Source organism: Akebia trifoliata, chromosome 7 (assembly GCF_017979445.1).
Source record: "Akebia trifoliata isolate Shusen 1 chromosome 7, ASM1797944v1, whole genome shotgun sequence".
NCBI classification, from domain to species: domain Eukaryota; kingdom Viridiplantae; phylum Streptophyta; class Magnoliopsida; order Ranunculales; family Lardizabalaceae; genus Akebia; species Akebia trifoliata.
The window spans coordinates 24937548-25007042 of record NC_141381.1 but is presented as its reverse complement, the minus strand read 5'-3'; the positions used below and the strand labels follow the sequence as shown (position 1 = coordinate 25007042).

The window sequence follows — 69495 nt, the reverse complement described above, 5'->3', positions numbered from 1 at the left end:
TCTCCCATACCTCAACCATCACTTTCCCTTAAAACACTCCCACAAAATCACCTCAACCCATACCTCCCACCATCACCCCCATACTCTTCTCTCTAATCATCTAACTACCATCACCAATCAACTAATCTCTTCATCCCTCCATTTGCCACATGTCATCATCCCTTCAATCCTCTCAAAATCAAACCAATCACCACTCATCTCTCCAAATCAAACACCATACCTCTTCAACCATCTCAACATTCCTTCTCCAAACAACTATCTTACACCACCATTCCTCCTATCAACCATCACTCATCTCACCCCACCAAACACTCTACCCAAATGGATTTGGATAAGATCCAAACCATTTGGGTTAAAACACAACCCATTTCCCTCATTACAAAACTACCCTTATTTCTCCCTCAAATTTCATACCCTTCTTCTCTCAAACCCATGCCATTACCCCTCATTCTAAACCCTCACCCTATTATACCCCTAAAATACCTCCTAACTTCTATAAAAACCCCTCCATTCTCCTCTTACAACAACTAATGAAAATTTGACAAAAAACCCTCTAAAAAATCACAACTCACCACAACTCTCTCTACTCTCAACACCTCACTCTCAACTCAACTCAATCTTCTACAACCTCAAACAAGTCCAAGTCAACTCAAGGGAAGACATACTTGAAGATCAAGATTGGGACAAGGTGGGTTCAACAAAAGGAACACCCCCTCCACATCCCCTCTTCTACTTTCCCCTCTCTCTACACCTTGCACACACCACAATGATTTGAGTCCTTCAAGGGCCCTTTTTTCAATAAGGGTGCCCTCAATGGATTAAATCAATATCAAAGCCCCTCACACTTGAGGGCACACATCAAATTATTTTTCATTTATTTTCTTTTATTTTAAAAAATGACTGAACCCGAGGTTACCACATTACGTGGATGGAGTAGGGTGCCTAACACCTTCCCTACTCCATAAATGGACCCCCTTACCTTGAATCAAGGTTGGACCATACACCTTATCTTACGAGAGTCAACAAAAAATGGCAAAATGACATGATTTTTCAAAAATACAAATCCGGGTGACCATTCACACCCCTTTACCAATTTGAATGGTGGCGACTCCAAAACACCACAAAGTGGAGGGATGTTTGAAGAATATTTGAAAACCCGTGTCCACAGCTTGGCGACTCCATTGGGGAGGCAAGACTAGTGGGTCCGACCCTCTTTTGATTCGGTCATTATTTCTAAAAACAAAAAAAAATGTGTGTTTTCATTTCCGTATTTGTGCTTACCTTCTAACATTCTTCATGTCTCTTTTTTTCTATTTTTTTTTTCATTAGAGAATGCTTGTAATATTTACTTATTTCGCGCTTTGTATATGTGTTTTATTTTGTTGGACAAAGGATGTAAGGATGGATACAATTCAAAGAATGCACGCACATGCACATGCGACTCACACCCCTATACATAAGCCACCCCTCCTCCTCTTTAAATTTCTAACCCCGGATGCCGGTACTCTCAAGCCCCCGAGATCGCTATTTTGGGTGGCTGGGAGGAGAACATCCACCCCATTCACCAACCTAAGATGTGTGCACTTTGGTGTCCATCAAGGTTTGAAGAATGGGTAGCCGGAAAACTACCTACAAATCGCATGCATCAAAGCGTAACTAATAGACAAAGGACACTAAGATTTCCAAATTTTAATTTCGTATCCATCCCATGTGTGTGTGTTGTAATTTTATTTTATTGCTTTTCTTGTAGCCCACAATGGCAAGTTGTATAGATTTTAGGATTTTCATGTTTTGTTCTCATTTATATGTCCCCCTAGGTAAAAGGGGGAAATCTGTTTTTTTTTATGTTATCATATGCATCATCAAAAAAAAAATGACATTTTTGTGGCCCAAGCCAAAAAACAGAGGCTATGTGCCTCAAAATCCAGAAAAACATGGCCAAAATGGGATGAGGATAAAAAACAGAGCAAGGTTGGAAGGCCAGAAAAGGTTCTGGTCCGTGCTTGAAGCACGGACTCAAGAAATATTGTTAAGTCCGTGCTTATAAAACGGACTGGACATGTTTTCTTAAGTCCGTGCATGAAGCACGGACCAGCCAAAAATAGTTAGGTCCATGCTTGAAAAACAGACCCAAAAAAAAAAAAAAAATTTGATGTTCTGGTCCGTACTTGAAGCACGGACCAGCCAAAAAGTGCTAGGTCCGTTCTTGAAAAACGGACCCTGAAAATTTTTTTTTTTTTTTTTTTTGCTAATTTTGTTCTTTATGTCAGTCTTGACAACTTTCCTTCTCAAAGTTTTTTTTTTATTTTGAGTTTTAAAGCTTGAAAATGATCAAATGATTCACTTTGTTATAAAACTCAGGACCTACTACTCATAATCGATCCCACTCCAAACGAATTTTGCCCAACGCGGCTCACTATCAATCTCAGTCATAATCAAACTTGTCCTTCATTGAGTGTTCACTTCAAAACGGGTCCACGACCCAGATCCGTTTCCAACTGGGTTCCCAACCCAGATCCATGTCCAACTGGGTCCACGACCCAGATCCAACCAAACTGGGTTCCCAACCCAGATCCATGTCCAACTGGGTCCACGACCCAGATCCATATCAAACTGGGTCCACGACCCAGATCCATGTCCAACTGGGTCCACGACCCAGATCCAACCAAACTGGGTTCCCAACCCAGATCCATGTCCAACTAGGTCCACGACCCAGATCCATATCAAACTGGGTCCATGACCCAGATCCGTTTCCAACTGGGTCCACGACCCAGATCCATTCCAACTGGGTCCATAACCTAGATCCAACCAAACTGGGTCCACAACCCAGATCCATCTTAAATCGGGTCTCCAACCCAGATCCCTTTCCAACTGGGTTCCCAACCCAGATCCATGTCCAACTGGGTCCACGACCCAAATCCAACCAAACTGGGTCCACGACCCAGATCCATATCAAACTGGGTCCACGACCCAGATCCATGTCCAACTGGGTCCACGACCCAGATCCAACCAAACTGGGTCCACGACCCAGATCCATGTCAACTGGGTCCACGACCCAGATCCAATCAACTAGGTCCACGACCCAGATCCATGTCAACTGGGTCCACGACGCAAATCCAATCAAACTGGGTCTACGACCCATATCCACTTCAACTGGGTCCACAACCCAGATCCACAACAAATCAAGTCCACGACCCATAGCGAATCAAGTTTATGATCCATCTATGATCTAATAAAGATAACAACCAATCAATCGACTCAAACACATTCAACTTTTTCACAAAAAAAAAAAAGATGTTAACAAAGCACCAATTGCAGTCCTTGATCAAAGTCGGTGCCTAGAAAGATCTTACCCTGTTGATACGAGGGGGATAGACTACGTCTATTCATGGAACAAGGTGATTTAAGAGTGCCATTGTGCGCCGCCTCTTCCTTGGAGATCCGCCTGGCCGACGATGATTTCAGAGAACTGAATTGGGGGCTGCCAAAAATATGGGTTATTCTAACTCAATTTATCTCAGAAATTTCTTTTCAAAATATCTTCCCGACTCCGTGTCGATGCCAGCCCCGTGCTGATGAAATTACCTTTTTAAAAAAAAAATGTTTTACCGACTCCGTGTCGATGCCAGCTCTGTGCTGATGTAATGTCTTTTCAAAATGTCTTCCCGACTCCGTGTCGATGCCAGCCCCGTGCTGATGAAATTACCTTTTTTTAATGTTTTACCGACTCCGTGTCGATGCCAGCTCCGTGCTGATGTAATTTCTTTTCAAAATGTTTTCCAACTCCGTGTCGATGCCAGCTCCGTGCTGAGGTAATTTCTTTTTAAAATGTCTTACCGACTCCGCGTCGATGCCAGCTCCGCGCTGATGTAATTTCGTTTCAAAATGTTTTCCCAACTCCGTGTCGATGCCAGCGCCATGCTGAGGTAATTTCTTTTCAAAATACCTTACCGACTCCGTGTCGATGCCAGCTCCGTGCTGATGTAATTTCTTTTCAAACCGTTTTACCGACTCCGTGTCGATGCCAGCTCCGTGCTGATGTAATTTATTTTCAAACCGTTTTACCGACTCCATGTCGATGCCAGCTCCGTGCTGATGTAATTTCTTTTCAAACCGTTTTACCGACTCCGTGTCGATGCCAACTCCGTGCTGATGTAATTTCTTTTCAAACATTTACCGACTCCGTGTCGATGCCAGCTCCGTGCTGATGTAATTTCTGTTCAAACCGTTTTACTGACCCCGTGTCGATGCCAGCTTCGCGCTGATGTAATTATTTTCTCTCAAAAACAATCCAGCTCCGCGCTGACGAACCGTATTTTCAAGCTCACCTAACTAAATTTCCCTTTTTGAGTACCTTCCCATAATAATTACCGGACCTAATAAAACATCATGCATTTCCTTTTTTGTAAGTAAGATAGTAACACTTGGTCTTCTGTACCCACAGGTGGCCAAACGAAAAAAGTACAAACTCCCTGAGAAGCCTCCATACTTTCTCCGATCATCTTCATCGACTATGAGTAACTCAGATGAACCACAACCTGCGACAAATGAACTGGCCGAAGCTAATGCAATGATAGCAAAGCTGTTAGAAACAACGAAGAGGCAGGAACAAATCTTGGCGGCTGTCTTGAGTAGCACTAATTTTTTGCAAACACAGGCAACTCAACATCAAGCATCCGGGTCAAACCCCGAACCCCCTGAGCAAATACGACCAGACCAACAAACCACCCCACCTCCTACTATGCCAATATATCAGGGTCCTCCGCTCTATATACCACAGAACCCACCGCCTCCGGTGATGATCCCAGATGACGAGTGTGACTTTAGGGCTCCTGAAGCTAAGAGTGCTACCGACGACAAAATGGCCCGACAGATTGAATCTCTCCAGGAAGAAATGCGACGGATGAAAGGCACAAATACTCTGGGAGGAACAAGATTCAGGGACCTATGCTTCTATCCCAACGCACAGTTGCCGGCTAAGTTTAAATGCCCGAAATTTGAGAAATATAATGGTGTTGGGTGTCATCTGTCACACCTCAAATTGTATTGTGGGTCAATGTGCCAATACGGCGAGGATGACAGACTGCTGGTACAACTTTTCCAAAGAAGCTTGACAGGACCGGCTCTCAAGTGGTTCTCAGGATTGGACCATACACTCATCAAGAGTTGGTAGGATTTAACTGAAATATTCTGGCACAATTATCGGTTCAATACAGATGTGGGTCTGGACCGAAACGATATGGCTAAGATGACGAGGAAACACAAAGAAACAGTGAAAGAATATGCCCAGAGATGGCGGGAGTCCGCTTCACAAGTACGGCCCGCAATGACCGAACAGGAGATGAATACTACGTTTATCTCAACACTGGGGCATGCCTTTTATACTCATTTGGTTGGACACACTACAGGCACATTCTCGAATTTAGTTCAAGTGGCAGACAGGGTCGAGGACGGGATCCGAACCGGTCTAATATTTGACTTTACAGCCTTGAGTGCAGCAGCGGGGACCTCGGCACAAAAGAAATCAGTGCCTTTTGTCAAAAAGAAAGAGGATACCCAGGTCAATAATGTACAACCCAGCCAACCTCTCGTCATTCAGGCACCAGCTCAAAGGCCACAGGCACCCCAGGCACCTTGGGTGCCAGTACCTCGAGCTGCTTGGGCTCCAGCACCGCAGAATCCCTTCCGAACAGTTCCTCCACAAGCCATGCCAACACAACCAGCACCACTATATGGACAGAACTAGCAGGCACGACCCAACAGAGTAAATAGAGTGTTTACCAGGCTACCCATGACATTATCTGAGTTACTACCCATCTTGCTCAGGGGTGAGTATCTCGCAAAACGTCCGCCAAATCCTGAGGCTGTCAAGGGGCCAAGGTACAACCCCAATTTATTCTGTGAATTTCATATGGGTGCACCTGGACATTCCACAGACCAATGCTGGCAGTTCAAACATCAGGTGCAGAATCTGATTGATAAGAAGGCTCTTATCCTGGATGGACCTCCCAACCCACCCCAACAACAGAATATCAATCAGAACCCCCTACCTACTCATAACGGGGAGGGGAGTGGGCACAGGGTAAATGTCATCTGCGAAGAATTTGACTTCAATCCTTCAGATCTAATAGCACCCGTCGGAACGAAATCAGAGTCCACTTAACCCAAAAATCAAAGATGTCAACAATTAACACGATCAACCACCATGCAACAAATCCATCACAGAATTCACAGCTACCTCTCGGAATGGCCAACCTCACCATCCATCCCCCATCAAGATACTACCACCCGACCACCTTTGGTCATACCTTATGGATCACCCCATCATCAAAGTTCGACTCGACCCCCTCTTGTCATACCGTACATACCACCATATCCACAAGGATCAACTCGACCCCCCCTCCATATACCATACACTTCATCTCCACGTCTACCACTCGTCATCCCATGCACTACATCGACTCCACCAATTTCCACCAGCACTACATCCAAATCACCACCACCTCCTCTCATTCTCAATATGAAATCCGATCCACCCCCCATAACCATACACTCACCTAAACCATTCCCATATAGCTCCGATCAGGCAATTCCTTGGAGCTATGAGACCACCATCACCACGACCGCCGGGGTCGAAACAATGAAGAAAGCAATGGTGGCTGATATCAGCCGTATAAACAGGGCGGGAAAGTGCCAGAAATTGTCAGAAAATGGGGTGAAAATCAGGGAAGAAAGCAAAGAGACTGCAGAAGAGGTGACCGACGAAGAAAAAAGGGAAGCTAAGGGAAAGGGTAAACTGTACAAGGATGAGAAGACGGAAGAGAAAGTGAAAGTGACAGACCAAGAAGCTGCCGACTTCATTAAGCTCGTTCTCAAGAGAGAGCACAATATCGTGGACCAGCTAAACAAACAGCCAGCTCAAATCAGTATTCTGGGTCTGATGCAAAAGTCGGAAGAGCACCAAAAGGCATTGTTGAAAGTCCTAGGGGGATCACATGTACCTTCAACCACGACACCAGCACAATTGGAGCAAACAGTCGGCCAGAGTTCTTTTATTCATTAGTTCTTTTATCCATATACTTGGGACAGAGTTTGCCATGAAGGATCTTGGTAATTTGCACTACTTTCTTACTGTAGAAGTTAGCCAAACTGATCGCGGTTTGTTTTCATGTCAATCTAAGTATGTTGTTGAGTTAATTGAAAAGGCATCCATGTCCAATTGCAAAAGTTGTTCTTCTCCATGCAGCACGAAAAAAATTGACAACACTTTTGTGTCAACTCCATTTCATAATCCTACTCTCTACCGTAGTCTCGTGGGTGGTCTTCAGTACCTTACTATAACACGTCATGATTTAGCATTTGCAGTTAACTCTGTCTGCTAATCTATGCATAATCCTAGTGAAGCTAATTTCAGTGTTGTGAAACGTATCCTATAGTATGTCCATGGAACATTACAACATGGAATTCATTTCAAACGTGGTCCTTTATCTATTGATGCCTTCTCTGACGCTGACTGAGCTAGGGACAAAAATGATCGACATTCAACAAGTTGGTACAATGTATTTTTTGGCTCCATTCCTATAGCTTGGTCTACAAAAAAAACAAGCTACTATTGCACGGTCATGCACCGAAGCTCAGTACAGATGTCTTGCTCACACCGCGGTTGAAATCTCATGGATTTTCATGTTATTAGTTGAACTTCACATTTCTCCCACTCGCACTCCAATCATCGATGGGTCGGCAATCTCACTAACTTCTTATCCTATGTTTCATGCACGCACCAAACACATTGAGGTTGATTACCACTTCATCCACGAGAAAGTGGCTGCCAAACGACTTGAATTTTCATCATATAACAAGTGTTGATCAAATTGCAGATATATTCACCAAACCATTGTCAAACCAACGATTTAAGCTTCTACGAGAAAAATTAATTATGGAACTAAAGGCACCTACATGGAGAGGGGGGGTGTTAACGTCTATATTTCTAGAACCTTCTACTGTTTTACTCCTGTTATTTTCTTGTTACAAATTAGGTTCAACTAGTTGTAGTTAGTTAAAAGTTATTGTAGACATCCGAATTTGGATAGGCTTTTCATGCAAAGTGTAAAAATCCATAAAAATTGGAATGGGCCCCAAGGCTTAAACGTGAAAACGCCCTCGATCCGCGGGGTGCGCGGATCCACTTTTGATTTTTGAGGTTTGGGAGTCGCTACTTAGATGTTACGGTCTAGAAGGTGTTAGGCACTAACCTCGTTCGGCACTAACCTCGTTCGACAAATGCCAGTTTCTACTAATTCCCAAAAATGATTACATTGCACAGTAGACCAAAATCACAATAAATAATAATAATAAAAAAGAAAATTACCTCACGGATTACAAAGATTCCCTCAGCACTGGCGGATAGTACCCTCGTATGTATTTCCTTCCTATTCGTCCGTCACCAGATCTGATTTTCGGATCTCCAAGTTGAGGTATCTTCTTCTTAGATCTATGAGTTTTCTAATTTTTTTTTTATGGATTTAAGGTGTTTTAGAAGGATTTTTGAGTGTTTTTTGAGATAAAGTAGGGGTATGGATGTTAGGTAAGGAGTTAGGACTTCAAAATTAGGATTTTGGGAAGGTTGGGGAGGCTTCTTGACCTATTTTTCCTAGGATTTTCTTTTTTGATACGAAAATAGGCTGTAGAGACTCCTATTTATAGATTTTTTAGGTGCTTTTTAGATAGAATTAGTGTTTAATTAGAATTATATTAGATAGAGTTAGTGTATAATTAGAATGATTTTTAAATAGAGTTAGTATTTAATTAGAATTCTATTAGATAGTTTTAGAGTTTAATTATAATTATATTAGATAGCTTTAAAGTTTAATTAGAATTTTATTAGGGTTAGGGTTTGACTTTGGTCTTATTAGATTGATTAGAATTTTGACTTAAGTCTCACTTGATTGACTGTAATTTAGGATTTGACTTAAGTCTTACTTGATTGACTTGATTTTATGATTTTGACTTAAGTCTTACTTGATTGACTTTAATTTTAATTATAATTTCACTTTACATTAATTAATATTTTAATTATTAATTTCAAAAATTTTAATTATTAAAATCGACAAATTACCGTTTTACCCTCGTAAAGGAGTTTTTGCGTTTTAAATCGATTTTCGATGTTCCAGGATGTTTTGGATCGATTTTTCATAAGGAATTCAATGAGAATATTGATTTGTGTCATTTATAAAAAAATTTGTGCGAAATGGTCGTGAACTTTATGAGTGGCATTTTCATAATTTTATCAAATTTTGTGAAAATTGATAAAATGGTTTATTTGATTTCGATTTGTTATTTTATGTATTTGAAAGAGTTTTTCTAAGCATAATATAGGTTCTAGGGATGTTTTGAGGTTAGGGGTGTTTTGATAATTTGGTCATTTTTTAGTTATTTTTATCATAAAACTTCTTTTTCTTTGAAAAAAAGATGATTTCTATGCTTTTGGGATTATATTTTCCCAACTTAATGTGGTTTCTATATTTTTTTTAGTTTCAGATACCTCATCCGAATTTCTGAAACACATTTAGTAACAAAATAGAGTATTGGAATATCATCCATCATTGGGAACCACTGTAATCGGGTTGACGTGTTGATTAATCATGTGATTGCGAAAATGGGGTGTCTACAAAACCCTTCAAAGATGCACTTATCTTTCCAATAAATAGTTTAGGACCCCCTCTTGCTTGGCTCATGAGCTAGAAACCCACCATCTCCTAAACTTTCATCACACACCCCTCAACCCAACCCTAATCAAATGCAACCCAATCCAATCTTACTCTAATAAAATCCAATCTAATTTCTAAGCCCATAAGATCTAAAGCCTAACCCAAAATCCTTATCTTAAGTCTCAACCAAAATCCAACAATCATCACCAATCAACACAATAACTCAAAATCATCACAACGGGACATGTGTCATCACCTCAACCCACCTCCTTAATTCATCTACCAACCCCATTACCTATCTCTAAAAAACTAACCTACCTACATCTCACTCATACCTATGTCATAACTTACCCTATTACTCTTTTCTAGGGGTGCAACTTGGTTCGGGTTGGTTCGATTTTGAGCAAAATCATAATCGAACCGATCAAGGTTAATTATACTATATTGGAACCAGAATCGAATCGAATTGGTTTATAACCGAACCAACCCAAACTGACCTTAATTTAGTTTGGTTCCATGGGTTGTCAAAAAATTTCATCAATTTCTTAATGCATTTTAAAATGAAGTTGTGAAGGAGATCTCACTATTTGTCAACCAGAGATCCAACTATTGTCCCTAACAACATAAAAGATCGAAATCCAACGATAAGAAGTTGTCCTATCTCTCCCTTTTCGAAATCATATTGGTTGTACAGGTAGTAGACATAAGGCCTTGCAACCAATCCCCAGTTATTGCCACAAATAATAGTTAGGAAGTCAAAAAAAAAAAAAGCCCACTGCGTTAGTTAGATTGTTTGTTTATTAAGTGTAGACACCTCAATTTGAACGGGCCATTACTCGAAAGGGTCCAAAAATACAGATTTTTCAAATAAATGGGACCAACGGGCCTCAAGGGCCCAAGTCATTGAAAAGTGACATTTTGATCGAACCAAAGCCCCTAAGACCTCCTAATGGTTTGGGAGGCCCGCCAAGAGGACTTGGCCAACCTCCCGCTTTCCCAATATTCACCGCTCCGCTTCCAAAATCAAAAACGCCAAATTTTCGATAAAGTTCACCAACGGGCCTAAAAAGTCCGATTTACCAACACGTGGCATTTTGATTAATTCAATAATTTCAAAATCTAAAAAAAAATGGATAAAACTAAAAATGTGAGACTTGGGACATCTATTACTTCCTCTACCCTCACCGCTCCATCGTCGAAACCAAAAATACTCTAAGCTCATTTACGGCCCACTAACTTTCATTTCTCTAAAATCAATTTCTCACCTTACCCTCAACCTAAAATCGATCCCATATCACCTAAACCCTAAAATGAACCTACCCTTGAAAATCCAACCCAAAACAAATCTCATCTAAGCCAAATAACCCACAACCTTCCTAAAACCCAAGTCCAATACACTAAAAGCCCACAAACCACTATCCATATCTAATTCATTATCCAACCCACAACCCACAACCCACAATCCTAACCCATTAACCACTACCCACATCAACCAATCACCATCTTGATAATAAAATATGACACATGTCATCACCCCAGCTCACCGTCCCTCACCAACTACCTACCCCATTAATTTTCGTTAAAACCTCATCGACCCACACATCAACCCATCACCTTTTCTCTCAAAAATCAAACACATCTACCCACACGCCTACCGATACCTCCCCTAAGGTTACCCACATCAAACCATCACCTTTTCTCTAAAAAACATCTAATCTACCTACACTCCTAACCGATACCGTCCCCTAATCGACCCGCATCATTTCCCGACAAAACGCACAGCGACAAACCAACGACACCCATCCTCGCAAGGTCAAACACGCAACCTCTCCCATCAACCCCATCGCAACCCTTCATCTCCACCCATTTGGACACATGGACATCAGCTCCCACACCCTTCCAAAATATCATCAACACCTTCTTACACAACCCTTCTTTTAATTAAAATCCTATCCCCTCAACTCATTTCACCAATTAATTGCTCTCTTACACAATCCCATCTTCTCAACCACTCCCATTTATTTTATTTTATCTAATACTCAACCCAAATGGGTTGGAAGATCCAACCCATTTACCCTTCTTACACAAATACCCTTCAATCATATCTAATTTACCCCCACCTTTTTCTTAAACCCTACACCATTCTACCACTTCTCTTCATTTTACCCCATTGTATCCCTAAAATAACTCCTCAACATCTATAAATACAATCATCCTCTTCCCAAAAAACCCTTAATTTTTCACTACAAAAGTTCTCCCCAACTCTCACTACTAACAACTATCACCATTCTCACTAAGAAAAATCTTACCAATTCTCTCTCACTAATCCTCCCCAAATCTCACACAAAAAAATCGCATACTACACTCATCTCTCTCATCATCTCTTATCTACTCTTTCAACCATACAAGAGTTGTATTTTCTTAAAATACTAAAAACTCAAGAAAACTCAAAGAAGAAGAAGAAAAGAAGAAAGAAGATACAAGGTGGGTGCAACAAAAATAACCCCTTCTCTTCTACACCCTCTTCTATCATCCCTCTCATTTTTACTTTGTTCAAATGGATTTGGGATGAATGGACCTCAATGCAAATGATCCATTATGATCATTTTTTTCAATGAGATGATCCTATGATCGAGCCGAAAGTAAATCCCTATTTAGGGTACAAATACACACACATGGCACTTTATTTTTCACTTAAAAAAAAAAAAATTAAAATAACCGAGTTCTTTGAGGTTATCGCTACTTGACGGGGAGAAAATGGTGCCTAACACCTTCCCTTTTCTCCAACCGAGCCGTTTATCCGAATCTCACGGTTTGATTATCCCTTATCCATCATGAGTCACTAAAATGTCAAAAATGTCATTTTTTAAAAAATGTACTCAGGTGACTATTCACACCCACTTACAATATGAATGGTGGCGACTCCTAACATTAGTAGATGTGGTCATCGTAATGACGAAATCACATATCTACATCAAGATTTACAAGATTGGTTGATTTTTGCCATTTTGGGTATAAACGTTCCCAATTCAAATTGATTTTGCAAAGAGGAAGCTTGAGTTATTTCACCATGAACCCAGATCAGAGATCGAAGAAAATTCAGCCCGCAGAGCGAGAGAGAGAGAGAGAGGAGAGCTGTACCTCAGGATGAGAGAAAGAGAGCGAGATGCAGCCCATAACTGATCGTCGGAGTTGAGATGCAAATCACAGCCATACGCCTGTACAATCACACTGTCGTATACAATGGCAAGAAAGAGAGAGAGAGAGAGAGAGAGAGAGAGAGAGGGGAAGGAAGGGTTGAATGCCAACAGTTGGAGTTGAGCCCGCAGCTGCAAGTTCACTGCAAGAGACGAGAGAAAGAGAGAGAGAGAGAGTAGAGGGAAGGGGAAGTAACGAAAGGGTTAAGGGTTTAGGTTTTGTAAAAAACTAAAAACTAAATATAAATTAAATATTTTATTTTATATTAATAATGGTTCTGTTTTCGGTTCGGTTCGGTTCTCGATTTGAACCAAGTTAAGTTGCACCCCTATTCTCTTCAAATCCCTCATCACAAGTCACTTCCATACCTTTTTTTTCTAATAAACTCACCCTGGCACACCCCCCTATACCTATTTGACGCATTTCACAATATTCTCCACCTTCCCAAAAAATCAACAACCACTCTCTTACACCCCTTATTCTTCTAACCAAAATTTATTTCACTGAACTTACTTAACACAACCCAAATGGGTTGATGGATCATGATGGATCCAACTCATTTGGGTCACAAATAATCTACAATGCCTTTCCATCGCCTTTAATTTACACACCCTCATCTCACAAATCTCACACCATTCTACCTCTTTTCACTATTTCATCATATTGTACCCTTAAAAATTACTTTCAAAATTCTATAAAACCCCCATCCTTCTTAACACAATCTCTCCCAAGACTTTAACTCTCTTGTTAAGTCTCAATTTTCCCTCAACTTCCTCAAGTCTCAACTGTCCCCCCTCTCTCACAATCACCATACTCACATCCACCAACCACTAAAAGTTTTACACCTCTAATACATCAAGACTAAAATAAAAAATCATCAATTGAAGAACAAGAAGAAAGATCAAAGAAGAAGAAGAACAATGTAGGGTGTGGACAAAGAGAAAGAAAAATCTTCCCCATTCTTTTATTTAATTTTCTTTTAGTCTTAAGATAAGATAAAAAAAACTTATCTTCCTCTGATAAATTAGGTTTCAACTCACTCAAAAGGTTAGATATTGAAAATCTTTTCAAAACAAAATGTTTTTAAAATCCCTACACTAATGTACACACCACAAAAAATTTGAGACTAAGGCTTTGGGCCCTTTTCTTATGGAAATGAGTCATTGACTAAAAAAAGTTTACATTTTTCAAATTAGTTTAAATGTATGGACTATAAAAGGGTCTCTTTCTCAATAAGGAAGCGTTTCTAGGTTTAAATCGAAATTAAAGTCCCTTGTACTTAAGGGCACAAATCGATTTCTCAAGTTGTTTTATTTTCATTTTCAAGTTGACTGAATTCGAGGTTACCACCAATGGTGGAGGGAGTATGGTGCCTAACACCTTCTCTACTCTCTAATATGAACTCTCTTACTTAGATCTAGGGTGGATTAATATACCTTATCCATACGAGAATCACTAACAAAAAAATGATTTTTTAAAAAGTACTTCCCGGGTGATCATTTACATCATTTTTCTAAAAAACAATGGTGGCGACTCCAAATCCAAGTAGGAGAGATATTTGAAAACGAAAATCTCGTGTCTAGGGGTGTCAATGGGTACTTATTTACCCGGAACCGAAATCGAAAACCCCAGCTCCGATTCCCTTTTTATTGGAATCGATTAGAATCGAGTCTAATATGGAACCGAACCGATAGGAACCGGAACCATTAGGTTCTATCCGATGGGTACCCGTGGGTACTCGGAACCGATTTATTTTGTCATTTATTTTTACATTATACATGATTTAAGGTAATCTTATATTTTAAAATTAACATATATAAAGTTCTTCAAATTTCATATAACCTAAATATTTGAGCTTAAGATGAGTCATTTCTTTTTAAATTTATTACTTGTAAAGGAAATACATTTTAATATTTGAAAATAAAAGTCCTTAAATCATCATTTTGGTGGAACAAATTATATTAAGTTGATACTTTATAAATAATACGTTATTTTTTAGAAGGAATTTTTTGTTATAATGATTTTGAAATAATTTTTCTCGTTCGATTCTTGAGAATCAGAACCGATGGGTACCCGTGATTTTTTATGGTTTCAATTCTGATTCCACTTATTTTAAAATCAGAATCGGAAATCGAACCGATAAAATATAAAGATTATGATTCTAAATATCATAGGAACCGAACTGGAACCGACCCATTGACACCCCTACTCATGTATACAGTTATCTTTCTTTTTTATCAATTAATCTTGAGTTTTATAAAAGTCTTGTAAGTCTCTATAATCATTAATAATAAAAAAAATGAGAGAAAACTATTCGTTTTGTGTCTTCTTCTATTGTGTCAGTATGATGTTGACTTGAAGAAATTTTGGGGTAACTTAATATGTAAACTCGAAAAGGGTTGATTCACCGAGTCGAACTAAAACCTCAGACAAATTATTTTTTTTTATTGAAACCATGTATAATTTTAATTTTAAAAAATTAATATAAATTTTATTGACTCACCCAAATCATCAAGTTGATTCGACATTCAGCCACATAGGTGTCTACATGTGCTAATAATTAACATGCTAGTTGGAATCCATCAACAAATTGACCCAAAATTCACGTGTTTCATATGCATGATAATGCAAAGTGGTGCCTGCATTCAAAAATCTTGAAAAATTGAAAAAGAAATATTCAAGAAAGCATCTTCCATAAGTCTAAAATTTAGAAAAATCCAATTTGTATTTGTGGGGAGAAAAAATAGACATGACGCAGGAAATGATTTGTGTAACATTATACTTTTGATTGTACAAACTTCTTTCCTTCAAAAAAATGAGTCGTGATAATCATCACAGAACTGTAGATCATTTACCTCAAGATACACAAGAAAAAGATTTATGATTCTATGTATCCTGATGCAAATGATCTACGATTCTGTAATGGGGGTGTTAAAAAATCATTATTCTTAAAAATATAGTAATTTAATTATTTATTTTTAAATGATAAACTTCATTTAAAAGATTTATTGTGATTTTTTTTCGTAATGGGAAAATTGTTTTTTGGAGTTGGGCATCTTAGGTGCATCAACAATTGGTTCCATGTGGACACAATTAGAATCGAAACCTAAATAAAACTTTGGTTCGATTAATTCTTATCAAGTTTGGTTCTGGTCGAGTACGACGCCCATGGAATCAATTTTAAGTTTATTGGCCTAATCTTCAATTTCTTTGTCTGTTTTTTGGACTTGGTTCTTTTCTTCTTTAATGAAATTAAGTTATACACTTAATACATACAAGCCTAACAAGGTGGGGAGGGGTTTCTTAACAAAAGAAATAGCGTAACATGACATGTGTTTACACATGCTTCGTTTCTAATCCATTTTGGATTTTGGGTATAAGACCCATTGAATCAAAAATGGATTCTTCAAGCAAATCAAACTTTTGACAAGAAAAGCATAGAAAATATTTGGATCTAAAGTTATTTTTGTGTGGTTGAGAATGAGGAATATGAATAGATTTTAATTTGGAATAATGATTTTATGACTCTTCCCTTTTGACATACTCTCCTGACGTGGCATGTGAATGAACCGTAGATTTTCTTCCTCAAGATACACAATGACACAAGTTTATGGAGATGTGCAGTTGTGCATCCCCAAAAAGCAAATCTACGGTTCTGTCACAAACAACGTGAGGAGAGGGGGGGGGGAGTCACAAAAATCATGACTCTTTAATTTGTACAAAAAGAAAGTAGAGGGGAAAAAAAAAACCTCCACATTATATTTAGATCTTAATTTTAGTTAAAGTACATTTACTTGTAACTACCTCATTAATTCATATATATAGTTAGACTACTTAGTATCCTTATAAATAAGTTACACGTAAAACAAATCCACTACTTACCCATTTACCTTAGGGTACTAAAAAAAGTCGGTGTTTTAAAAATTGGACCCAATTAATGGTCTGATTGACCAAATTTTATAATAAAATCAGTTTGGCTAATGAATCCTTGGTTTTTGTGGGTAATTTCCTTTAACAAATATCAATAAAGGTATTTTAGAGAAAAAAAAAATACATACACATGTTTCATAATTTTTAAAGAAACAAACATCGATTTAGCCAAATAGAAATAGAGTCCAATCGTGATCCTATCAATTTGACAAATACTCGATCCGATCATCGATTAATTTTTTGAAACATCACTGAAAGTAGACTCGATTTTCTTAATGGATCCCTAAAATGATTCCTCGTAATCAAACCCAAAACCGACTAATCAATTTTAAATTCAACGGATAATAAGATAATTGGATACCCATCCACGACACTTTAGGTCAAATAATATTTTTCTACATGACCAAAGAAATCATGAATCTATAAATCATATTTTCCTAAGAAAGTGCTTTTCCTTCTAACCTACCCTAGCAAACATGGAAGACATAACGAGTTTGAATAGTGTTATAGATTTCATATCTTTTTCTTACCACGTGTCAATTATATGGTCCTCTCACTTTGAATGCTTGACCTTTCTTTTTGTGATTTAACGTTTCAAAGTCAGTTTTATTGGTGATTTCTATCCATTGTGTCAATATTTCTTTGTCAAGACTTTGATGATAGACCGTTTAGTGGCATCAAAATTCAAACGACATTAATTATTAATAAGAAAAAGTTGGTTGAGACAAATCCTACCATCTATTGATAAATATTAGTGATGACCCTATGTTTTCAAATTGATGGTATGGTCTTTCATCTTTGATACTGATGTAAATGACCTAAATACCCTTATTTTTATCGTCTAGTAAAAAAACAAATCGGTTTCTCTCAGAAAATCTGTCATTTTTAAATTGTTGACTTATGGAGTAAATTATTTTTAACCTATTCGATCTCGCCTTCAATCCATCTTATTAAAAATCATATAGAAACCCTTGATTTTTCTATCCCAAAACTCATCCTTTACTTCTCCAATATTCTATCTTGTTTTTAAGAATTGAAGGTTGAAGGAGAGAAAATCTTACGATTGAAGATGAGCTCACTCTAAAATCCATCATCTTCAAGTTGTGAAATTTTAATATAAATGTGTTTTAACCTATTTAACCTCTTCTTCAATCTATCGTCTTCAATGTCATGTACAATCCCTTTATTTTAGTGTTAAAAAATCTATCATTCTACTTATTAAAAAACCTCATTTTATTCTTAATGTTAGAAGATTGAAGGAGACAAAGGCGAAAGATGGGAGTTTGTTGTTAGAAGGGCACTTAGGTTATTTACCTTAGTCTTAGATAAAAAGACCTAGATCAAGGGGGACATGTCTTCAATTTGAAAACATGGGTATCTCAAACATTGATCAAACTATAGAGGGACATGTCTAAATCAACCCCCCCCTCCCCCCCTCCCCCCCTCTACTCCTATTCCCATTCCCACTCCCACTCCCACTTCCACTTCCCACCCCCAAATCCAATAATTTTAGATTTTTGGAAGATACAACCAAAATTCATGGGTCCGTGGGCCAACTCGAACGTGGCAAAAAGCAAAAAGAAAAAAAAAGTTAGGTAATATTGTAAAAAAATCATGGAGGACATTCCTATCGTTGCTTGCAATCGGCTAAAGGCTCGATGCTCTGGTGAACCGACCTCTTACTTGTAGGTAGTAGGGGCGGATCTACTTTGAAGATTCCTAATATTCTAAATCATTATTTTAGGTTGATTTAGGCATACCCCTCACTACCTGAAAAAAGGGGTAAATTCGAAACCAAGTTCCGTCTAATTTAGCAAAATTCAATTCAAATAGGGGTATCTCAAATATTCATGAAATCAGGGAGGTACTATGCGAAAAATGGGTAAATTCGATGTCAAGTTCCGTTGAATTTAATAAAATTTTGCTAAATTTGTAAGGGTAGGATATAAAAATCCCGTTCCCAAGAGCAGACGTACCACATAAATAGAGCTTGTAAGCTCGTAACCAAACAACCTAGGAAATGTGATCATCTTCAGTCCTGGGCAAATCCTTAAACTCCATAGTAGTGTGCATTTTGACATAAATGAATACGGAAAAGCCTCCAAAAACCAGGGACATGATCAATAGCTACGGAACATGCTAAAATAACATGTACCCACATGGCTTAAGGATAATTTCGCATAAGGAAAATTATTTTTTCATAGAATACTTTTAGAATGCGGATAAATTCAAATTCAATAGATTGGATTTGTCGGGATTTTGGATAAAATCTATAAATACGGGTTCAACTAATTTATTACCTTATCAAATTGAATTTTGACTTGAACATCAGAGTATTTTTGTAGGGAAACCAGCAGGAGCATCCATTGGAGATTATTCAATAAGAAGTGTTGAAGGATCTCTTTAGAAAAATACCCCCACTAGAATAAAGAAAACAATACCATTATACCCTTACTCTTCAACTTCGCATCAAATTCCCTTGATTTTTCATTAACAAATCAATCAACTTTAAGATATTGAATTTCTATGATAAATTATTTTAAATATATTTCATCCTCATGTTCAATCCATCTTATTCAAAACTATTGCTCCCACTTCTCCAAAAATATTCTATCTTGTTCTTGGGGTTTCAAGGTTTAAATAAATAAAATCTTAGGGTTAAGATGAAGGTAAATTTTTTTTACTCAAGAGTTTAAGGATGACTGGTTTTGCAAAGAATTTTTTTTTTAATTTTTAACTATAGGTTGAAGATGTGGAAATTTAAATCATTTTCTAGTAGTCTATTAGAGTAGACCGAGGTCAAAGATTTGGGGGCTATGTCAATAATTTGAAAAAGTATGGATATCTCAAATGTTTACCAAAATGTGAAGGGTTATGTCTAAATTATATGATATTTTGTCATGCTTTGGGGACCAGCTAATGGATTAGCCTCCAATCCTAGTATCCAATGCCGACATTGGATATTTAAGCACACCAATTAGGGAAAAACAAAACATGTTGGAAAAAAAAATTGAAACGTGCATGGTTGGAAAACTTCCTTTGCATAAGTCTTGAAGAAGGGTGGTTTAGACATGCCCCTCTATATTTGGTCAATATTAGAGATATCCCTATATTTTGAAACTGATGATATGACCCTCTGAACCTGTGTTTTGGCTAAGTGATTAGCGATTAATATAAGATGACCTAATTGCCCTTGTCTTCTACCTCACGTAAAACACCCTTGACTTTTCTTCTAGAAAATCTATCATCTTTAGGTTGTTGACATCTAGGATTAAATTATTTTTAAATTATTCAACTTTATCTTCAATCCATCATCTTTTAATTTTCAACCCTAAAATCCAATGTTTTTTTTCTTTAAAATCCTACCTTATTTTTGAAGTTTAAAGGAGATGAAATCTTATGGTTGAAAATAAATGTAAAAATCCTTATTATTCAAATAATTATCCTTTGATAAACTATTTTTAAACGATTTAATTTTGTCCTAAATATCTTGTAAAAATCTTTGATTTTCTACCCAAAATTCCATTATTTTTTATTTCTCTAAAAATTTTTATCTTGTCTTGAGATTTGAAGGTTGAAACTTGAAACAACATAGAATCTTAATCTTGAAGGAAAAGGTTAAAAAAAGAATTGTGATAATTTGACTATCCCACATGGCACAATAAATCGACTCTCCTGACATGAAAAGTTCAAGAGTCGTAGATCTGTATGTCTTAAGATACCCAACAACACTTCCCCATAAAAAAAAAAAGTATATCTCAAGGGAATCATGTATCTCGAGGTGTACAAATCTGCAGTTCCCACGTCAAGAAAGTCGATTGAGTGTGTCACATGGGGTAGTTAGATTATCATGATTCTTAAAAAAAAAAAAGAATTGTGCTGGAGTAACCTCAAGCTAGAACCTCATATCGCACTTCTTGACGTGAAAGTGGAATGGACCCATAGTTCCACCCTGAGGTCACTTCTACATTATTCTAAAAAAAAAAAAAATTTACTCTAACATTGAAAATGACTTATTTTAGAGAAAAAAAAAAATTCAATTAGGGATTGAAGAAGAGGTCATTTACATTAGCCTCTCGCAAAAGACCTAAGTCAAAGGAGATATGTCATCATTTTGAAAATACAGGGAGGCATCTCTAAATCACATTTGAATAAAGGTCTGGGGGAAATTCCAAATATAATATAAGAGCACGTGGGATAAAAAGATGAGATTCGAAAAAGATGGGATTTAATATATCTGCGAGTGTGGTACGACTGATGACAACCACAGAACCCATTTTCTTCTTAGAACCACGCGATTGGACGGTGGAAGATTCTAGGGCTTGTTTGCTGAATCAAATATCGCTATAAATGAGTTGACGCCGTTATTTGGTTTGTTATCCTAACCAAAAAGTAACGGCGCCGCTATTCTTCTGTTTGATTAAATATAATTGTACGACCAATCACCATCAATCGTTGTCTTTGGTATACGGCATATGGTGGATGGTAATAATGATACGTAAATGATGATCGCATTTAAAACGTTTTTATATGTTATCAAGCTCTTAGTGTCATCCTAAGGAGGATACTCTCTAACAAGTACAACCAAGGCCGATGGTGATACAATGCTTTTTAAGAGATATTTTACCCGACAGACCTAACTGCTGTATTTTTATTTACCAAAACTCCCTTGAAATATATGACAATTCTAAGTGAACTTTACTTTATGAAATCTGTTACTCACCAAACTTTACTTTATCAAATTTGTTACTCAAAAAGTCATGGAGTCGGATCTACCACATAAAATGTAAATTTATGACGTTAAATTTATTACTTTACATACTTTAGAGTGAATTCTGACCTCATTAATTTGTAGCATTTAAAAACATAATCTGACGACACAAAGCTATAAAGGACAAAATTTTAAGATTTTTGAAAAAAAGAAAAAAAGTTAATTCTCACCATTTAATTTTAATTTTAAATTTGGAAGGTCGATAGTCATCCATTTTCAACAATTACAATCAAGATCATTTTTATTTTTATTTATTTATTTTTTTATTTTTTTGAATATGAGTTTTTTCATGAAATCTAAAAGGTTTTAGTGTTGGGTTTTGACCTGTTTGGATATCAGAAGTAGAAATACTCTACCAAAGAGTAGAAGCTAAAGTACTCTGTGTAGGAGCTGGAAAAATACTTTTATATGAAAGGATGTTTGGGAATCAACTCTGTGAAGTACTGACATAAGTACTTTTGTTGTAGAAATGTGTTTGGAAACCATACTGATTTCTCATGATTTCTAAAAAAAAGATTAGAATATCCTTATATTCTATCTATTACTGTTTTTGGTCTTTTAGTGTTATAATATGTCTTCAAACTATACTGTTTTTTGCATTTTTACTATAAATATTAGTATAATGTGTATTTAAATCCAAGTATACTCAAAACTCTCTGTTAGAGAAGCCATCTCTTTTCCTTTAGATTGGGTTCCAGACATATTATGTTACCAATAAAAAAATAAATTATCTATTAAGTAATGAAATAAAACATATTGTACAAAGCAAACCTAAGCCGAAGTATGTAAGTCAATGGGTTGAATCGGCCCAAAAGTTTTCAAACTCTAACATTTTAACATTATAAACGAGTAAACGCTTGCATACATTTCAATTATTAGATAATGATAAATCAAACAATAATTATTTCATATATATATATATATATATATATATATATATATATATGATAAATAGAAATGCCCCTTCCAAGTCTAGACCTAAAACATTAGAAAGAAAAGTTCTCCTAGTCCCTTCCATTTCAAAGCTTTGTTTTGTCTTTTTTCCATTTTTTTTTTATTTTTTTTTTTATAATCTTTTTCCCTACTGAAGAGTAGCAGGTTGAAAATTATAACGGTAGGTAAAGGCCATAGTATGATATCGAGAGAAAAGTAATTTCTACTTTTTGTCTCTTCAAACTTTTCTTTCTAATTGATAGTGTTGCATACATCGTTATCTTGAAGTATTATATAGACCATTGTAGAGAAGCTAGAGGCTTGAGTAAGCACCATTGAATTTGGGAAAACTGAAACATCTTCTCACTGCAGAAATCACTGATCTTGCACCTCTTGACATCTCGTTCTGATCTTGAAGTAGCTAAAGTGTTCATGGACATGGTTGTCTTCTCCCTTTCTGAGGTCAAGCAATGGAGGTCAAGTACATTAACTAGCGTTTCTAAACTTGATCCGATATCAAATAATGATTCATAATTGTCCATCAAAACTAGACTCAAAATAATTTAATTATTCCTTTGTCACCAACAAATGAAATAGATCGCTGCCAAATCTGAAGTAGAGAAGTTGAAAGAACCCTTCCAAAGTCAGAAAAAGATAGAGAGGTTATGACTTGAGATCTGTTTTGTATGATCTTCAATGGAAGCTTGAGATGAGAAGAGTATTTTGGAATAGAGACGTTAGGGCAAACCCAAATGAGGGGTATTTTTGGGATTTTTAACGTAAAAAATTATTCCGTTCAAGAGTAGATTTTTGCTTTGCACAAGAGTAGAATTTTCGGACTTCTCATCAAAGAGTGATTTTTTCTCTTGCGCGGAGTAGAATTTTCACGGATTAGTTTTATCCAAACGTGATTTTTGTTACTTTTGACTCCCCACAGGAGAAAAAGCTGTGAGAAAGTCTATCCAAACACATACTAACTTGATAATCCATGTGGGCCCTTAGTAAGATTAGAAATCTTACTAAGTTAGTAATGTTGGGCATATTAATAAAGTAATGATTTTGACTAGGGGTGCAACTTGGTTCGGGTTGGTTCGGCTTAGAGCAAAATTAGAACCGAACCGATCAAGATCGGTTCCATTATATAGGAACCAGAACCGAACCGAGTTGATCTAGAACCAAACAAATCAAAACCGACCTTAATTCGTTTTGGTTCGGTTCGGTTCATGGGTTGAAAAAAAGTTTACAGACGATGGAATTGGAAATACGTACCTTCTTTAGCAATTACAGATGGAGAGACCAATTGCAGTGGAAAATGTTGGGAATTCGGATGGCCATCTCCATCGTTACCTACCCCTACCAAATGTGTGTGGTGTGTGTGTGTGTGTGTGTGTGTGAGTGCACGCCTGCAGCTGCTAGCCCACAGTCGCAAGAGAGAGAGACAGACAGAGAAATGACCCATCGGTCGTCGGATTTGAAATGCAGTCAGCAACCGCTAGCTGCTAACAGCACACTCGCAGCCGCTAGCCCTCAGTCGCAAGAGAGAGAGAGAGAGAGACTCTGGCCACCGGAGTTGATCATAGCCCGCAGCCCACAAATCACAGTCCGCAGCCCTCAGCCCGCAGCCTCAGTTGGAAGAGATGACAGACACAGAGATGGTTAATTGGTTAGGGTTTTAAAAAAGAAAAAAAAATTATTTTATTTAAAAATAAATGTTGGTTCGGTTTTCAGTTTGGTTCGATTTTTTATCAGGTCTGAACCGAGAACCGAACCAAACTCATCGGTTTTTCATATTTTAAACCCGAAACCGAACCGTATTTAGTTTAAACCGAACCAAACCAATCCAAAACACACGGTTTGGTTCGGTTCTCGGTTTGAACTGAATTAACTTGCACCCCTAATTTTGACATCAAGATATTTCTTTGTTAGTATTTAATTAGATCATTAATTATGTTATAAATTTATTATTGGGTACCCAATTCTTATCAGGTCTTTAAGATAACTACTTAGAAACAGACCCAAAAATAATCGGGCGAATAAGAGTAATCGGTTTTGGATACACCAAGTAATTGAGTACCCATTGACACCCTTAAATTTTGACTTGTCGAAATAGACTCAATAGTTGTCAGTGTCACTCGACGGACATTCAAAATGAGTTAGGATTTTGACTTTTAAAACAATGGTTAATACTAATGAAGTTCCATAAGATCCACATTAAATAAATTTCAAGGACTATCTAACGGTCAATTTACTTATGTAGCATGAGCTATATATAATAATAATAATAATAAAACACAATAGTGGATCCCATTCATTTTACACCAGATGAATATCTCATAAACAACGTATCTCAAAGACTGTTGTCCTTCTTCGTTTGTCTTCTCTCTTCTTTTCCTCCTCAAGAATATCCCAACTTTATTGTATGTTCTCTTCAACTTCTTTCCAAAAACACCATTATAGCTTTCTGTATTTCTTTTCTTATTTTCCCCATTTTCAATAATGGTCTACCAAATTTATTATTTTTCCTATTTCACCCCTTAATACTCTTTCGATTGAGCAAAGTTTTTATTTTATATATTTTCTATATAAATAAATATTTAATTTAGGCCAAATAACATATTGAGATGTGAGTATATTGTAATATTTCAACTGTAACTCTCAATATTTTATTTTTATAATATTCAAATCTCAAGAACAAGATAACCCTAAGGGATTGGCCTAGTGGCAAGTCGAGCTTTGATAAGCTCTTCAAGGAACTCACAATGTTATGAATTTCTTGGGCTCACCTTCCAGGGTCTAGTGGATCCTTAACTCAACTTGTTACACGTAGGACTTTTTGAGGCAACGATGCAAAATCTTAAAAACTAGATAAGATTGAATTAGAGGGATTTTGGTAAGAAACCATTTGTATATTTCCCCAAAACTTCTCCACTTTATCTGAAATATGTGATAATTAGCTAACACCTTTTAGAGCGCGCGAGTGTTAAATGCTAAACCAACGACACACTATCATGTGTACTAGAAAATAAATAAAGCAAAAACTATTTGTCGGACAGGAATTAAAAATATGGGATAACTTTAGTGAAGTGACACGGATTTTAGTGTTGAGTGGAAACGTGACAAACTACTGTTGATTTAACAGCTTAACACCCGCGTGTTTTAACTGAAAGTTCTGCCATGTAATTGCCCAAACTAAAAACCTCCATGTCTCCTTTCTGCCATGTAATTGCCCAAACTAAAAACCTCCATGTCTCCTTTATATCACCTGGCATGATAAACTAGGGCCCAATGAGCCAATAATGTTTGCCCATTATAGCTGTTTAGCTATTAAACGGCACCTTAGGCCTACTCGAATGATAAAAGTAATAAAAAAGTGTGGCTCTCGTATCTCCTTACCCAATTTGCGCTGCAACAAACTCGTACTACTTTCGTGAGCCCACACACAAAAACTCATCTATAGCACATGGCATGATAAGGATGGGCTAATGATTTTTTCTCTCCATTATTTTTTCACTTGGTCTGTACTCAGTTGATTGTGGCAAGGACACTAAATCACGGATCTTTTTTCTTTGTGTATTCGAAAGAAAATTGATGAATCACGATTTTAAAATTATTTTTGATGGATTTAAAATTTTCAGATTCAACTAATTTTTTTGTTAGAATGATCTTCTCATCATAGAGTTCATTCTCACAAAAACTCAATCTAATCCAAAAATTTTAAGTCACATCGGACAAACGTGTTGTGAGATTAAGATTGTGATATATATGTGTGTGTGTGGGTGTGTGTTTGTTAGTACCATTAAATGGATTCTATACAGCGTTACCTACCAACCTATCATTTTTATAAATTAGGTATCACATTCATTAAATGGATTCTATACAAGTTGAGCTGTACGCGGTTCAACATGACATGCTAGTGAGACCACAATTAATTAAACATGTCCAAATGGATTAGACAGGTTGATATCTTTAATCTGAACACAATCAGTTACGATTACAACACTAACACAATTAGGCCCAAGCCAAAACCTTTAATTTTGTGTCGCGTTCACATAAAATGGATAAAACATGTTGATATCTATAATTTGAATACAATCAGTTATGATTACAGCCAACTTGATTTGGCCCAACCCATACCCTTTAACGTTGTGTCATTTTCACATGTTGCACAAATACATGATTTCGAGACTTGAGTCATCTCGGGTGAGTCAAGTAAATGCCTATAGAATGAATTTAAGTATTTTAAAAATATTTGTGTTTTGTAATTTAAAATTGTATTTATTTATTTTTATTTTCGAGAAAAGTACTTAAAAGAGTGGCACTTGACCTATGACTTATGCCCTATTCCTGAGATCAAGTGATTATTTGTCCCGTTATTAGACATTATGTCGATAAACCTAGGTACTTAATCCAATAGTGTTGATGTGCTCTTATTATTTAGTTTTTACAACTTGGCCAAGTTTTAATATTACTCAATAAGCTTATGAATCGACAAAGACAAGGGGGGATCAAGCAAGATTTTAATCCAAAATGAACTGATCTAATTTCAATTGAGTCGCCAAGATTCAACTAAGTTTCAAGTTAGTTTTTAAACATTAGCGAGAATTATTGTGCTACATGATCGTTTAGTTCCATCACACCATTGGAAGAGTAAAATAAAAAGCGACATTTATTCTTAATTAATTTTGTTACATTTTCTACTTTAGTTTAAAACTTAAAAAGAAAATTTTTTCAAAAAAAGAAGAAAAAGATAAAAGAAAATTACAACACTATTAAAAATCGTTTGAGAGTAAGTTGTTCCGCCTAATTCATTTCAATATCATTCATAAATAAAACAAGATGGGAAGTTCGAGACTGTCCCTATTCCTCATTTCTTCTACTTTCTAATTCATGGATCTATAAAAACGATATTGTCTCATTTAAGATAACAAGATATTTTCATGATCGAGACTAAGTTTTTGAGATTGACAACCAGGGTTCCAACCATATGGTTTACATATTCCAATGTCCACCAAGTCAAGTCAACCCAAAAACTTTTGAGTCAACTTGAACAAATCAAATAAAAATATTTTAAATTAATAAATATTTAACAAATAATCTTAATCAAGTAAAGTACAAAAATAATTCTCTCCATAAAAGTAATATATACGACTGCATTTTCAAATTGACTAAGTCAAGTTGACTTAGCCAATAGGTTCTATAAGTTTCGATGCCAAGTCAACTCGGTTACCAATCGACTTGATCCAATTTTGAGTTAACTCAGACAAGTTTTAAAACTGTTGTTCAAACTTTCTCAAACCAATACTGCGTTTTTTTTTGCTGTGGAAGGCCTTGAGCATGCCAAAAATGTTGTTCGGTGTAGCAAGTGTGTTTCGCTTGCCAAGTTGAAAGCTGACAGTCGATCAAATTCGATTATTTTTTATCTAATCAATCGACCAGCACAAGTTGACCGATTCCCTTGGCCACACAACATCTCTCTCTCTCTCTCTCTCTCTCTCTCTCTCTCTCGCTATATATATATATATATATAATATATATATATAGGGAAATGTTCAGCAACAAACATTTTGGCAAAACATTTTTCAAAATATGGGTTAGAGATTTTGGAATGGGCTGATTTTTGGTGAGGATGATCTCTACGGTGAGGAGATCATCATCACCAAAAATCAGCCCATTCCAAAACCTCTTACCCATCAAAAATGGCTTACAAAAAATTGACGGTCCACGATTTCCCAACTTGTAAACATGGGGTTAGAAGTATTGGAATGGGCTGATTTTTGATGAGGATGATCTCCTCACCATAGAGATCATGCTCATCAAAAATCAGCCCATTCCAAAACCTCTAACCCATGTTTTGAAAAATGTTTTGCCAAAATGTTTTGCCAAAATGTTTGTTGCTGAAAGGGACCCATATATATATATATATATATATATATATATATATATATATATATATATATATATATATAGGTTCAGGTTCAAGGGCCATGTGAGAAAACATGTAAGAAAACTTTCGTTTTTCAAAATAAGGGTTAGAGGTTTTGGATTGAGCTGATTTTTTGCAAGGATGGTCACTATGATGAGAAGATCATCCTCACAAAAAATCAGCTCAATCAGAAACCTCTAAATCCATCAAAAGTGATTTACAAATTAGTGATAAAAATTGAAAAAAAATCGACGGTCCACATTCTAAATCACTTTTAATGGGGTTAGAAGTTTCAGATTGGGCTGATTTTTTTTTTTGGATGATCTTCCCATCATAGAGATCATCCTCACAAAAAATCAGCTCAATCTAAAATTTCTAACCCATATTTTAAAATTTTATTTACCGCCGAAAGTTTTCTTACATGTTTTCTCACATGGCCCTTGAACCTGACCCATATATATATATATATATATATATATATATATATATATATAGAGAGAGAGAGAGAGAAGAGAGAGAGAGAGAGAGAGAGAGAGAGAGATATCACTATCACTCTCACCCTCATTGGAACTGTGTGATTTTAAAAATAAGAAGCAAGACTCATGGATTGGAAAAAAAAGCTTAGGTTGTAATAATCTTCCACTCTCTCTCTTCCACTTTTATTATTATTATTTATTTATATGTTTTATATTTGGGAATTCGGTAGCCATCCATTTTCAACAACTACAATCAAGATCAATTTTGTTTAAATATGAGTTTTTTCATGAAATCTAGAAGGTTTTGGTGTTGGATTACTAACTTGATAATCCAAGTGGACTTAATGACCCTTAGGAAGATTTGACATCTTACTAATTCATGGTAGGCTTATTCATAAAGTAAAGATTTTGACATCAAGATATTTCTTTGTTAGTATTAAATTAGATCATTAATTATGTTATAAATTTATTGTTGGGTACCCATCGGATATCCAATTCTTATCGGTCCTTAAGTTAACTACTTAGAAATGGACCTAAAAATAATAGGGCGAATACTAGTAGACCCTTAAACCGACTAATTGGTTTTGGGTACACTAGGTAATTGGGTACCCATTGACACCTTTAAATTTTGACTTGTTCAAATAGACTCAGTAGTTGTCAAAGTCACTCGACGAACATTCGAAATGAGTCAGGATTTTGACTTTTAAAACAATGGTTAATACTAATGAAGCTCCATAAGATCCACATTAAACAAATTTCAAGGACTATCCACTGGTCAATCTACTTATGTACCATGAGTTGATATATATAATAATAATAATAATAAAACACAACAGTGGACCCCATTCATTTTACTTCAGATTAATATCTCATAAACAATGTATGGACAATTGTCCCTCCTCATTTGTCTTCTCTCTTCTTCCCCTCCTCAAGAATATCCCAAGTTTATTGTATGTTCCTTTCAACCTCTTTCCAAAAACACCACTATAGCTTTCTATATTTCTTTTCTTATTTTCTCCATTTTCAATAATGGTCTACCAAATTTATTATTTTTCCTATTTCACCCCCTTAAAACTCTTTCGATTGAGCAAATTTTTTATTTTCTATATAAATAAATATGTAATTTAGGCCAAATAACATATTGGGATGTGGGTATTTTGTAATATTTCAACTGTTGCTCTCAATATTTTATTTTTATAACATTCAAATCTCAAGAATAAAATAATCCCAAGGGATTAGCCTAGTGGCAAGTCGAGTCTTGATAAGCTCTTCAAGAAATCCCATAACGTTATGAATTTCTTGGGCCCACCCTCCAGGGTCTAGTGGATCCTTAACTCAACTTGTTACACGTAGGACTTTCTGAGGGGATGGTGCAAAATCTTAAAAACTAGATAAGATTGGATACGAGAGGTTTTGATAAGAAACCTGAATACATTATTTGCATATTTTCCAAAACTTTCCAACTTTATCTGACTTGTGTGAAAATTAGCTAACACCTTTTTAGGGCGTGGGTGTCAACTGCTAAACCAACAGCCAAATCATGTGTATTTGAAAATAAATAAAGCAAAAACTGTTTATTAGAGAGGAGTTTAAAAAATGTGGGGGTAACTTTGGTGAAGTGACATGGATTTTAGTGTTGGAAACATGACAGGTTACTGTTGATTTAACAGCTTAACACGCGCGTGTTTTAACTGAAAGTTCTGCCAAGTAATCGCCCAAACTAAAACTTCCATGTCTCCTTTATGTCACCTAGCATATACTAGGCCCAATGAGCCAATAATGATGACCCATTATAGCTGGTTCGCTATTATAATAGCACCTTGGCCTCCTCCAATGACGAAAATAATAAAAATGTGTGGCTGTCATATCTCCTTTCCCAATTTGCACTACAACAATTTGTACTACCTTCCGTGAGCCCACGCACTTAACCTCATCTATATATCACATGTTATGTCAAGGATAGGCTAATGATTTTCTGACTGACTTTTTTCACTTAGTCTAAACTCAGTTGACATGGTATGAATATGTGTATTTGAAAAAAAAATAATTGATGATTCACAATTCTAAAATCATTTTTGATGGACTTAGAATTTTCAGATTCAACTGAATTTTTGTTAGAATGATCTCCTCGTCATAGAGATCATTGTCACAAAAAATCAACTTAATTCAAAACTTTTAAGTCACATCAGACAAACGTGTTGTGAGCCAAACGCCACCCTATATATATATATATATGCCAGTACCATTAAATGGATTCTATACAACATTACCTGTGGAAGATATTTTTCGCTAAGTACTGAGGGGTGTCATGTGGCACTTAGGGATTTGAGTTAGGCATGGAGATCCAAGTCAACTCGTCCGAGAGATAAGTTTGGTGGCTCGATTACAAACCAACCATGGGTTTGGGTCTCGATTAGTCGAAAAAAATATTGGGTCAAAGACGCGTGGTAGAGCCTTTCAATCAGTCTAAATCCTTAAAAATCAGGGATTAGATTAAGAGTAATTAAAATCTTAGTGAGAGAAAGTTTCAAGGAGGAAGGAATGTATGAGAATAGGATATTGACTAGATACGTGAAAGTCTCAAAGAGGAAGGAATGTATGAGAATGTGATATTGACTAGATACGTTCCAAAATCTCCTTATAAATTGAATAAGGGTAAAATCGATAAAAAGATCTAAAGGGATAGTAGGATTTTATCTCTATATATAGATAGACAGAAGTATTAAAAGATATGAGTTCCCCCCCCCCCCCCCTCTCTCTCTCTCTCTAAATTTGACACTATTTTTGTATTAAACTTCTGATTTGGGCGTTGGAGTGATGTTCTTGCAAGCACATCTACGAGCATAGGAAGACTAGAATTCCTTCATCAGTAAGATTCAAAAGGTAGTGCAAGTTGTTTGCATCTACATTACCTACCAACCTATCATTTGTATAAATTAAGTATCACAAACCATAAATCAAGTTCCGCCACAAATATATGTTCATATATGCCAGGATCATTAAATGGATTTTATACAAGTTCAACATGACATGCTAGTGACACCAAAATTAATTAAACATGTCCAAATGGACCAGACAAGTTGATATCTCTAATCTAAACACGATTAGTTACGATTACGACGCAAACACGATTAGGCCCAACCCAAACCCTTTAATTTTGTGTTGCATTCACATAAAATGGATTAAACAAGTTGATATCTATAATTTGAATACAATCGGTTATGATTACAACCAACATGATTAGGCCCAACCCATACCCTTTAACTTTGTGTCATGTTGCACAAATACATGATTTCAAGATTTGAGTCATCTTGGGCGAGTCAAGTAAATGCTTATTGAATTAATTTAATTATTTTAAAAGTATTTGTGTTTTGTAATTTAGAAGTGTATTTATTTATTTTTTATTTTTGAGAAAAGTACTTAAAAGAGTGGCACTTGACTTATGACTTACGCCCCATTCCCGAGATCGGATGATTATTTGTCCCATTACTAGACATTCTGTTGATAAACGTAGGTACTTAATCCAATGGTGTTGATGTGTTCTTATTATTTATTTTTTACAACTTGACCAAGTTTTAATATAACTCAATGAGCTTATGAATCAACAAAGACAAAGAGGGATCAAGCAAGATTTTAATCCTGAATGAACTCATCTAATTTCAATCGAGTCACCAAGATTCAACTAAGTTTTTAAACATTAGCGAGAATTATTGTGCTACATGATCGTTTATTTCCACCACACTATCAGAAGAGTAAAATAAAAAGCGACATTTATTCTTAATTAGTTTTGTTACATTTTCTAGTTTAGTTTAAAACTTAAAAAGAAAAATATTAAAAATATTAAAATAAATAAATAAAGAGATATAAGAAAATTACAAGACTATTAAAAATTGTTCCTGAGCAAGGCCTGATTCATTTCAATATCATTCATAAATGAAACAAGACAGGAAGTTCGAGATTGTCCCTATTCCTCATTTCTTCTACTTCCAGATTCATGGAACTATAAAAATGATATTGTCTCGTTTAAGATAACAAGATATTTTCATGATCGAGACTAAGCTTTCGATATTGAAAATCAGGGTTCCGACCATATGATTTAAATATTCCAATGTCCACCAACTCAAGTCAACCCAAAAACTCACGAGTCAACTTGAACAAATCAAATAAAAATATTTTAAATTAATAAATATTTAACAAATAATTTTAATAAATTATAGTAAAAAAAATAATTATCTCCATAAAAGTAATATATACCACTGCGTTTTCAAATAGACTCAGTCAAGTTAACTCAGCCTATAGGTTCTATAAGTTTCGATACCAAGTCAAGTCAGACCCTAATCGACTCGATCCAATTTTGAGTCAACTCGGACGAGTTTTAAAACTGTGGTTCAAACTTTGCCAAACCGAGTCTCCTCTCAGCCGACATTTAGCTAACTAGAAATTCGAAAATTATCCCAAGTAGATTTTGATTCTGAGTCAATTCCCAGCCGACATTAAGCTAACTAGAACTCTAGAAGCCGAAAAATCTCTCAAGTCGGTAAAGACAACGACCTTTGTACTGGTTTTTTCTTTTCCACAAAATTACATTTTTATCCTATATAAGCACACAATTCTTTTAAGCTCATGAACCATGTGACTCTTTCCGTTGTCGACGTAGATGGTCGGCCCACTCCTCTCTCTCCTATATATATATCCAAATTATGAACAACTTCTCCCTCATCTCTTCAAACCCAACCCTCATAAAACATCCATCATGTTTATCTCTCTCCTTTTCTTCTTCTTCTCTTTAGGGTTTTTTCTTATCCTCTCTTCCTTCTATGATCATCTAACAAAGATTCCAATTCATGGTCCACCATCTTACCCTCTTATTGGATGTTTAATCTCTTTTTACAAGAATCGATATCGTTTATTAGATTGGTACACAGATCTTCTAGCCGAATCGCCGACACAGACTGTTGTGGTGCACCGTAGCGGTGCACGACGAACCATTGTAACTGCGAATCCCGAGAATGTCGAATACATACTCAAGAACAATTTCAATAATTTCCCCAAAGGGAAACCCTTTACTGAAATCCTTGGTGATCTTCTTGGTTGTGGGATTTTCAATGTGGATGGTGACATGTGGCGTACCCAGCGCAAGTTAGCAAGTCATGGGTTTACTACGAAGTCTATGAGGGAGTTCATTGTGAAGACTTTGGAGGAAGAAGTCGAGATGAGGTTGATACCGATGCTCGAGGAAGCAATGAAGGCTCGTAAGGTCGTCGACTTGCAAGATTTGTTTAGGCGTTTAACTTTCGATACCATTTGTAAGGTATCGTTAGGTATGGATCCGGGTTGTTTAGATCCTTCGTTACCCGTATCGTCTCTAGCGAAAGCTTTCGATACAGCTTCGGAGATAAGCGCGAGGCGTGGATCGGCTCCTGTGTTTCTTATTTGGAAGATTAAGAGAGCTCTGGGGATTGGGTCTGAAGGGAAACTCAAAGAAGCAATTAAACAAATAAGTGATTCTGTTTCAGAGATAATTCGCATTAAGAGAGAGAAACTTAAAGAAGAGAAAGAAGGAGATGGAGATCTTTTGTCTCGTTTGATATTGGACGGTCAAGATGAAGATGTGATCAGAGATATGGTTATAAGCTTTATAATGGCGGGTAGAGACACTACATCTGCTGTGATGACGTGGCTCTTCTGGTTACTTTCCCGCCATTCTCATATAGAGAAAGAGATGGTGAAGGAAGTTAGTGAGAGTGAGAGATTGTTGGATTATGATGGGTTGAAGGAGATGGGTTTGTTGAAGGCTTGTATTTGTGAATCAATGAGGCTATACCCACCAGTCGCGTGGGACTCGAAGCACGCTATCAAGGACGACAAGTTACCAGACGGTTCGACCGTTCGGGCTGGAGACCGGGTCACGTATTTCCCATATGGGATGGGGAGGATGGAAGCGTTGTGGGGAAAGGATCGGTTCGAGTTTAAACCGGATAGGTGGTTTGTTGAACCGGATAAGGAAGGGGGAGAGTTGAGGAATGTGAGTCCGTTTAAGTTTCCAGTGTTTCAAGCCGGTCCAAGAGTGTGTCTTGGGAAGGAGATGGCTTTTATTCAGATGAAGTATGTGGTGGCGTCGATGCTGAAACGGTTCGAGATTAGACCGGTTGGTTCAGAGAATCCGGTTTTTGTGCCTCTCTTGACCGCACACATGGCTGGTGGGTTTAAGGTAATGGTCCGGGGAAGGAATTGTGGTCCCAGTTGAGGTGGGTAAAAAGTAAAGCATGGAAAGGACTTGTTTGTCTGGCACTGTAGCTGACACGTGTAACGATGTCAGCTTGTTTAGTTTTGATTTGTCTTATTATATTAAATATACCTGACTTGTTAATATGAAAAATTACGTCAGCATCTTTATGCAATAGATAATGTTTATTACTAAATTATTTTCAAAATGACTCCTGTGCATATGATAAGGTTAAATATAGTCTAAAGAAAAAGTCACCTGAACTCACGACAGCATGAATGAGGGAAACTTTATTAATGTTTAATAATGAAGAATAAAAATCAAGGGAAAATTACTTATAATTTTTTTTTTTTTTTGTGGTCTTGCTAACGTGTGCTTTTATTAGGGCACATGTTAAATTGCAATAAATACACTTTACAAATTAGAATCTGAGGGTATTTTGGTATAAAAAAATTTAAGGGTATTTTTTATACAAAATCCAATTTTCAAAGTGTATTTATTGCACTTTAACGCATGGGCACATGTTAACAAAATTCTTTTTCTAATCTCTAGGTTTTGGGCGGTCTCTTAATAGTCCATTTTTCTTTTCTTAATAGTCACTCAACTCCATTTCTCCTAATTAAATGTCTAACCGTTCGAACTCATCATTTTCATTTAATTTTTTTTTTAGATTTTTGACATTTCAACTTAATTATGTCAAAAAAAGATTTAAGAAGGAAGAAGAAACCATTTTCAAGGATTTTTTTTGAACATTTTGAAGACATGTAAAAAACTAGGGGCTCGTGTGAATGCAGGAGTTAGAAGTACTTAAAACAAAAGTATTGTCAGAAGTACTTTTTGAAATACTATCTGAAGTAGCTGAAAACGTGTTGTGCATTTGGATATAGGTTCTGAGAAATATTGTCAGAAGTATTTCTGACAGAGTTTTGTGTTTGGAAACTATTCTGAATTATGTTAAAATAATCAGAATACCCTTATATGTATCAATTACTCTTTATTTGACTGAACCAGTGATTGTAATTCATATAAATGACCATGAAGTTGTTGTATAAAAGTAGTTGCGGGAGGTCTACATGGTATCTCTACATGCAGCAAATCGTATGAACTACCATTGTCAAGGTAGATGTTGCAATCGAAACAACCATTAAACAAATAAAAAAAAGAATCCAAATTTTCACAACAAATAATTAAACAAATCTCATAACCCTATCGAAGCAACAAATTTCTGTTGTTTGTCATGAATGTTTATGGGTTTTCGGCCTAAAATATTTTCAAGTAACAACATAACCCTATCGAAGCAACGAATTTGTGTTGTTTATCGTGAATGTTTATAGGTTTTAGGCTTACAAGATTAAAAGAAATAAACCAACAAATTCATAATCATAAAATCCCTAACCTATTCTTGCATTAACCAACAGATTCTTACAAGAATCAATATGAGTAGAGAATAGAGAAGAGAAAATTGCATGAAAAGTTCTGATCGACTTACCTATGATGAGAAGACCATATTGCCGTTGTAATCGTCGAAGAACTCGTCGTCATAGTCGCTTGAGGGAGGAGATACTTTTGGAGGGAGAGAGATCTTCTCTTGAGGCCTTCAATCGAGGGTTACAAACGAGAGAGAGTCTCTCTCTTTCTCTTTCTATTTTGAGGTTTGGGTTAAAAATCAAAAAAGAGTGTTTTACTCTTGAGGGTACTTTCAGAACTACACTATAAAAATGACGGAAAAAATTACTCTCCGCAAAAACGAAATTGTGAAGGACCAATTTCGGTACATCTCATAAAAGTACTGTTTTGACTCTTTTAAAAAATTACTTTTTCAAACTCTTGAATGTCCAAATAATAGAATAAGTGCTTCTGACTCCCTACTAGAGCCAGAAGCACTTGGAGAACTCAATCCAAACAGGCTTTTCACTTTTTTTTGCTTCGTTTTTGAATGAAAATCGATCAAGAAAAGTTCTTTTTGGTTTGAAATCATCTAAACAAGTCATTATCTCAAATTTTTAGCCGATTTTTCCATGTATTTCAATAGGAAAAACTCAACAATCAAAAATGATTTTACCAATGTCGAGTTCAACACTTTTTATTTTATAAATGGTGAACTCAACAATAAAAGTGGTTAGTTCGACAATAAAAGTTGTGAACTTGACAATAAATAAAAAGCGGCAAGATTGACGGTAAATAAAAAATAGTGAACTAGATAATAAACAATAGTTAGTTTGATAATAAATAAAAAAAATAGTGAGTTCGCCAATAATGAGGGACCATTAAGAAATAAAAAATTTATTCAATGAACTACCAAGCTACCACCCAAAACTTAGGGACTATTTATAAATAAATCCCTCCGCCTAGGTCCTTTAAGTAATTTCCCAAAAATCAATAAAAACTAACGATAAGAAACATTATTAGAAGCATCCATTTTCATTATATTATTTAGGGATTGTTAGTTAATACTAATTATAATAAATAAATAAAAAGTTTACGATCTTGATTTTGATCCTGCAAATGTAAGATCAAGCTTTTTTTTTTTTTTCAGGTTATTAAATCGAAAGCAATGTTGGCCTAACAAGGTATGATCAAGCATAATTTGATCAGCCATTATATTGTATGTATGCAACTATGCATGTTGTATATAATTAGACAAGAGTTCGCTCGTGCCTATAGTACATGCATCCTCTAAGCTTAAGGGTAAACGCGAGAAAAATATATGCAAAATTCCTTGGGGTTAAGGGGTAAAAGAGAAAAATAATAAAGTTGAAGTGATATTATTAAGAAAGACAATAAAATGAGTTAAAGGGTAAAAGAGGAAAGATAGTAAAAGTTGAGGGGTATTATTGAAAATGGATAAAAGAAAAAAAATAGTAAAATTGAAAGATATTATTGAAAAAGGGCTAGGAGAGAGGAAAGACAATAAAGTGAGTATAGTAGACCCCATAAAATTGTAGTTGTATGAGAAATTTATCACCCTCAAAACATAAAATTGTAGTAATAAATCCTACAAAATCGTAGCTGGAGATGCTTATCTCCTACAAAACTATAACAACTATGGGCCCTACAATTTTATCATATGAATATATAATTTTATAACAAAAAATAATTAGAGTGCTTTATAAATCAATAAATTTAATCTTATCTCTAACTCTCTTTTAGATGGTGATTGGATCTCCTATTTTGATGAAAAGAAAAGTAGTATAATATACTTTAAATGAATGAATTTAATATTTTTACAAAGTTCAAAAAATAAACCTGAGCTAAGGCTCAACCTATTAGGATTGGGATTGGGCTTTGGCGTTATAGGCCGATGAAAGTTTAGGGATGGTCTAAGGTACAACTTGCTTCTTTAGGACTGGATTATGGCTCATCCAACGTTGCCCAAGCACACTCATTGGTAGTCCCATTCTAACCATAGGAAAATTATTAATGTAGAGATTACTTCTGAAATAATATATAATGTAATTTAAATTGAAACAGGAAAGACCGCAGATCAAATAGGGGCAAAGAAGTTTCTAATCTAAACAGTATTTTATATTCCCAATTGTAAGGAACTTGTAAACGAAAGGAATTTTCAAAGGAAGATTCAGGTATTGAGAACGGAGTTGAACATACCTACAATAACAAAAGACACGACTTTCAAACAGAACTGGATCGAAAGAAAATGACCGTAAGTTTTTGGATAAGACTTCCACAGCAATGGTTCAACCTTGACAGTCTTACCAAAATAATAAAATAATTCCTATTTCTTTTCCTTTCCTTTAGTAGAATGGGAAGGTAACCCACCCCCCACACGGGAATCCAAACACCACCCCGCTTTTGAGGCGTGATTTTCTTATTCAAAAATTTTCAATCAGTTTGTACACGACTGACGTGCCAAGCGCATAGAACCATAGATCTTTTTCTTTGGGATACATTAATAATGTTGTTGTATGAACGCCTTTATGAAACTGATTTAGTAAATTGATCAAATACATATTGAATATTTCACAAAACATCTTGTATGCCACACTTTCCAAGATCTTATTTGATAATGATAATGAAATACAAATCTAACTAATAGTAGCAAATGCAAAAAAGATAAATAACCACACAAAGAAATAATAAGAACACAATACTCACAATACAAGATTTTACGTGATTCCCCTAAAGACTACGTCCATGGAGGTATAAGTGTTATAAGCGTTTGGAACTCGATTTTACTATGAAGAAAATGTGGCAAATCGATACAAGGAAACACTTTTATTACTTAACTTCACCTTCTTTCAGTTCTCAATATTCTCAAACCACTCAATCTCTCCTCTTTAGATTTTCTTTTTTTCTCTACTCTCTTCTCTAGAAAAGACTTAAGACTTCCAATAAAAAAAAACAAAAATCCCTTTTAAAAACACTATATAAGTGGATCACTTACATAAGTTTCAAGTCCAATTCAAATTATCTTGAACCTACCCAAAAAACAAACACACTTGTATTAGGCCTAATTCTTTTTGAACCATACTTCAACAAGTAAAAGATCAACGATTCTGTACACTTACCACATCAACCGAATACAGATCGAGTGAAAACCTTCGTATCAGAAAATTAATAGCTTTTTTTTTTTTTTTTAAATGAAGTATTCAAACCTCTTAAAGCACCCGACTAAACCTTTAGGAATGTGTAGACTGCTCTCACTACATGTTCCAAGCAATTTCTAGGATAAATTCCTAAGTATGACTTCTAAGGGAGGACTTGAACTCAAGACCTCCACTTTTTGAGGCGTGGTCTAAGTATCCAAACCATTGTTGCATGAAAAATAAGCAAAAACATTTCTCGAAAAATATGGTCTTTTCTCACGATTACCCTACCCCAAAACTAAAAATTAATTATCTTCTTGATATTTTCCTAGTTGCAAACAAACTATGGAATTCATTTCTCCACATATATCACTTTCCATGGCCATTTTTCCAATGAATTCATCTTCCCTTGAAAATAATTTTCCTGCCATCATAGTGCTCCTTTGGCAAATATAAATATGACTACTCTTTTATACTCTTATATATATGAGTCGTGCTGGAGTGATCTCAAGATTGTACCTCATATCACACGTCTTGGCATGAAAGTGTGTAGGAACCATAGATACCTTTTGACTTGTAGCTCAATGAAAAGCATTTCTGGTTCTTACACAATTTCACGTCAAGATGTGCCTTGAGGTACAATCTTGAGATCACTTAAGCATTATTCTTTACTATTTATTTTTAATTTTTAATTTTTAATTTTTAATTCAGGGGACATGTATTATTAACAAGCGGAATCAATAATTTTTGTTTTTTCTTTCTGTACTTCTAAATATTATTATACTCTTAAATTTTGTTATATGCTAAAAGTCAAGAGATTGAGTTCATACAAATCAACCCCACCTTTATTTATGTGGCAAAACTCGAAAATCCGAATTATTTAGGAAATCAAGGACCCACAAAAACTCCTAATTTAAAAATTAGAACATAAAAAATAAATAAAGATAGAATAGTACTATAGTTTGCACAAGGGCATGTAAGTTAAATTTGTTTCAGATAGTTCATCAATAAATTATATAAAATCAGGAATCTTGAAAATGGTGTTAATGGGTTTTGTGTGTGGTAGTTAGGCAGACACGATAACAGGGACCTTGTATAAAATATCGTCATAAATTTATCCTTATAAGAACAGAAGGTGGTTGGTTTTTTCTGTCTATGTATATTCTAAATATAAGTGTGGCATCTTGCCATTTATTATAGAATATAAGAATTATATAAGGCAAATTAAACATACCCCTCTGTATTTTGGTGAATATTTGAGATACCCTGCATTTTCAAACTGATGACATATGTACCCCCTTGACAATGGTAATCTTGTGAGAGACCAACAGAAACTAGTCAAAAAACCTTTACTTTACCCAATGTTTATGATTGAACCAAAAAATTATCAAATCGGTGGAATCATGGACAAACATTGGTGGTCCATGATTCCAAAAATTTATCAAATTATGAATATATTTATATTTTTTTACCCCCTGAATTACCTTCATTTATTTTCTTACAAATAACATTCATAAAAAATGACGGTTTGGTGAACAAATTTTGTTACGGAAATTGGTTGAAGCCCCCCAAAATTCTTTCTTCAACCTTTATGTTGAGTCCTTGTGCTTCAAAACCCGAAAAGAATAATTTGAGTGAGCCGAAGCTCAGGCTAGCAACCGTGCAAAAGCATTTGGCACGAATTTCCAGACTAATACTATAGTGTGAATGGATGCTGTGTATAAAACTACATCTACAAAAGTACCATGTGACAGACACATACCAATCAAATTAATTTTAAAATTTTCAAGACAGTAGTAAAACCAAATATGCATTATAGAATGAGTCGTGATACTCTAACTACCCCACGTGACATACTCAATCGACTACCTGACGTGTCAAGTTCGGGAACCATAGATCTGTATTCTTTGGGATACATAGTTCCCTCAAGATACATTTTTTTATGGGGAAGTGCAGCCATGTATCCCGAGAAGCGCAGATCTACGGTTTCCGAACTTGTCACGTCAGGATAGTCGATTGAGTTTGTCTTGTGGGGTAGTCAAATTATCACGATTCTTATAGAATTGAATGGTGGACAGTCATCATATTAATGAATTGAGTATAACAGAGACAAAGATGTTGAGATGAATAATTGGAAAGATTATAAAAGATAAAATTAGAAATGAACACATTAAGCACGAAGGCCGATTAGGGTCCTAGTTGGAAAAAATATTCAAGTTGAAGATACTAAAAAAGTGAGAGGAAGAACCAAAAAATCATGGACGGAGATAACAAAAGCAAATACAAACTCATTCTATAACAAAAGACTTGGCTATTGATACAGCGGAATCACTGGACGATCATGATTCCAATCCCAAATCTTTGGAATAAGGGTGGTTATTGTCAGTGAAGAACACTAGTTTCAGTAAGTTGCTTTGATCTGTGATTTATATTGGTATTATCAATCAAGCAACATAATATTGATAGTAGACCCAATTACATAGTGAGCAGAAGAAAATGTGTTGGGAGATATGTTAGTGACAGATGTATGGATAGAATTAGAGAAAAGATATTAAGCAGTTAATGGTGTCGGTGATTACCTGAATAGCCAGATCATCATCGTACATTCCCTTATCCTGACCGGGTTCATTGAGTAGACCCGTTTCATTCAAAGGATAGGTTCTGTAATGACTTTGCAAGATGAGTAAAATACTTCGGGAAAAAAAAAACAGATGTGAAGATATCACGAGCCATTCAATTTAACCAATCTGGCACTCTGACATATACAAGCCGTACTTTCCTCTCGTTTTTCATCCTTACAGTGATAAGCTTCCAAATTGTTTGTTCCACTCCTCATAGGTACCGAGTTCATTCAAAGAAACAGATGGTCTCACCTCTTGTAATGCATTTTCAAAGTCCTACATGATGGTCAGACCGTAAGAGAACAAAACAAAATGGTTACTTATGACTTTATAATATTTAATGTGTATGTATGTGTTTAATGTAAGTATGCATGTGAGATTTTTATTGTTTTTTCTGCAATGTGCATTGTGAGTATGTGTGCATGTGAATCGGCATGTATGTATAAACCGACTTATTACCTGAAGAGTAACGAATCCCATATCCTCCTTTTTCAACTTTGTAATCTCTATGCCTTGTCTCAGTGCCTCCCTCAGTGGTCCCATGGATGCATCCTTCACCAAGTTCTTCATGTCTGATCCTGAATAACCTGAAAAACTTAGAACAAATTAACAAATTTGGAACAGAAGCCTTAAAAAATGATTCAAGACAGTGATCACAATACACTATAGATGACAAAAGGGTCCAAGTGAGTCTTATTGAGTAAAAATACCTTCAGTTAACTTGCAGATGGCATCAATGTCTTCCTTTGAAAGTTTAAACAGCCCATCCTTTTCCAAGAGATTACGTACAATCCAGGCTCTCGCTTCTTCATCACCAGCGGTGTAATATTAGAGTTTTATGTAAGTAATCAAAACAGAGAAAATAACGTAAATTGTACCTAATGAAGGGAGAGGAATATAAAGCCGCTTAGTGAGTCGCCTCCGTGCTGCTTCATCAAGTTCCTGGGGTCTATTTGTTGCTCCTGAAAAAATTTACACACAATGCTTAAAAAAAGCCACCAAATGAAGGTCATGCCATAGTGCCTTGAGACATTAAGATAGCTCAAAAATAAATTATTAGCTTTAATCCAACTGTATTTCTTTAGCACCATTAAAAAGGAAAGCATGCGAGTGATCCAGCTTAAAATCTTTTTTTTTTCTAAATTACAATTCAGGATTGCTAGTTGATCCTTGGCATCTTAGACATAAACTACTAACAGGATCAACAAATACCTATAAGAAGAATTTGTTCAGTCCCACTGTCGAAGCCTTCCATTTCAATCAGAAACTGTGTTTTAAGTCTTCTACTTGATTCATGTTCACCTTCTGACTTGCGCTGCAACAACAGATGGTATTCTCAGCATATCAACTTTGCATATGATACTTAAGGTGATTAAGTTTTGAAAATGTTGAGGTACTCATTGAGTAGACCATAGGGATGGTCCTCCAATGTCATGCAAGGTCACATGATATACATGGACACGAGGCACATTACTCCATACATCCCACATAGGAGCCCTCTAACACCGAAAAATCAGACCAAAATATGCATATGTTCTACAGATTTTTTTCAGACCATCTGCCAGAAATTTTTATCAACCAAAACGGTCCATTGGATTGGATTGTTTCCAGCATCTGATAGAATTGATTTTAGGCAAAGATCTTCTACATGAAATGCATTGAAGGACAGGTCACACAAAGATTCAAAGTTTCATTCAGTTTTGGTAGTAGTTACATTTTGGCTGAAACATATCCATGTGTCAGTATGTTTCGTATTGTATCTATATGCATTAGAATTTCTCGTGATATGTATAAGTACATATAGAGGATATTCCATTACTGTTTATAACTTTCAATTTTAAAAACAAAAAAATGCCAGAGGTCATGTTAAGTAGGCGAAAAAATGGCAATGTTTCAAACACCCATTATTTTAACATTCATTTTATCACACAAATAATATCTTTCGAAATTTTCTTATGAATATAAACAAGTTTTTCTAAATTTAAATGGATTTCAGAATGTGTTGACAGGACGTATCACTATGTTTTGGTTTTTCAAATTACTGAAGCACTGAAATGAAATGTCATTTTAAATCTTGGATCACACCTCCATGCTCATGTGCCAAGCATGACAGTATTTTGCAGGTAGGGAATCTTAGGATCTAGTTGTCAGTATCTTAGTTTTCTCTTCAACAAAATGGTCAAACATACCTGAGACAGAAGTGAATCTATTTCATCAACAAATATTACAGCAGGCTGGCGACAACTAGCAACCCCAAAAAGTGCCCTCACCAGCTTCTCACCCTCACCAATCTAAAGACACAAGTCAGCAAGTTAAATACCTTGTCACAGTAGGAACATTAACAGATAGTGGTTATATTTGGTATTTAAATCATTTAACAGCCAAACAAATTGATTAATATACCCATCATAAACAACTGAAAAACCACCATGAGAGATCTTCCAAATTCATTCAAGTGTTGTAAAGGAACTCGGCTGACAGCCTAGACAAGCACCTAACTCATCAGGCAGGGTGAGCACCTGGGTTGGGTTTTATAGACCAGATTATAACACTGAAAGTATTTTTAGATTGTAAAGCACAGCATATACTAGATGACGAGAACCTAAGTCACTGCTACTCTTACATGGATGAGGAAGAGTGGTCACTATAAAAGCAACTCCAACGCATTCTCCATCCCCTCTCAAGTGCTATTTTGGATGGTTAAATCCAAAATATGTCTCTCCAACACAGTATCCATCCCACTCTCCATTTTGGCTAGCAAGTTTGGACTCTTCATTCCCCCAAACTGCTATTCTGGACAGTCATTTTGAATTTTATGGGTCCCCAATGCACTATCCATCTCCATCTTCATTTTGGGTTGAATTAAAACGAATATTAAAATATTTATGGATAGCATGGTTGGAGTGCATTCCCCTTTAACGTCCAAAATGGTCATTCATAATGGAATGGCTAGCCATTTTGGCTATTCCCCTTGGAGTTGCTCTAAGCCTAATACTTCACATTGCCAGGAAGATGTTGGAAAGCACAAGAAGCAATTAGGAGAAGTGAGTTACTTTCTAGCTTAAACCCATATTGTAGACATTAGGATTGAAATTTTAGGCCAAGAGGCTCAGACTTGTAACTCCTCCTAAAGGACAGCTACAAAACTATAGAAGAATTAAAACACGTACCCATTTGCTTGTTAATGAACTGGCAGATATGTAGAAAAAGGTTGCTTTAGCTTCTCCAGCAATAGCTTTCCCAATCATTGTTTTACCTGTCCCCTAAGACATGAGAGAGATCTCAATAAAATTCAAACCATAATGGATGTAATTCCTATTCTCAAGTATCTTCAGTACTTACTGGGGGACCAAAGAGAAGAAGGCCTCTTCCAGGAGAACGACAACCTTTAAATATGTCCGGACGTAATAAAGGCCATATAACCATCTCAGTCACACATTTTTTGGCATGATCCAAGCCAGCTACAAGTTTCCCGAAATGAAAAGTGCAAGTTAAAAAAAAAAACCTCTACCAGATAAGTTAAAAAATCTACAAAAAGATATGAACCTAAAAGATTCTAAGGTTTGTAGCATTCAAGATTACCAATATCATCCCAACGGACATTTGGATCTCGATCCATTATCTCATTACTAACATGTTCAATAAGACGAGGTTCCAAATTTCTTAACTTCTCAGGAAGCTCACCATCCGGTCCGCATAACATTTCCAAACTAAAAACAGAAATATATAAACCAAAACAATCAAACATGCAGTCATGAGAGGACTAAAACAATTCGGAATGCTTTTGGATTAAGAGCACAGATGCAGATGTTCTTTTTTTCTTTTCTTTTTTTGTTTGAAAAATGCTATAAAAAAAAAAGTGTTAATACATTCATCAAAGTGAAGATGTCATTATGGCTAAAACTAGGAGTGCAACTTGGTCCGAACCAAACCCTTAATGACTTGCTACATTTTAGGAGTTAGGGCATAGATTAATGAATTTTTTTATATGGATAGATTAATAGAAGAATTGCAGAAAAGTAATTGTCAAGTCTCATTATAAGAGCTTGGCAAATATATATATTAATAAAAAAGTGAATAGACATAAATGCCCTTACAAAGAAATTTAAAAAAAAACATCCTTATGTCCAATATTAATGACTTATTATATGAAATTTCATGTTCATTATTTATTTAATTTTTTTTCATTAAAAATATGTTGTTTCCAAGTAGGTTTATAGGATATTGGCAACCCATAGAACCGAACTGAACCAAACCGACCTTAGTTTGGTTTTGTTCTATGGGCAATTCAGTTCGGTTCGGTTCTGGTTCTAATTAAGTGGAACCGACCTATGTCAATTCCTTTCCAATTTGGCCCTAAACCAAACCAAGTTGCACCCTAGCTAAAACTCCAAAGAGTACTTGACAAAATTTGAACAGAAGGTTGAAACAAAAAACAAAATACACATTTAACTAACCACCGCTTTATTGAATCGTCCAATGCATCTTCACTCTTCCCTGAAATTCGTGAAGTCAATTGACCAGTGTTTGATCCATTGGACCTAATAGGAGGAACAAAATTACTTCGAATACCACGACGAGGAAAACCACCCGATCTCACACCATAACCTCTACCATATGAATTGTTATCAGTCTGTGGAGAGACAGAACCACTTGGTGATCTTACTAACCCATGCCTTTGTCTTGCATCCATTTCCTGCAAACAAGTGAATATGTCACAAACGATAAGACAAAGAAAACAAAAATAAATACATGTTTCCGTAAATACCAATTTTGTTCTTGCGCTAACAAATCCATTGCCCGAAACATCAGTTTCTTCATTGTGTAGTGGGGACTTCATATTTTCATTTCTAGGGCTGATACTTTCCATACGTGCACGTTTTGTTTCCAAACTATTTCCATGAGGTCTTTCTTCTTCAACTTGCAAAAATGTAGATGCCCCATGGCCCTTATTATGGTTCTGATCCTTTTTGACAATAGTGCATTCCTCTGAGCTGTTACTTTTAGAATTCAGAAGATTCTTGTATGAACTATTACTTGGCTTTGAGACCTTGCTTCCGTACAGAGATGTTAACTTTGTCTGTGTCATAACTTTTGATGCCCTGCAACTCAAACTTTCATTTTCCTGATCCATCTGACTGGCTTGAGAGAGATCGTTTCCTTCCTCAATGCCTAAACTTTGAAGAGCATTTGAGTTGATGTCTTTTGATGAATGGGGAACCTGAACATATAAAATAATTTCACTTATAGTGTGATACACAGAATCATGCTCGGCAAGACAATAACCAAGTTAGTTGAAGTTTCAAAAAGCAGGTAAGCTTTTACTTTGTGCAAGAAATGTTCGGGTTCACGCTATAATTCTTTGTAATGTTGAGGTAATAACTTGAACAAAACTTTGTAATGTTTGAATGGTTTGTTTTAATCTTTAATTAGGGTGATTATATGCTACCAATCTCACGAGGAAAAAAAAACACATTTTGGGGTTACTGGAGAGATATAGGATAGCATCAATAAGATCAAGAAGTAAGGGTGTGTATGATAAATACAAAAAACCTAAATAGTTTATACATCACATAAGTGTTACAAAGTAAAAAAAAAAAAAACTCTAAAGAGATTTTTTGCAAGAAAAGTTAGTTCTAAAAAAGTGCTGTTCTATGACCTTTATTATTCAATGTTCATTGAAAAACTCAGTAAAATATTACTATTTTTTGAAAAAATCTGTAATGTTTATGAAATATATAACTAGGTTGGAACACCAATCTTCTCAACAATCATAGACTAGAAAAGTCAAAGAGTACTCTGATCCATACCGATACCTCAACAATGCTTCCTTTGGATTTTCCAAGGAAAGCTTTAAAGTACTTTGATTGCTTAACTTTCTCAATGTCGATGTCCCCTCTCTTGACAAACACACAGCCTGGTTCTTTTCTTGCTTGTTCAAATGCCTGGCTGAATTCATAACAAACTCAAAATATCACCAATATATATCAAGTATAGGTAAGTAAACCATATCCGAACTACAACCACACGATCTTCCTAGGAACAAGAAAGTATCGATGCTTGAAAACAGAGAAACACCAAATATTACTTGATTGTGTGTGCAAGTGTGGGTGAATCTAGTCACATGGATTGTCCATGAACTCAATACCTCATTTATTTAGCAATTCAAGCAGAAAAAAAAACTAAGAATCTGAGTTTAGCTTAGATCGAATACATGAGGTTCAAATATAAAATCAAGTTTTCTTCTATGAATTTCACAGGCTCGGCATACTTTTCTATCAAATTTCACACATTTAAAAAAAATACAGATACAGAATGACATGAAACATACCGATCAGATTCAGGAGCAATTGATCGACGATCTCATTTATTTTCCAATTCAAGCAGAAAAAACTAAGAACCTAAGTTCAGCTTAGACCAAAATACATGAGATGCAGACATGAAATCAGGTTTTCTTCTACAAATTTCACAAATTCTCATACTTGTCTATAAAATTTCACAAATTTTAGAAAATCTAGAACCAGAATTACATGAAACATTACCGATCAGATTCAGGAGCAAGAGATCGACAAGCAGTGTCGATCTTCGACCTAACTTCCTGTCGTATTGGATTGATGAAGGCCTCATCAATGTCATTCTTGCTGTGTGAATCAAGGAATCCAAGGAGACGAAGACCGAGGATTTGAGCTGAGGAGAAATCCCCTCTTTCGAGTGCGAGATCGACTCCAAATAGAAGAGAATGGAGTCTCTTTAAGTTTTGATCCACTTCTCTTCTCCAGCAAATCTCAGGTGAGTTTTTCTCCATTTTCGCTTTCCTTATCGAAGAAGATGATGGCGACAGTTGTAGCTCTACTTCCTCTCTTCCCGCCATTTCTCTGCTCTACTCACTTCTCAGTGCTCACCCGCCATTTCAAGTTTTTGACTGAAATTTGAAGGTTCTGGACTTTCGAATGTTTTAAAACTCGTATTGGCTCTTGTCTCGTCCAACAACGAGACCGAGTCATCTCGGACGAGTTTTCCGATACGCTTGACTTGTCTTGATCAAAATGAGAAAAATGAACTATGATTTTAAATCTCAGCTTTTTATAGAGCTTTTGAGGTAATTTGACATACACCTTTGGATTTTGGTAAATATTTGAGTTATCTATGCGTTTTCAAACTAATGACATACCTCTTGACTATGATCTTCTGAGAGAGATCAATGAAATAAAGAAGAAGGAAATCCCTTTTTCAAATTGGGGTACTGATTGTAGAGGTCAATTTTGTGATAAATCGACCTTAATCACAATTTTATCAATAAATCTATAAAATAATATAACAAACATGAAAAAATAAACAACACAAAAATATTTTACGTGGTTCGATAAACGTGCTTATGTTCATGGGTTCGAGGAGTCGTTTCACTATAAATCTAAGTTTTTTACTCGATCTCCTCATTCTCCCTCTCTTTCCTCTTTTTTTTACAATGGCCTCAAGTCTTTTAAATTGAAAAATCCTAAAAAAATTATAATCCTACTTAAATTACAATTGATCATATTATCCCTTATCTAAATTAGTAATTACATAAAATGAGAAGAATCCTCATAAATTGAGATTTTTTTCCTAATAAGATATAATCATTTTCAAATGATATCACATAACTATCTCGGGATACGTGTTGATGGTGTGAATGAATGATTCAAATGAGAGATGATTTTATCCCTTCACACTGATGACGACAAGTTGGTAGATGATATTATACATAAATACAAATAAAATAAAGTTTCAGGGTAAATTAAATGAGAATAAAATAAATAAAGTTTCAAGGTATTTTCACAATACCCTATTAAATTTGATTTTATAGAATTAGGTTTATTTTTTATTGGAAGTCAATGTCCCTTTTTGTTGGTGAATGAAGGATAAATTTTGAAGATGATTCTTCGAAAAACTCAAGGATTGAAGAATGAAAACTATGAGATTTCATTGAAAAAAGAAGCCTATTTTAAGAAAATATCAAAGATTATCCAATGATCAATTTCTTTTAAGGACCATGGTCAATGGGTTAATGGATATGTCATCAGTTTTTTATTTAGACCTCAATGATGTGTTGAATATTTGAGATAGAGTCGTGTTAGAGTTGTTAGATTATATTATTTATTTGTTTGTTTATTTCCTATTATTAGTCGATATCTTATTATTTGTAGGTTTCCTATTTTATAGTGAGTCTATAAAAACACGATTATTATGTAATTTCATTATTCAGTCTTATTGGAATAAGAAATCCTAGATCTCTTGACTTTCACAAGAGTAACCACTTAAGACACTGAGTAGAGTTTAAAATGGTATGGATTTTATCCGAAATCCAAGTGATCCGAATATGAATTTAGCGTGCTTGATTTCATCAAGTATATCTAAATTAAAATATGATCCAGATATGGGTTGATTTCCTTTTACCCGAGTTGGATTCGGGTCAAATATGCTTCCATCCCTATATCTGTCAAAATTCGAATGATATATTATTTTGCAAGATATGTTCTTATATTTTTTTTAAGTCACCTTTTATCAACAAACAACAATTGGGTGTATTGGTCAAGTCCTCTATTCAAAATGTAGAGGTCTTAAGTTTAAGTTATCATTTAATCATATTTTAACAATTTTATTTTAAAATAGTCTTAAACAGTTTAACATTATCCAACCCGTTTGACCCGAATCAATAAATTTGGTCGGATTGAATCAGGATATGGTTTTTATAAAAGTAATTAAGATATGGTTTTAGCTAGTATGATCCGAGCCAAATTCGGATCCGAATGTGAATATGGACACACTCATATCTGGGTCGTAACCGACCCGTTTTAAGCCATAACACTAAGCTAACGTGGAGGTGTGCACGAAATCATATAGGTTTTCCTCAAGACACGAGTGACAAGCATCAATGGTTCTATACACACCTCCACATCAGCTCAATGTCGAACGCAATGTTTTGCATAGTCACTTCAACATTTTCTTTTAGGATATCAAAATGTTTTCAATCTGAATGATATATGCTTGTTGTCGTTGATTGCTCTTATAGACTCGTGAAAATGAGCTAAATGGCTTCATCTTTAACCTTATTATGCTTCGAAAAACTTGTCATATTCAACCACTTGGCTATATTTTTTCGATAATTGGATGTGCTTCGTCACTTTTCAAGGGGCAGTGCGAGTGAGTGTGGGATTAGTCTCACACGAAGGGTAGGGATATCTACAATAAGCAACAAATATATATATATATATATATATATATATATAATATATATATATATATATATATGGGTCCCGTTCGGCACCTAACCGTTTACCCAACAATTTACCCAACCATTTTTGTCTTACATGGGTTAGAAGTTTTGAAATGGGCTGATTTTTTGTGAGGATGATCTCTATGGTGAGGAGATCATCTTCACCAAAATTCAACCAATTCCAAAACTTCTAACCCCATGTTTACAAGTTGAAAAATTGTGGACCGTCCATTTTTTGTAAAGCATTTGTGATGGGGTTAGAAGTTTTGGAATGGACTGATTTTTGGTGAGGATGATGTCCTCACCATAGAGATCATCCTCACCAAAAATCAGCCCATTCCAAAACTTCTAACCCATGTAAGACAAAAATAGTTGGGCTAATGGTTGGGTAAATGGTTGGGTGCCGAACAATTCCATATATATATATATATATATAGGACTAGGATCCGTATACACTTAAAACTATTCATAAAGCCACAATGTGTTTTGTCTTATATGGGCAAAAATGTTTGGAATGGGCTGATTTTTTGTGAGGATGATCTCTATGGTGAGGAGATCATCCTTGCCAAAAATCAGCTGATTATGAAACTTCTAGCCTCATGTTTACAAGTTGAAAAATTTTAGACCGTCCAATTTTTGTAAACCATTTTTGATGGGTTAGAAGTTTTGGAATGGGATGATTTTTTACAAGGATGATCCCCTCACCATAGAGATCATCCTCACAAAAAATCAGCCCATTTCAAATTTTTTTAATCATATAAGACAAAAATGTTGTAGCTTTATGTGTCTACGGAACCTGACCCATATATATATATGAGCCATTCGACACCAGTCTTAAAATCAGACACTTTACCAAACATTTTATAGCCATTGGATAAAATGCGTTCGAACAACACAGATTGAAAGTTGGTCGAACGTGCGTTTAAGTTACAAATTATCTATTATTTATAACGTTATCCTTTACGATTTATGTATTTAGTGCTACCTCCCCGCAACTAAAAACCCAAATAACATAACAAGAAGTTCAGTTCGACAGAAAACTCTGACCCTATTCTCTCTCGCTCTCGTTGAAACCCTATTCGAACGACTTTCAACTTAACCTCTTTTCTCTTCATGATTTTTCTCTATGAACCCTAAGGAAAGCTCAACGACAAGTATGCTCTCTTCTCTCTCGCGCGATTGTCTCTCTTCTCCTTCTCTTTTTTGGCTCAAAGAATCCTAACAACCCCTATATCAGATTGCTAGATCTCAGATGAAGCTCAATTGACAATCTCATGACATTTGTTATCAACTCGACTTCTTATACACAACTTTAGGGATTTTTCCTTCCATTCATACTTATGTGATGGATGAGTTGTTTGAGATGAAAGACGACGAAAAACCTTGGGAACTCAAGGACTATCTATCAACATGAAATAAGTTTTGATTTCTTGCAATTTGGGTGTTTAGGGAGTTATTTATTGGGTCTACCAATTTTGAATCAATTGTAAAATGGACAAATATACTTATAATTTTGAAATACTCATTTCAAATAAAAAAAACCCAAAATATATTCAGGATTTAGAACCATAAATATGTAAAAAGCAATTGTGTCGCATGAAGAATTGCATACACAACTTTTAGCTGTTTTATTTTGAATTATTCAAGCTTTGGTTTTGGAGTTTACATTGCTCGAAGGGGCTTGTTTTCCAAGGTATGTAAGTTGTACATCACGTAAAAGTTCATCACCAGTTGAATGTTTTTACATGTTCACTATGTCCAATTTTATATAATCTGGGTACTCTCAAGTATTTTGTTGATAAAGATGGCTTAACTTCTCAATTTACCATATTAATTGTATATTTAGAACGAACATGTCTAGATCACGTATTTTCTTTTTCTCTTGTTGGAAAGTAATAGAGATCCCACCACTTCAATAATTATTCAACTTCAACAATTTAGATTTGTGGATGCCCTCAATATAACGTGGGTAATTTTAGTAATTAATTATGATGGACATTAATGGTGTTTGGTAGTTACTTGTGTGATCAATTATTGTAAATTAAATTATTTTAGGAAAAAAAAGTAGTTTGTGTGTAATTTGGACACTCCTCTTGCCTATTTTGATTAAGAACAAATACATAAAATAGTTGTATGGGCATGTTAATGAAACATGTCTTTAGAGATGTCATGTAACTTATCTACTAATAATGAGTTATTTTAATCTTATTAGTGTAACTTATTTCATTAGTCATTTATCTGAAATATTATATTTTTACAAGTATTTAGGATAACAAAGTTTTATGTCGTTTTTGTTGGGAGTAGATCTGGGATATACACAACGTGAGAAGAATGTCATTAGTATACAAATAGATACATGGGTAGTTGTTTTAAAGCATTTTGCAAATTTGAAGAAACTGAGAGGCATCTATTGGTTTACAATCAACTTCACTATGGAAACCCAACAAATTCTCTGAAAAAAGGTAATGGCTAGAGAAAAAGTTACAAATCCTTGAAGAAAGTTAAGGATCTACAAAGAGTTCGCATAACTGCGAATGTTCGTTGTTTTACATAATTTTTCTTTTTGCTGTGTTTATATTTGTGTTAATGATGTATATGTTGTAGATGAAAATTCATAATTCGTAAGTGTTTCTAACTTTTGGGTTTGGACTCTTGTTAGATGTGTAAGATTTGAGTTTGCATTCCCTTGTCATGAAATATTCTATCATGTCAACTTTGTATAGATATTTTCTGTGTGAATGCACATTTCTCTTCAAGTGCCACCTCCTTTCATATTTCTTTATTACAACTTAAAAAAATTATCTTCTCCACAGGTACGAAGTCAATAAAAATTTCACTTTTTTTTTTTAGGTCAAAACATACAAAACAAGTTTGGGTTGGTCGGAATCTGACATTCAGTAATGGATGGAATTAGAATTTGATGATTCTATCCCATAAGAAGTCTACAATTAAACCGTATTTGGATGAAAGTATTACTAGGATGAGAAGTCCTCGTGTTGCATGGCTGTGAACACATAGCTCAGTTGGTTTGACACATTGCAAAGTAACTTTGAGGTTGTCGGTTCAAGCCCAACTTACAAAAAAAAAAGTATCACCAATACTGGATTCAGTGCCTAAGGATTGTTAACAGGATGGATAGAAACAATAATAGCTCACTAACCTCATCTACAGGACATAATTAGGTATTCAAATCAAGGCCAAACATCTGACGACCTCACTGAAGTGGAACAATGTTCCATCTCGAAGCAAACAAGGGCTACCGTTGTATTGTGGATCATGGGAATGATACCAGGCACTTTCTTTTGGCACAAGAGTAATAAGAGTAAATTGATCATTGTTAGTTGCCACCCGAATGCTCCCAATTGATCATTGTATCCATCATACTGGGTAGATTAGATCAAGTCTATCGTGTTGAGATTCCTAAATATTTTTCAATTATGAAACCATTTTGATCTTAAAAATAAATAAATAAAATCCTCGTCGGTGAATTTTTCATTGTGTTGATCATAAATAGAGATTATATCGTCCAAGAAGGAATCATTTTCGTCTGATTTAACCTTTTTGAGTTTTCAAGTTAGCATATACATAGGTCCCTAACCCCCGCAATTTGCCCGTTCCATTATTCCTCCACTATCTTCAAAAGCTAGGAATATAGTTGAAGCAGATGAGGAATTAGGATAGTCACATCATCTTCTTCCTTTTCTTAGGGGAGAGAGAGAGAGAGAGAGAGAGGCCTAACAACAACAACAACACAAAAAAAGATACTAGTATCCCTCAGCAAATTTATGAACAAAGATACATATAAATAAATTTACAGCGAAATCATCTAATACTATATCTCCGGTGGAATTCTAATTGCATTGAAACAGCCCTGTTCAGCAGTCTTTTAACAAAAAATGCACGACAGTAGGTGATGTGTTCTTGGATCCACCTAGGATGCCAGAAGCCTTCACCCATGTCTCAAGATGCTTGTCCCATGTATACAATCTTTCAATCTGGCTTTTGGGCTATATGCTCCAAAGATGAGGTGGCCTCTGGACAAATGATCGCGAATATGAGCAGGTTTAGACTATATGGTATGAGACTCAGATCATGCTTTAAAATTATACCTGAAAAGGATGCTTCATTTCCATCAAAGCAGCTATGGTTGTGAGCACATACTGCACAAGATAAAATATGTAAACAAAGCTGTGAAGAATAGCTTTGTCTGGTTGAGCATTAAGAATGTAAGGGAATCGAGATTCTTGTAAGAAATCTGCAACAAGCTATTCTGCAATGCATAAATAGCAGCTGGAAGGCCTGATGCAGTCAATGAACCAGCCAAAGTGCACTCTCTGCATAATTTCTTCAAACTGCCTTCTTTTGCTAGGAGAAATAGTGCACAGATAACCTATGGAACATAAGTTAGTAAAAAATATGCCTCTTGTCCATTTGAATATAGATTAAGTCATAAATTGAGAATGAAGAATCTATTGCTGGAATTCACCTATCAGGCTAGCTTTAGTTGTGCAGGTCCATCAGATGGAGCCAACATTGACAGCTAATTAACCCAAAAGGTGTACATGCATGGGTCCTAGGATTTAATTACACAAGGATTAATCAACCAACCTAACACCCTCACATGTCCACCACATGGAACCATGTCCAACACAGATTACCCCACACAAGCAAACAGATGAACTTGAACTTCCATCTCAAACTCTACAAAGAAGAAAATCAATTCTACTTTGTTTCTTCCTTTCATGACAGTTTGAATCCGACCTAAAAACAGGATGAAGCCCCTGGCTTCAATATCTAAAGTCAAAACGGAAACTTACAAAATAAAATATGAAAATCTAACCATTCATACTAAACATCATTATAAAGTTGATACAACTTGATTGATAAAAGAGGGGAGAAAGGCCACTACAATCATCACTATCAGATGAACACAATCAAATGTGCTTGTTTCTGATCTTCCCTTTACCGTGGCACTTGCCTTTTTTACCCATCTTCACTTTCTTCTTCCACTTCTTCCCAATGCCACCAACAGGCTTCAAGGAGCCCAAGTTCTGACCATGTAAGGCTCCATCTTTGACCATCTCCACATCTGTTACAACAAAGTTTTACAAGGTTATGGTTTAAATCCCTGAAAGATGAAGATGCTGACAGATCAATGTCATTTTACTTCATCATCAAGTGACCCCTTTGCTTAATATTGATATTAAGAGACCCCAGTGCAAAGCTAAAACTGATTCCTAAAGCAAACTAAAACAAGAGGGAAAAAAAAAAAAAAAACACAACCAGTCAAGGTACACATGCAGTATATATTTTTTTCTGAATAAATAAACATTTTATTAAAAGAAAAAACAACAAAAGACAAATTAGCAACATACAAAGCACTCAAGCATCATAAGGAAGATCCCACTTACAATAGCACTCTAAAAACACAAGGTTTCAAGGTTCCCCATGCATGATCCCCATTATTTTAAATATATCATACTTGTTCATGTCATGTCGATAGCTATGAAATACTCATGTACACAACATGCAGACATAAACCATGAGCAGCAAATTTAGAAAGGAGTATAAGGGATATAATAAAAATTAATATATGGGGCGGACTTGGCGAATTTATAACTCTCTTTGGACACTATTTTCTGAATGAGATTTCATTTATTGAAGGAATTTCAAGAAAGCTAAGATAATGGGCTTGTTGAGTAATTGGAAGTAGATACTCTACAGTGGTAGTTGAAGGGAGAAAGTGAGTTTTGAATAGAAGTCTAAAACACTAACAAGAATTTGGTTTATAAAATGGTCCTGGGGTCAACCAAAGGCAAAGGCATCTTTGCAATAATGAATTTCGAATTTCCCATCTACCATAGATATGGCCAACTCCAAGGCCGCACACCTATGAACTCTACTTCAATACTTCCAAATTTGAATAATAATTTCTTCAGTGGCATGGAGTGATTCCTTAAATGCTATTGGACAGGTGACTAGTAGTGCAGAAACACATTGGAGATTTTCCAAATCACATATATTTAAAGACTGATTAAAAAAAATACTCATGGGAGTTGGCTAGCAGGTATATATCCTAATGCATGCATATGCTAATGAAAGCAAATTGCTACATTTCTTTGTTATTCATTTTTTTTATTAGTGTAAAAATTTTATTAATGGAAAATAGAGGTGAGGCCGAGGTGGCCCCTATACAATATACAAAGCAAAAAAAAACAAAAAAACAAAAACTAAAGAAAAACAGATCCCGACAACACAACAAACTAGCCAGCCCCCGAAGAACTTCTCATTATAAAAACAAAATCTTCAAAAAAGACTAGCAAAATCTTTGTTCAGTCTGTCCACCAGAATAATAACGCCAAAATCTCCGAGATGACCTCATGCAGATTCTTTTCCTCTCCCTCAAAAACCCTTCCTTGTTATTCATTTAAAAAACAAAACAAAACAAAAGTAGATACCAATGTATCTATAGCTTCTAAGGTAGGGAAGAGATATGGTAACGGGATGTTATGGATGCTCTAAAATTTACATTTGTATTTAAAAAAATGTTCCTCCTTTGCCATCTATAAAAAGCTAAAATGTGAAAGGAAAGAGAAATGCCCTATTTTTCTTTCAATGGTTTTGGACTCATTGCATTTTATTATTAACATCAGCAAGGTGGTAATTTGAGTAGTTAAAAACCCTTTCTGCCATTTGATTTTTTTTGGGTAGGTTTTGGGTGCTTTATAGAGCAAAGCAAGATGGTCCTGTAGTCTTGGTAAGCTTCTATTACTTCACTTTTCTTTAAAAGTCATCTTGTTTTCTTGCTTGGACTGAGCTTAACTTGCTGCATTTCACGCTTCTCATATAGGGTTGGCGACATCCTTGGGAGGGCCATGAAGATCACTCTCATGGGCATGGACATGGACATGAGCCCGAGGTATGCCACTACTAACTAGTGCTTGGTATAAAGTTATGATACATCACTTAACTAATTTCTAGTTGATTTGAGTTGAGACTAGGTTTAAGAAATGTTCCATTTGGTTATAAACCGTTAATACTGAAGCACACAGTAAACTAATCCTATGGCGGGTCTATAAGTCTCCTATTTCTTTGTATATCATTGTCCTTATTATTTCCTTTTCGTTGCCACCATTTGTACATATATCATTACACTCATGTACACATCTGCAATTTCTATGAAAAATTAAAGAGGCTTTATATATTACCATCAATTACTACAATATTAGGGACTGGTTTGGGGGGCTAAGAAATGACGTAATGGGAGCCTACCCACAAAGATGCGATCAGGACCTTCAATGATTACAATGTATACACACTAACAAAAAATGCTACCTGAATTGGGATTCAGATCGGGGAAATATTTAATGAGTAAAAAAGCAATGCAACAAAAATTGGGTACCAAAGTTCAAAAGAACAGACCTCAAAAATGATACCATCTAAAGCCATTGCATTACTAGCCTCCTCAACAGACCTGTCCAAGTGTCTAACTCAATGGAGATGCCTCATGATCGCTTTCCATGTCCTGACCCAATTCTTGAATATCATCATTATCTGTTAAAAAGGAAAAATTATAAATAAGACTGTACAATAAAAATAAATGTTTTAAAAAGACATTTTTTTTACAAAGATACTTTCACTTACCTTGGGTTGTAGAACATGTCTGCTTTTTATATGGATTTATTCGTTTGTCGTGCTCGAATGCCTTACATGATGCACACTTTCGTTTCTTATTTTGTTGGCTCAACTCGATACTATTTTTTAATCTACCTGTACATTCAACCTTTTCTTTGCCTTTTTCATCTTTCTTCCTACCCTTTATTTGCAAGACATTCGGGTCCAAAGTTGGGGATGCATCAACTACAGCTTCATGTTCTAAAATTTCATCGCGTCGAATTTCGGAAATTTGTTTGGATAGTTCATTTAAAGTATTCGTGAAGATTTCGTATGCCTTCATTGAAGGTGATGCAAAACTAGCCAATGTACTAGCTTGTTGACACATATTGCTAAATCTCAATGCAATTGACGATTCTTTCCCATCAATCATTACTTGTGAATCCATCACCCTAAATTTATTTGCCCATTTCCTCCATCTTCCAAGAATGAAGTGTGACGGTATACTATCAATGTCAAGACGAAAAAATACCTTTAGAAAATGCCGACATATTATTCCAACAAACTCAAATTTCTTACATTCACATGTACCCTCGTAAGTATCCAAATTTAACTTCAACACAAACTCCTCAGACTTACCAAACTTAGTTGTCACCCGATACATATGAAATCCATCATCGATTCCCATTTCTTCAACTTTAAATCGATTCACTTGTAGCCATTCTTCTCTGAGTTTTTCAAACATACTTTTAGTATACACTGTTGCAGCATGTTTCAGAAGTAACTCGTCATTCTTCACACAACGAAACTTTTGCTCTGATTTAAAATCTTCATCGGTCTCATTTGTAACAAGTTTTTTCAATGCTTCCTCATACTTAACTACAAATTCTCTTAGATTTGTCTTCCATGTAACGAACCTGTCAAAGAATGCATTAATGCTCTCACTAAGGCCAGTAGTAGTCATGCCAGCAAAAAAAAAGCCCCGATTATAAACAGGCACCCAAGACTCCCGCAAATCAAATAATTGTTTAAGCCATTCATTTCCTTCCAATTCATACTCTACAATCAAGCTCTTCCAGTTATTTTCAAACTCTTCTCCCGTGTATGTCGCCCAAATACATCTCTCTAATTTACTTTTGAAATCACAAGTTTCAAAGTATTTATAAGCCAACTTCTCATGAAACTTCTTCATAATGTGCCAAATGCAAAGGCGATGACGTGTGTTGGGAAAAACTTTAGCAATCGCATTCCTTATTGCCAAATCCTGGTCAGTGATCATCGAGATTGGATGACGTCCTCCCATAGCCTTGAGCCAAGTCTCAAATAACCATAAGAAGGTCACCTCTGTCTCATCTTGTAGAAGAGCACACCCAAATTGTATAGATTGAAAATGGTGATTTACTCCAGTAAATGGAGCGAACGGCATATCATATTTGTTTGTCCGATAAGTCGTATCGAATGTCACCACATCACCAAAATATTCATACGATAATCTAGACCTTGCATCCACCCAAAAGAAATTTGTTGCCCTCATCTCATCATCGCATTGTATTGCATAAAAGAATTGTGGATTTTCAGCCTGTTTTGTTACAAAGTAATTCAATATTGATTGTGCATCCCCTACCTCCAACTTTCTATGCCTAACATTCCTCAAGTGATTGTAACAGTCTCTACCATCAAAGCCAATTAGATCTCCACCAAGAATGGTTGGTACTTTAGTGATTTGAATATTTTCTCTTCTGAATGTTTCCACTAGATCCTTAGCTACTCTAGGCATACAACGGTTTGATCTCATCTTTATTCTCTTCGATGGTGTGACTAGCTTGTGATTATGAGTATCGTCGAAAACAGACACTTTCCATTTTGCGGTCCATTTGTAATCGTCTACAATACGCATCATAGCCTTACATCCACATTTAACAGTTGAAGAACTTCTTCTGATTATTTTATTCACGCTTTCATTCACAGTTGTTGCTTCAACATCTTTTTTTTTCGCCTTATATTTGCCTTGATGTGTGCAAACATATGTCATTCCAGTTATCTCATTTGAACCTCGTCGACACTTAGAAGTTGTTTGAATACGAATGGAAAATCCTTCTTGATGCCCGTAATCTTCATAATACTTCTTGGCTTCTTCAATTGAATCGAAGATCATCCCCACATATGGTACATTCAACTTTTCAATATTTTTTATAGGATTCTCGCAATCAACACGTTCTCCACTATGTACTTGGATTCTCGGTGAAGATACCATAGTTTCACCAATAGTCACTTCCTCACACTTGTCAGCACCAATCGTATCCATGAATTATTTTCCCTGATACATTAAATCATAATCGATGCATTAAAGGAAGATTCTTCTTAGTGATAATTACTCTTTGTGAGAATAAAATCCATAATACCAAAAATTTGACAGCCCATAGGACAGGCCATCTGGCAGGCCATAGGACAAGCCATTTGGCAAGCCATTGGGCAAGCTATTGGATTTCAAAAATCTGTTAAAAATCACTCAAAATCTTTGTTATCAAAGATATTTGATTGGATTTCATGATATTTCATGATTTGGTGCTGATTCTAATGTAAAAAAATGATTTAAACCCTAAATAATGTTTTCAATGAAAGAATATTAATTACATTCTCCCTAATAAAAAAATCCTACAAATTAGAAATATATAAACTATCTGTAACCATAAAAAATCATAACCCTAAAAATCAGAAGCAAAAAAAAAAAAAAAAAAAATCCCTCATAAAAAATCCTAGCCCTAAAGATAAATTAAAACAAATCAGAGATATAAATTCGAAAAAACAAACAAATTATTAATGGTGGAGGCTCGATTTTTCTTGTGAGGCAAAAAGGATAAAACATTGGCAATTTTAATCTAATTCAAGGTATTTTTCAGATTATCCAAAAATTATCCGATTGGATTTTTGTTATAATCCTATCTATTTGTGTTGAGTGTTGTGTTATCCGTCTATGTTCCTAGGTGTCACGTGCTCACGTATTGTGCCCCAGTTCGACCCGTGACCCTCTTATATTCATAGTTGTGTCCCTTCCCCCATCAGATTGGTCTTTTGGGGTGAATGGTTGTCAATAATTGGCAATCCTAATTGAGAATCAAATGAAATGTTGCATCAATATATATCACCACAATTCACCTATGTATAAAGTGTGTTACTGAATCCACTCCTACTATGCCGAACTGTGAATTGGAATGAAGCATACCATTTCACGATTCAATTCATACTGGGTTGATGTTAAAAAAGAAAAGGAAAAAAAAAAAAAAAGACAGTCCATTGTTATGTTCAATACTAGACGTCTTGACATTTTGATCAATATCAGAGATATCCCCCATTTTGGATTTTGGTGAATATTAGAGATAATTTTTCAATGTACAATGGCTAGATTATTAGTAACACCTGGTGAAAAATTGTTTCATTATCAATAAAATGAAAACCAAATCGGAATAAAAAAAAAACCCTAAATAATTCTCAATTTTTTGTCTTCATCAAATCGGAAATCAAATCGTCCATCTCAAAATTAATATAAAAAGAGTGATGGGAGGAGAGAGAGAGAGGGAGAGAGAATACCTGTCTTCGTCGAGAGGGAGTTGCAGCACACGTGAGCGAGAGTTGCAGCGAGAGATGGAGAGGCTTTTTACAGCGAAAGAGAGAGAGAGGGAGGTAGTTGCAGAGAGAGAGAGCGAGAATGAGAGAGTGAGAGAGAGGGTGGAGAGGGAGGTAGTTGAGTAGAAGTAGTTGCAGCGAGAGCGAGACAGAATGAGAGAGTGAGAGAGGGTCGATTTTTAAGTTGAGAGAAGATGAAAGAGAAGAGAGAACTCTCTGTCTCTGATATTTTGGTATTTAAGTCATTAGGGAGGTAACACTAATTATGTAATAATTAAAGAACTATGCTGTAAATCAATTGATTTTATTTAACTTGATCTAGCTCTAGCTGATTCTCTCCCCAAAACCATTAATCTTTTAACCTTAGGTAAAGTTTTTAACCCTCTTCTTTAAGCTTAAGATTTTACTTCTTCAACGTTCAAAACTAAAGAACAATCTAGGATTTTTGGAGAAATAAGCATTTTGGGTAATCAAGGGTTTCAATAAGATACTGGACTGAAGATTCAAGATTTTTACCTCCATCTTCAACCTTAAGATTCTATTTCTTTTCAATCTTCAAATCTCAAGAACAAGATATGATTTTAGATGAGTAGAATGATGAATTTTTTGATAGAAAATGAGGAATTTTTTATAATATATTGAACAAGATAGATCAAAGACGAGGTTAAATAAGTTCAAATAGTCTACCCTAAAGCTCAACAATTTGAAGATGACATATATTTGGGAGAAAGATAAAAATTAAGGGGTTTTGGCTTGAGGTCGAAGACAAGATCATTTTACGTTAGTCTCTTATACTAAACCTAGGATAAGGAGAGCATGTTATCGATCTGAGAATACATGGCCACAACGTAGATAGGCATGTCTAAATCATCCAAAAAAATTATCTTCATCTTCATAATTTATGTTATATCTACTTCAAATTTCAGGCAAGATAGGATTTTTTAAGTATAGAAGACATGGAATTTTGGGTAAAAATAATCAAGGTTTTTCTAAAGTTTGTCAGCATGGGTGAAAATTGACGTATTAATGATAAGGTTGAGTAGATTTAAAATAATTTACAATATATGTTTAAGAGCTTGAAGATGAAGGATTTATGGGAGATAAATCAAGGTTTTTTTTTTTTTTGGTTAGAGGTTAAATTTGAGAGCACTTGGACAGAGGTCAAGGGGACATGTCATTAATTTGAAAGTATAAGGGTATCTCAAATTACCAAAATGTAAAAAGGTATATCTAAATCACTTTTTCTTTTCTTTTCTTTTCTTTTCTCACTTTTTAAGACTCAAGTGTATTTAAATAGATGGACAAAAGACTTCCCTACTTGGTGGTTTTTTTTATCAAAGGAACTGAGAGGGAAAATTAAGGAAAAATTTTCTTTTGCAATGAGTCTTTTTTTGGTTGACTGATCATGGAGAATTGATTATTAACGCTCGTGGGAGACCTCGGTCATTTTGCTAATCCTCAAGTTTTCGAGGAAGAAAATTGTAGACCCAAAAGAAACTTTTCCAATCACTTATGAGAGTGAACAATCTTTCAATATGATAATATAGTTACATGTTTGACTAGTCTTTGATATGCACCAACTGCAAAGTTCTTTAAAGTAGACCAAGGAGAAAGAACTTCTTGGCCAGGTATTTGATGAACATAGAAGGCCATTGCTATATTGAAGCCATTAGATTCTTGTGAGGAGTTTACAGTTCGATTACATGTTCTTCCTTAAATTATCTTTTCAGACATTATTTCAATATGATTATCGACAAAAAATTTCACAAATCTACCTCGAGATTCGTGAAATAAGATCACAAATACTATTTTATTAATTTTGATAAAGATGAGAGAACAAATATCAATGTTTTCCTCTAATTAACAATCAAATACAAAAATAAAAATGGTGACGTGTGTGTAACTTTCTTCTCTTTGGGCTTCACGAGTGATTGGCTAAGAAGATTGCTTTAATAGTAGCTTTGTTGTGATTGATCTTCTGTAGAGTTTTTGTGTGAATTTCTTACTTATTTATTTCACGTTTGATCGACTAAGAATAATTTTTGACTTTCGGAGAAGGACTTTAGGCATGATATTCTCTTTAATTGGAGTTTGAGTCTCTTGAAGAACTCTACTTCGTCTCTATAGGAGGACTTAAGAACTTCTTTTTCTCTAAATAGAGAATTTTTGTCTTTTAAAAGAAAGTAATTCTAGTCCCCTCCAAGTGAGGGAGATTTTGGAATTTATAAACTTAAGGATAATTTAGTTTTCCAATTATCCCCCAACTTAAAGAGTTTTGATTGGTTCGTCTAAAGGCTAAATTAGTTCAAATCCGAATTTTAAGTATTCTATGGATTGTTAATGGGTCAAACTCATTTATTTGGGTGTAAAGTCCAATACTTAATATTTAGATCATTTGACATTGTTTAGATCATGGCTTTTATCTGCAAAAACCCATAACCTAATCTTTAGTAGGCATGTTCCCATTTAATGTAGCTCATTTTGATGTGTGGGTCCATTTATATCTTTTAAGGACTTATTTTGATTTATAGAATTTGTGAGGACTTTCTTAAAATTATCATGTCTACAATGATTAAAGGAAATTTTGAGATTGTTGGTTTTCTTATGAGTCTTTTAAATTGATTCCACATTTTAGATCCTCCATTAATTAAAAATCCTTCAGTAGTTCTAGGATAGATTATATCCTCAAATCTATTGTTCATTTATTACAATAAAAAAATCCAAAAATTCTTGGTTTTTATAGTTTTAAAGGTGCTAGCAATTAATCAAACTACAACAAAGGATACAAAGTTAAAGGAGATGAGGTTTGCGTTCTTATTGATTTCTACTCAAATCCTATCCCAAATGTTTGTGGATGGGCGTTGTGGAGCATTTGGTATTTGGTATTTGGCAATCAATTGAGATAATTTTGCGTTTGTCTACCAAGGGATATATGTAAATTGTGGAGGGTTTTTTTTTATTTATTAATTTGATACCTCAAGGTACATAGTACTTCCAATCCTCTCCAATATCTTGTTATAGCCTTATAGGGCATGGGTGTGGTACCTGCAAAAAAAACTCTCTTGTGTAAATTATATTCAAGTAATTTTTTTAGTTGAAATCCTATAAAAAATAAAATAAGTAATACCTTTGCCTGTACAGACTTAGCCTCCACCACCTTTGGAAGCTCTCTCTATTCCTTTATTAAACTGTTATATCCTTATCTCATTTCTTGATTTTTAATAACTTTGATTATCTTTTTTTGTAATCTCTCCATTAATATTGCGTAGATGTCCCAATCTAATGTTGACCAACTTCCATGATGATATCCTCCTAAGGTGTCCCATACCTTTTTATCTCCTATCTATTTAGAAATAGGAGTTCAACCTTTCCAACTAAATTGGACACTTGACCTAAATTTGAAGATCTTTGAGTTCCATAGATTGGGTCAAGAACGGAACTAGGATTTCCCCACGTGGTGGCAACTAAGAGTAGATTTTTTGTTTTGTAGGGGCAACCAAGAGCAGAATTTTTTGTGTGGGGGCAATATTGACACATTTTTTTTCTGTTGTTGTTATCTGTCTCAATAGCTCAAAAATCTTTATATAATTTGAAAATTCTTGTGGGGGCAAATGCCCTACTGTAGATTCATGTAGGGGCGGTGTCAGGATTTTTTCCACGCCAGGGCAACTAAGAGTATTTTTATGGGGGCAACCAAGAACAATTTTTTTGTGGGGGTAATAGCCAAGGTTTTTTTATCTATGCTATTCTCTGTCGCAAAAGCTCAAAAATCCTTATAGACTTTGAAAGTTCTTGCAAGTGTAATTGCCCCCATTGTAAATCCACTCCTGGATTAGGTTAATGAGCTATTCTTACTACTAGTTACTGCATTAAAATCCATATACGCTAGTAGCGACACATTCTTATTTGTTTACAAGATCAAAAGAATAAGAACAATATCTATGTGGCACTTTTGGTAGGAATTTAAAACACACCGATCTCCCAACCAAGCCATTTTCTACATGATATGCATACCAAATGTGTCACTCTTCAACCAAAAATGGCACATAAACACCGTATGTTGTCATTAGAATAGGACATCACTCTAGATCATGACTTTTTTTATATGGAAAATACTAGCATCCCTCAACTCTAGGTTGGTGGGTTGGGAAACCATCATGGCTCCATCTAACTGATACTTGCGATGCAAGGGAATCTTAATAAAAATTGTATATTGATCAATAGGAAATTTGTGTTTTTTGATGTACTATTTGTTGGAGAATTGTCATGAATTCAACCCGGATTCTTGGTGATCCATTAACAACCTGTATGATCCGATTAAGTCACCCCCACCCGAAAATTTTGACTCATTTGATTTGGGTTTTGATCCAAACCATTTTATCCTCTTAGTAACCCTAAGTATGTAAAGGGTTTTTTTAGGGTTCATTATTTGTGTGAGAAAAATGAGAGTTGCAAGAGAGGGTATAGAATGGGTATAACATTGCAGATAGTAGATTGATCATCATTGCCTATGAACGTAAGCATCTTACCAAACCACGTAAATCATATCTCATGTTTCTATTTTCTCTATTTTGTTTTGCTTTTAATCTCTTGCTCGTAGTTCATTTTATATGTTGCACGCTTTAGCACAACAAATTGGTATCAAAGCTTCAAGTTTCGATCTGACTATTGATTGATTTTGAGATTCTCATCACTAGCAAGAACTATGATTTCGAATGAAAAATTCAAAGTGGAGAAATTTGATGGAACAAACAACTTTGGCATGCGGCAATGCAAAATTTTGGATGTTTTGACCCAACAAAAGTTGGTTACTACTCTGGAGGATAAATTTGAAGGTATGGAAGAAAAAAATTGGAAAAAGCTTAATCATCAGGGTTGCGGCGCCATCAGACTTTGCATTGCCAAGGATAAGAAATATTTTATTATGAAAGATACTTCGGCTAAAGAGTTATGCAAGAAATTAGAAGATAAGTATATGACAAAGAGCATTGAAAACCTGCTCTATCTAAAGAAGAAACTCTTCCGTTTCCATTATAAATCAAGTACTTCTATGTCTAAAATTTTGAATAGTTATGATAAAATCCTTGTTGATTTGCAAAATCTTGAAGTAAAAATAGAAGATGAGGATAAAGTATTATTAATGTTAAATTCTTTACCTGATAGTTATGAACATTTGTCTATTACTTTACTGTATGGAAAAAATGAAATAAAATATGATGATGTATCAAATGCTTTGATGAATAATGAGTATCAGAAGAAGGATCAACAAGTCCATAGGGACTCAACATCACAGACTTTAACAATAAGGGGTAAGACAAATGACAGAAAGTTCGGTTGGCGGGACAAATCTTGCTCAAAGATAAAAGGAGCATCGTCTGAAAGAAAAATTCTAATGAAAGATGAATGCTCCTTTTGTCGCAAAAAAAAGTACTAGAAGAAAGGCTGCCCCAAATTGAAAAACAAGGAAAAAAATTATTCGAATGTGAATGTTGCATAGATTGAAGATGATTCATAAATTTTTTTGATGGTTTCACCATCAATTGGTTATTATATAATGAGTGGATTCTAGATTTGAGTTGTTCTTACCATATGTGTCCCCATAGGGATTGATTTTCAAATTTTCAAGAGATGGATGGAGAAATTATTTTAATGGGAAATGATAATGCCTATAAAATAAAAGGGATTAAAAAATTCGTTTGAAGATGTATGATTGATTGAGCAATTAGAGTTTTAACTAATGTTCGGTATGTACCAGATTAGAATAAAAATCTTATCTCATTGGGAACTCTAGACTCAAAGGATTTCAAAGTTATTGTGGAAGATGGAGTCTTAAAGTGGTACTTGTTATAATAAAGGGTACTCGATAAGGAAATTTGTATTTTCTAGATGAGAATACAATCATAGGGAGAACAACATTTTTTAATAGTTTAGATGAGAGTGTGACTGATACTTCTAGACAGTAGCACATGCGTTTAGTACGTATGGGAGAGAAGGCTTTGCAAGGATTGCTGAAACAAGGTTTGTTAAAGTGCACCAAGATTGGTAAATTTGGATTTTGTGAACATTGCATTATTGGCAAGCAGACTAAAGTCAAGTTTGGGATCGTAGTTCATCGTACTCAGGGGACACTAGATTATGTTCACACAGATGTATGGGGACCTGCCAAAGTTGCATCTTTGGGAGGTAAATATTGGTTCGTTACTTTTATTGATGATTTCTCAAAGCGAGTTTGGGTGTACACAATGTGGCATAAAGATGAAGTTCTGGACGTGTTTCTTCAATGGAAGAACATGATGGAGACCCAAACTAGCAAAAAAAAATAAAAAATCTCAAGTCAAACAATGGTGGTAAGTACAAGTCAGCTCCATTTTGCAAATATGTTAGGACGAGGAGATAGTCATACACTTTATGGTTAGAAATATGCCACAATAGAATGGGGTGGCAAAACGCATGAATCATAATTTACTAAAGAATATGCATTGTATATTATCTAAAACTGGAAAAGGAATGGTGTTTTGAGCTGAAGCAGTGACAATATGCATGTTATCTCATCAACAGGTTGCCTACAACTGTAAATAAAGGAAAAATTCCTATAAAGAATGATTCTTAGAAAAAGAATGTGAAAAATGGTGTTACACAACAAGGAGAGCTCGAGGTTCCAAAAAAATGTTCAAA

At 35.2% G+C, this 69495-nt stretch overlaps 3 protein-coding genes across 4 annotated transcripts; 1 reads left to right on the top strand and 2 right to left on the bottom strand.

Annotated features, from left to right (window-relative positions):
* The first annotated feature begins 33643 nt into the window (after nucleotides 1–33643).
* LOC147398523 (cytochrome P450 94B3-like) lies at nucleotides 33644–35341 on the top strand. Its single transcript, XM_086447756.1, has one exon. The coding sequence runs from the start codon at nucleotides 33692–33694 to the stop codon at nucleotides 35183–35185; it is 1494 nt and encodes a 497-aa protein (XP_086303882.1). The 5' UTR covers nucleotides 33644–33691; the 3' UTR covers nucleotides 35186–35341.
* Nucleotides 35342–42219: 6878 nt separating this feature from the next.
* LOC147398522 (P-loop containing nucleoside triphosphate hydrolases superfamily protein) lies at nucleotides 42220–49269 on the bottom strand. Of its 2 annotated transcripts, none has more exons than XM_086447754.1 (13): nucleotides 48872–49269; nucleotides 48140–48278; nucleotides 47098–47550; nucleotides 46787–47025; nucleotides 45912–46039; nucleotides 45672–45790; nucleotides 45500–45592; nucleotides 44519–44620; nucleotides 43542–43644; nucleotides 43208–43291; nucleotides 43040–43135; nucleotides 42789–42916; nucleotides 42220–42605 (listed from the first exon to the last, which is right to left on the bottom strand). In XM_086447754.1, exons 1-13 carry the CDS (start codon nucleotides 49198–49200, stop codon nucleotides 42504–42506), a joined length of 2115 nt encoding a protein of 704 aa, XP_086303880.1. In that variant the 5' UTR covers nucleotides 49201–49269; the 3' UTR covers nucleotides 42220–42503. The 2 variants fall into 2 exon arrangements, with proteins under 2 accessions (XP_086303880.1, XP_086303881.1); XM_086447755.1 differs by having other exon boundaries at nucleotides 48146–48278; nucleotides 48872–49268.
* Nucleotides 49270–56263: 6994 nt separating this feature from the next.
* Nucleotides 56264–63040, bottom strand: LOC147398521 (protein FAR1-RELATED SEQUENCE 5-like). Its single transcript, XM_086447753.1, has 4 exons — nucleotides 62785–63040; nucleotides 59227–61513; nucleotides 59005–59136; nucleotides 56264–56671 (listed from the first exon to the last, which is right to left on the bottom strand). The coding sequence occupies exons 2-3, from the start codon at nucleotides 61499–61501 to the stop codon at nucleotides 59069–59071; spliced, it is 2343 nt and encodes a 780-aa protein (XP_086303879.1). The 5' UTR covers nucleotides 61502–61513; nucleotides 62785–63040; the 3' UTR covers nucleotides 56264–56671; nucleotides 59005–59068.
* Between the last annotated feature and the right edge of the window lie 6455 nt (nucleotides 63041–69495).

Coding starts and splice junctions, on each gene's coding strand:
- LOC147398523 (XM_086447756.1), top strand. CDS start 33,692: ATGTTTATCTCTCTCCTTTTCTTCTTCTTCTCTTTAGGGTTTTTTCTT.
- LOC147398522 (XM_086447754.1), bottom strand. CDS start 49,200: ATGGCGGGAAGAGAGGAAGTAGAGCTACAACTGTCGCCATCATCTTCT. Junction 47,026..47,097: donor TTAGCGCAAGAACAAAATTG/GTATTTACGGAA, acceptor ACTTGTTTGCAG/GAAATGGATGCAAGACAAAG. Junction 46,040..46,786: donor GACGATTCAATAAAGCGGTG/GTTAGTTAAATG, acceptor TTCTGTTTTTAG/TTTGGAAATGTTATGCGGAC.
- LOC147398521 (XM_086447753.1), bottom strand. CDS start 61,501: ATGGATACGATTGGTGCTGACAAGTGTGAGGAAGTGACTATTGGTGAA. Junction 59,137..59,226: donor GACATGTTCTACAACCCAAG/GTAAGTGAAAGT, acceptor CCTTTTTAACAG/ATAATGATGATATTCAAGAA.